Genomic DNA, 72,089 nt, shown 5'->3' on the forward strand with positions numbered 1-72,089 from the left:
ATTAATGCCTTAATGGCTAACAATATCATCTCATTCATTGGTCACATCAAAAGAATACTTGTCAATTGGACACCTATTCCCAGAAGACAATCATAGTACCAAGATGAACAAATATTTCATGGATGTCACCGGCTGACTGGCGGCCTGCCTGCTTTTCCCTGGATTCCTTATTCACCTAGGAAATATTTTTAAATGCATCAGCCACAGCTAAACAGACTCAAATTGTAACTACTCAAATGTGTCTAAGTACTGAATACGTTTAATGCTGCCACAGGTTTACAGCTAGGTACAGAGCATCCTTTGTTTGTAACTTGTCCCCTAAAACTAGAACTGTGAATATTTATTTTTATTTTTATTATAGAAGTAGAAAATAAATAAATACATCAAACTCTGGGGAAAACTAATAAATGTTTTTTTTTAATTATTATGGGGTATAAATACACCAATATGAACATGTCAGTGGCACACAGGATATATAATAAAGGAAACAGTAAACAGGAAAGGGAGTGGATATTAAAAACATAACCAAACCCATCAAAAATCCCCTGTGCTTACTGGCAATTAGTTGTTAAATTCTACTCTTCTTGAGCTCGTAAGCCAAAAATAACTCTCAGTATAGGAAAGTAAAGATTTTATTTTTACCCCTTATTTTCTGAAATTGCAAATTTCTTTTTCTGGGCCAGAAGTGCTACTAAGAATCATTGACTAAAAACATTGAAAGGAAGCCATCACAACTGCCCTATCCACTAAGCTGATATTCCCTCAGATCTCCAACTGGTCTTCATTGGTTTATTAGTTTTTAGGGCTGCCATAACAAAGTACCACAGACTGGGTAACTTATAAAAACAGAAATGTATTACCTCACAGTTCTGGAGACGACATTTCCTAAATCAAGCTGTTGGTAGGACTGTGATCCTTCTGAAACTGTAGGTAATTGATCCTCTCTTTTTTCTTATAGATACTAAGACTCTTGTCTTTGGAAACACAATCCCAATTTCTTCACAGGACTTTATCTCTGTACCTCTTCACATTATCTTCCCTCTAAGTGTGTCTGTGTTCAAATTTCCCCCCCCCCTTTTTTTTTATAAGGACACCAGACACACTGGATTAGAATCCACCCCAATGACTTAATTTTTACTTGATTACTTCTATCAAGACCCTATCTCTAAATAAGGTAACATTCTTAAGTATGGAGGGTTATGACTTCAATATATATTTTTTGGAGGTGGACATATAGTGCAAACAGGTTCCTTTCACTATTCTCCTAGAGCACAGTGTTTATGACTGCATGTTCTACTGCAACAGGGGTTTAAGCCATTCAGAGGGAAGTGGACTGATGCCCAATTCTTTTAGTCTGGACACTACATAGTTATCAGTACATCCAAGGATGGCACTGACTTACTTTTACCAGTTTATGTTCTTGAATGCCAGGGTTTTTGCAGAGACTGCTGTCAAGCCAGGACTCCCCCTACCAAAACAGATGATGTTGCTTTTTAAAAATCTAAATATTTGAGTTTACATTTTTCCTCGTGAAGTTGTATTTTATAATTTTTTCCTTACTTTTAGTCCATCACTTTAGCCCCTAAAGTTGTATGCAACTATTGTGCAGATAAGAGTATCTGCTTTTATCACCTAGTCAGAGGACCTTGAGAAATTTGTGAACTTTGAGCCCATCCTCTGACATCTAGTAACCACTCCAGCTTTGTGTTACCTGTAGATTAGATAAACTGGATTCTGTTTGCTCATTAAAATTATGGATATAAATATTTGCCAGCATAAGACCAAATTCAGAATCAACCAACATGTAAGGACACTTCCCCATAGACTGACATTATCCATTGATTAAAGCATTAGAAGAGTAATACACATTCCTTACTCTACTATCATGCATCCATTACACAGCATCTTTATAGCATCCACATGTTCCAGTCATGGTGCGAAGCTCCTTATTGTGAAGGAGCTTGATAAGTGTGAACAAACTAGACAAATGTAGTAAGACACAAGCAAGACAATAAATTTTAAGTAGTGAGATGGAAGTAAAGAGGAAAAAAAAAATTTGGTGAGGAAAAGATCAAGAGCCAGGACTACCATTTGCAACAACCTGGATGAACCTAGAGGACATTATGCTAAGTAAAATGAACCAGACAGAAAAATAAATACCACATAATTCATTTATATGTGGAATGTAAAGAAAACAACAAAAATCAATGAACAAAATACCCCAAAAACCCAGAAGAAAAAACTGATAGTTCCCAGAGAGAAGGAGCGTTGGCAGATTGGATGACAAAAGTGAAGGGATTAATAAATACAAATTGGTAGTCACAAAATAGTCATGAGGATGTACAGTACAGTATAGGGAATATAGTCAATAATATTGCAATAACTATTTAGGATGCCATGTGGCTATAGACTTATTGGTGGGATCACATAAGGTATGTAAATGTGTAACCACTATGCTATATACCTGAAACTAAGATAATATTGAATATCAAATGTAATTGAAAAATATTTTAAATCTACATTTTTTGCCTCATTATCTTCAGCAAATTATCATTTCTTCATTGCTTACCACCTCTGATGAATATGTTTATAAACTATCATGAAGTACCTCTCTTCTATCTTTGAGAGATTTATAGCTAACTTTATCCTTCATCAAACTCTTCTTCCTTCACTTCTTAAACCCTAAACTACCTTGGTTCTCTTCCCACTTTTGTGACCACATCTTCCATGTTTGCTTTATTGCTTGATCTCTCTCCTTAACATGGGCATTGCCTTGTTCCATTCCTAATTTTCTTCAAAGTGCATCATATTTTAAAATAAGAGATAGCAGGAAACCTAGAGGTCATCTTGTTCACTCTCCTTGTGAAGGGAAAATAACTTCCCCAGCTATCAAATGGAAAAATCTATTTCCTCTTTTGCATACTCTACTACATCATTATACTTATTATATTATAAAATACTAGAGGCCTAGTGCATGGATTCATGCATAGGTGGTGTCTGGTGTCCCTCAGCATGGCCTGTGCCCTCTCTCATCTGAGGGATGTAGCAGTGCGCAAAGCAGCAGGTGGCTGGGAAGGAGCCTGAGCCTGGGCTGGGCACTACACCACTCTCACTCATCCTGGCCCTGCTACACCTGCAGCCCTCCACTTGCCTCATGGTAGCCCTGCCACGGAGGTGGGAGAGGCTTGTGCTGCCACAGCTGTGCTTGCCAGGCTTGCCAGCCATAAGCCCAGCCTCTGGCACCCAACAGTCAGCTGAGCAGCGCACCTGCTGTGGGAATGCACTGACCACCAGGGGGCAGCTCCTGCATTGAGTGTCTGTCACCTGGTGTTCAGTGTTTGTCATAGCAACTGGTCAACCAGTCATTTGGTCACTTAGGCTTTTATATATGTAAATTATAAACTCTACTCTCCCTTCTTCAAATGGATGTTGACCATTTAGATGTTTCAAATCATATATATCTTTTTTAAAATATATTTTATTGCTTTTTACAGAGAGGAAGAGAGAGGGATAGAGAGTTAGAAACATCAATGAGAGAGAATCATCAATCAGCTGCCTCTTGCACACCCCCTACTAGGGATGTGCCCACAACCAAGGTACATGCCTTTGACCGGAATCAAACCCGGGACATTTCAGTCTGCAGGCTGACGCTCTATCCACTGAGCCAAACCGGTTTTGGCAAATCATATATATCTTTCTGGTGTTTATATCTAGCCTATGTTTTTCCAGACCTCCAGTCTCATATTTCTGTTCCATGGGAAGTTTTCATGTGTCACTTCTTAAGTCCCAAGTGTTTTAGTCTATTCTAGCTTCTATAACAAAATATCATAGCCAGGGTAGCTCATAAAAAACAAATGTATTCTCATATTCTGGAAGCTGGAAATAAAAGATAGTTGGGGTCTGGTGAAGGCGATGTTTCAGGTTCCAGACTGACAACTTTTCTGTGTTCTCACATGGTGGAAAGGGCAAAATGTCTCTCTGGGGTCTCTTTTATAAGTGCACTAATCGTGAGGCATCTGCCTTATGACCCAATCACCTATGAAAGTCTCCACCTCCTAATACCATCATTTTTCAGGTTAGAATTTCAACATAGAAATTTTGAGAAAAGCAAACATTCAGACTATAGCATCAAATTTAGTAGCTTTTTTTGAAGAGCCTATGTCTTTCTACAGAGAATTAACTATATCTGCCAATTTATTAGCAGACTTGAACTATTTTGAAATGTTTTATCTTCCTTATCTCCAATATGCAGCCATTATTATTCCTTTCCTTTATATTGATTGTTCTTAACCTAAATTCAGAGTCCATGAATATAGAAATGGAAATAATAAATATTTATTTCTACTAAGCTCTAACCAAAATTGAGCATTTTCTTTAATAATGAATGTGAATGTAGGCAACTTCCTTCTCTTCAATGTTTCCAAAATCCAGTTAGTAAACAAAAATCTGCCAATGTGCCGAAACCGGTTTGGCTCAGTGGTAGAGCGTCGGTCTGCGGACTGGGAGGTCCCAGGTTCGATTCCGGTCAGGAGCATGTACGTTGGTTGCGGACACATCCCCAGTAGGGGGTGTGCAGGAGGCAGCTGGTCGATGTTTCTCTCTCATCGACGTTTCTAGCTCTCTATCTCTCTCCCTTCCTCTCTGTGAAAAATCAATAAAATGTATTTTAAAAAAAAAATTGTCAATGTTTTCCTCAAGTTATTGGCAGAGGACAACATAGAGTCTTTCAGATATATTGACTAAAGGATTTAATGCACCTGAAATTTAAGAATATTATCTATTTTCTTTGATATAGTCTTAGGGAAGTATATGTCTGGTAGGAAGTTCTCCAGCCCCTGATAACACCAACAGTAATGACAACAAGAAAAAAAAATGATCAAACATTTGTATAACATTGTGCTAGACACTTTACTTATATTATCTTATTTAATCTTCATAACAGCCTGTGAAGTGCCAATATGATTCTCATTTCACAAGTACATCAACACAGATAAAAGCAGTACCTCATGTGAGCCATATGACTAAGTTGAACTTCTAACTGATTCTTGTGCCATTAACTATTTGTCTGCAAGTAACATTAAAATTTTTTTTTATTTTTATTGTTGTGAAATATGTATAGCATGAAATTTAAACTATTTTAGCCGAAACCGGATTGGCTCAATGGATAGAGCGTCAACCTGCGGACTGAAAGGTCCCAGGTTCGATTCCAGTCAAGGGCATGTACCTTGATTACAGGCACATCTCCAATAGGGGGTGTGCAGGAGGCAGCTGATCTATGTTTCTCTCTCATCAATGTTTCTAACTCTCTATTCCTCTCTCTTCCCTCTGTAAAAACTCAATAAAATATATTTTTTTAAAATTTAAACTATTGCCAAAACCGGTTTGGCTCAGTGGATAGAGCATCAGCCTGCAGACTGAAGGGTCCCCGGTTCGATTCCGGTCAAGGGCATGTACCGTGGTTGCTGGCACACCCCCAGTAGGGGGCGTGTAAGAGGCAGCTGATGGATGACTCTCTCATTGATGTTTCTAACTCTCTATCTCTCTCCTTTCCTCTCTGTAAAAAACAAATAAAATATATATTTGAAAAAAAAGAAAATAAATGGCAATATTAAAAAAAATTTAAACTATTTTAAGTGTACAGTTCTATAGCATTAAGTACATGCACATTGTTGTGTAACTATCATCACCACCCATCTTCAGAACCTTTTCAAATTCCCAGTTGAAATTCTATAAACCATTAAATACTAGCTTTCCATTCTCCTCTACTACCAGCTGCTGCCAATCACCATTCTACATTCAGTTTCTATGAATATGACACTAGGTACCTTACATATATATATATATATATATATATATATATATATATATATATATATATATATATATATATACCTACATTAAGTGGCCAGATTATTCTGATCTCTGAAAGCATAATAATCTAGCCACTCAGTGTACATTCTATATAATAAAAGGCTAATATGAAAATTGTCCCCTCAACCAGGAGTTTGACCAGCAGGCAGGCCATCCAACCGCCGATGCCCCCTCTCCCTGACCAGGCTGGTCAGACCCCATCCATACACAAATTCATGCTGCACCAGGCCTCCTCTGATTATATATATATATATATATATATATATATATATATTTACATTTTATTTAAAAGTTTTATGTATACACCCAACAAAATTTTAGTTCAAGAAACAGATAAGATTCAGCTTTGATATACCTAATTGTTAACTTGCAAATGAATGATGCATTTAAAACAACTTTTTAAAATATATTTTTTATTGATTCCAGAGAGAAAAGGAGAGGGATAAAGAGATAGAAACATCAATAATGAGAGAAAATCATTGATCAGCTGCTTCCTACACTCCCCATACTGGGGATTGAGCCTGCAACCTGGGCATGTGCCCTGACCAGGAATAGAACCATGACCTCCTGGTTCATAGGTCTACATTCAACCACTGAGCCACGCAGGCTGGGCTAAAATATTTTTTAATTAAAAAATAATAAAATAAAATATTTTAAAATTATTGTTTACATTCAACATTATTTTATATTAGAGGCCCGATGCACAAAGATGTGTGCAAAAATGAGCCTTCCTTACCTTGGCAGCTAGCACTGCCTTTAGTCCTGCAGAGCCACTTTTTCACTCCGGCCCAGAGCCACCTTTCTGCCTTCCCATGCTGCCCAGAGGCCCAGAGTGGCTGGGGAGGAGTAGAATGCTTGCATTGTCACCATGGCAAAGATGCAAGTATCCCGCCCCTCCCTCGGCCTCTTGACGCCTGCATATGAAAATTAACCCACCATCTTTGTTGGGTTAATTTACATACTCCTGCGTGGCTGGAGGGCGTCATGAAGGTACAGTCCATTTGGATCTTACTTTTTATTAGTGTAGATATTAGTTTCAGGTGTACAGCAGAGTCATAGATTTTACAAAGTGATCCCCATGATATTTCCAGTACCCAATAGGCACCATACACAGTTATTACAATAATATTGATTATATTTCTTATGCTGTACATTACATCCCCATAACTATTTTTGTAAGAACCAATCGGTAATTTTCAATCCTATCAGCTTCTCCTCCAATCCCCCAAAACCTCCTCCCCTCTGGCAACCATTAGTCTGTTCTCTGCATCTATGAGACTATTTTTATTTTGTTTGTTTATATAGTTTTCAGATTCCACATATAAGTGAAATTATATGGTATAATATTTGCCTTTCTCTGACTGACATATTTCACTTAGTATAATACCCTATAGTTCCATCTATGCTGTCCCAAATGGTAACATTTCATTCTTTTTATTTGCCAATACCATATTAAACTATTTTCCTTTCTACACTGCAAAATCCTGCTCCTGCATTTCTTTCAGCCAGTGTGTGCAAGCAGGCAGATTTAGATATTGGGGCCCAATAAGATTCAGCTTAATTTTAGTTCTGCTAAGAGAGAGAAGACTGGACATATTTTTAAAATCTGTTGGATGAACAACTTTTCAGTTATTTTAGATAATTTCCCAGTCCAGTTAATGTTGAAAAGTGCAAAACCTTCTAACATTTATTCTCTTTTTCCTCTAGTATTGTTTAATATGTGATTATATTCCCTTAGGAAATTAATATTGTCTTATATCCTATCACTGGAATTATGCAGAGAAGACATTTAACCAAATCTCAATTTTGTTGTCCATCATGTGAATTTTTTTTTTTTACTGATTATAAAACTGGACCATATTTTTAATTTGCTCTACTAAAAGACAAAGGTAACTAGACACAAGCAGTGTAGTTACTTACCTTTGTCTTTCGGGGGAAAAAAAATAAAGTAATGGGAAGGTTTCTTTCATAGGTTAATTAAGCCCCACTAAGCTATGCTCAAACCAGTTTCTGAAAGGTCATGTTTCCACTTAGGTTTCATTCATTCAGCTTAAAAATTAATAAAATCCTAATGAAAATACCAAACTTTAACATTCAAACGGTGTTTTTGGCTCAGGGGTTGGGCATTTCTATGTTTTTTACAATCACAGACTCCCAAAATGTTAGAACTGAATGAGATCTTATGGTTAATCTAGCTTAACATTTTTAATCATGTTTTGAAGATTGAGCTCTACAGGGAGCAAGAACAAGTTCTAGAGAAAAATCTATGTCTCCTAAGACCCTGTTATGTTAACTTGCTACCTTTATAGGTTTTGATTAGGAAGCTGACAATATATGTGTGTTTATGCATGCGTATCTGTTTTCTCATCATAATCCTATATAATAAAGAGGGAATATGCTAATTGACTGCAATGCCCTCAAAGATGGTGGCACCCTCAGCCACAAGTTGTTGGCACCCAGTCCCCTCAGCCCAACCAGGGCAGCAGGTGTGCAGCACGGTGGGGCCCACCCCCACAAATGTCTGGCCACTTCATATGCCTGCCTCCAGAGCCCATGAGTCCCTTCAGCTCCCCCAGCCACCCAGGGCCAGCCTGAGGCACAGGCAAGCCTCGTGTGCTGGCTGCCCAGCCACCTAGAGCCAGCCCAAGGGATGACCAAATGACTGAACAGCAGGCTGCATGGGTTGATCAGGCCTACATAGGGGTTAGTGAGGGACGACCAAATAACTGAACAGCAGGCTGCATGGGACAACTAGGCTGGAGGGGGAGAAGGGGCATGAGGGGTGATCAGACTGTTGGGGGGGCAGTTGGGGTGACCAGGCCAGCAGGCAGGGCAGTTGGGGGCAACCAGACTGGCAGGAGTGTTGGTTAGAGGCAACCAGGCTGGCAGAGGAAGGTAGTTGGGGGTGACCAGGCTGGCGGGGGGACAGTTAGGGTGACCAGGCCAGCAGGGGAGGGGGGCAGCAGTAAGGGGCAACCAGGCAGGCAGGCAGGCAGGTGAGCGATTAGGAGCCAGCAGTCCAGGATTGTGAGAGGGTGGAGGCTGGGCTGTGTGTGTATGAGGGGGGAGACCCCCTTCCTGCCCCTATGCACAAATTTCATGCACTAGGCCGCTAGTAATTTTATAGATTTCAAAGGCTTATAACTCTAGTGCCTAGGTCTGTTGGCTCAAAAATTGTATTAAATTCTGTACAAAATTCCTCATTCCCAGATGTGACATTTTTATCATTACATCACTATTTGGGTTAGGATATAAAATAAAGACTTAATCATCAGAACACCACAGGGTCCATTAGGGAAACATTGGATTGTGTGCATTGTTTCCTCTGGAAAGCAAGCAGAGAGCATGAAGTAGAGTTTAGGAAGATTCCTGCCCCAAATGGTTAAAATAAAAGGTTAAAACTAAAAGTGTATTTCAGCTATGAAAAGATTCACCTGGGTAAACTTTTCATAGCTAAAACACACTTTTAGTTTTAATCTACCTATAGATCTATCCATATAAATAGAGAGACTATGTACACCTTTTACCACCATTTCATTATTTTTTTGTAATTTTATTTTGTTCATTAGATTCAGAATATTTTCATATTGTTACTGATTGGGGTTACTGGCTAGGACCTCTGTTCTTCTCATAAGCTCAGAAAAGATTTTAAGATTAACAAAAATGAAAGTAAAGCAAAGTAGGATTTATTGAAAATACCCTCCAAGTGAGGAGCTGCCAGTTGAGAGAGACAATGGCCCTGAACTCTTGGGTTATATGATTTAAATGAGGGGTTTTTTTTGGATGGAAACTTTCATTTGCATTCAGGGATGATTGACAGAAAAGAGTTATACAACTTGATTTCTTCTGTGCATGCTCTTACCCATAATGCATACAGAAAAACCAACAGGGGGTCAAAACCACAAAGCAAATTTTATTATAGTTAGTCCAGGATACTAGTAAGGTCGCATTGAAGTCTTGTCCTTTTCTTCTGAGCTTATGCCAAGAGCCTGCTGGTTCCGGACCTGCCCGCTAGCAGTCTGCTGGTTGCTGGGCCACCCATGGAGAGATAGTTTGAAGACAGTGTTGGTCAGATCCCTGTTCAGGACCCCAGGGAAGGCCCCATGGTAGCTGCTCATATCTAACTTCCTACCTAAGCATATTGTATTCTTCTTTCTCTGCCTGGCTGATTTCACTTACCATCATAATCTCCAGGTCCATCCATGCTGTCACACAGGGTACAAGTTCCTTCTTTTTAATAGCCATGTGGTATTCCATTGTGTAAATGTACCACTGCTTTTTTATCCAGTAATCAATGATGGGCACTTGGGCTTTTTTCAGATTGTGGCTATTGTAAATAACGCTGCAATGAACTTAGGGATGCATATATTCTTTTGAATTAGTGTTTAGCATTTCCTTGGATATGTTCCCAAAAGTGAGACCCCTGGGTCAAAAGGCAGTTCCATTTTTTAATTTTTTGAGGAAACTCCATACTGTTTTCCATAGTGGCTGTAGCAGTCTGCATTCCCACCAGGATTGTAGTAAGGTTCCCTTTTCTCCAAATCTTGGCCAGGACTTGTTTGTTGATGTATTGATAGTTGCCATTCTGACCAGGGTGAGAAGATACCTCATTGTAGTTTTTATATGCGCCTCTAAGAAATGATCTTTCAAAAGAAATATACATAAACCTAAGGGGAAAAAATATGTATTATGGTCCTAGCCAGCTTTTTTAAAAAATTCATACATCAAGTAATTATTAATCTCAGTTGAAATATACAAAATTGAAACTGAATTCCACTTGGACTCTATAGAATTATAGCAGAATCAAACATGTGTTTCCTTAAAGCCAACACTCCCAGTTCTATTGCAATAAACCAAAAGGAAAAATAAGAAATAAAAACCTTTGTAGTTGAAAATAATTTTTCATGAATTCTGAGGAGAAGCAGAGTTTGCCCCCTCAAAATATGCTTTAGGGAATATTTGGTTATTTTAAGTTGGTCATTTTGGAGAAGGAATTCTCTCTGAATTCAACTTAGAATATTCACCTTAGCATATATGAACTAAGTGTATCAGGTAGGGAGGATCCAAACAATGTCTTGTTTGTTAAGTTCCTTTCCATTTCTGCTGACTCAACAAGAAATTGTTTACCACATATTTGCTCTTTCTCATCTCCCTGTGAATTGCCTACTTTATCTTTGAAGTTTCAGACCCCTGCTTCCCTCTCCTTAGTCCAATCTCATATTAATTTGATTGTTAGCAAGGTAGGAAAGAAAATTATTTTTATGCCCCTACAATTCTAAGTGAATTATGATTCCATCATAGCTATACACATGTGGACAAGAACTATGCTCTACTACAGAATTTATTTAGTAGAGAGGTTGATTCATGTCAATTGGTTGTCTGATGTGTTGTATAACCAACATTTAAGATATATAGAGATGAAATTTCAATATAGTTTGAGAATGAGGTTATAAACTGCATGATTGTGGTTTCCTACTACATCAAAGCAATCAACTCTAGTCAATGTCAATCCTGCCTTCATGATATATCTGCAATCTGTTCCCTATTTCTATTACTTGCACCAATACCATAGTTTAAAGCTCTCCTCACTTTCATTTGAAATTTTGCAGCAGTCCCGACCCTCTATCCACCAGCTTCCCCCATTCTAATTAGGCTGAACTCATCTACTAAGTTAAGTTTCTCAAAGCACAGATATAATCAAATCACCTTTGTACCCCAAAACCTTTACTAGCTCTCCACTGACTGCCACTTAAATCCAAGTGTCCATGATGGTGTCCAAGAATGTGCACAATCCAGCCCTAAGCTGGATTTGCACTCTTCTCTTCGTTCCTACAGTTCCCTTATTGCTACAGCAAAAACTTGTAATACATTCACACACCACACTGTTTATGCCTCTGTCTTTGCTCTTGTTCTTTTCACTTCAAATAAATGTTGATAATCTTTGGGATACATCCTCTCATCAGCATATGCAGTACAGTAGCAAACTATAAGTAGAAAATTAATTAGAAGAAATATATTAATATCACTATTTGCCCTTTCTCTATAATAGAAATGTTAACAAAAACAACCAAAATCACAATGGACAATGACAGATTCAAACACACACACACACACACACACACACACACACGTGCATGTGATTGGCGCCAGCAAGAGCTTTATATATATGTATATATATATATATATATATATATATATATATATATATATATCATGCATGTGTGAGTTAACATTTTTTTCATAATTTCTTTATTGATTAAGGTACCACATTATTTGTCCTTCCCCATTCCAATCCCCCCACTCATGCCCCACCCCCCTATGTCCTTGACCACTGGTTAGGCTCATATGTGTGCACATAAGTCCTTTGGTTGATCTCTCTCTTTTATCCCCACCCTCCCTTTGAGGTCTAATAGTCTGACCCATGGCTCCTTATCTCTGGGTCTGTTCTTGTTCATCCGTCTATGTTGTTCACCATTTTCCTTAGATGAGTGAGATCATGTCCTACTGGAAATATAAACATTTATTTTTAAATTGCCAGTGCACATCATATGTACTGGCCAGTTGGTCAGTAGGACAGCCAGATGAATGTATGGTCCCTCACTTAGCCTTTTATATAGATAGATTAGCTCCCTGGGACAGGGGACTGTGTAGTATTTACCTTTATACCTCTAATGTCTGCTATATCTTTGGTGCTCGTTAAATGTTAATTGAATGAATGAATGCAGATGCTTCCCACATGTATTTATGCAGTTTAGAATTCTCTGGGCACCAGTTACCTCTTTCCATATACCTGCAGGGCCATCTCCTGCCAGCACTACAATTTTAAAATAAACCATATTTATTTCCTATCCTCTTCTTTAACATCTACTAGTTCATTCTCTTATATTTCCCATCACTGTTAATGGCACCACCAAACTCTCAGTTCCCTAGGCTCAGCATAGTAAGTAGTGATGTACCTAGAAAAGCATTTTTTACATCTGTTTCATCTTTTTCATTTTCGTTGCTTCTGTCCTAATTCAGGCCCTTAGTATCTTTTATATGAACCATCACAATCGCTTCCTAACTGCTTCCACATCCATCATTTATTTCCAACTTTCAAATTCATTATTCATGCTTCTCCAGATTAATCTTCATAAAACAAAATCCTATTACATCATTTCCCTGCTTGGGGAAGAAACTTCAGTGAATCTTATCACCTAGGGAAACAAGAGCCATTTCCTTTGGCTTATATTTAAGTTTCTTCATTGTCTGATAATGACCCATCCTTTAGGCCTTCCTTATACTACCTCAATCCAAGTTCTATGTAATTCAGCTAACTAAAGCTGCCCAATAGTTTCCAAGTCTGCCTTGCATTTTTTCCCTTATAATCTTTTTCACATGCAGTTCTCTCTCTGCCAAATGCATTATTTGATCTCTACTTGTCCAAATCCTTTAAAGACTTGCAGAAATGCCACATATTCCACAGACTCTTCCTCGATCCTCATTGTTGGAAGCAAAATTTTTTCTCTGAACTGGTTAGTGTAGCTTTTTGCTATGTTTCCTATGACACTCATCATGTTCTAGCTTCTTTTCAGTAGCAAGTTGTCATCTTCCTCACTAGACTATAAGCACCCTGGAGGACAAATTCATGCCTGATTCACCTTTTTGTTTTATTTTATTTTACATAGCATTTAATTGAATATTGTTAATGATCAATAAATATTTGTTGAGAGGGTATATTTGGGTGTTTATCAAAATGCAAAGTCCTCCTGTGATATTAAGAAACAGCAGACAAAAGCAGAGGAGTCTTGCAATAAATGTTGATAATCTTTGGGATACATGCTCTTAGTATATGACAAAATAAATGCAGTAGAGTAGAAAATTATAGTCAATAATAAGCCTGAAAAAATGTGACTTTTTAAAAAATATTTTTATGATTTTTTTTAGAGAGAGAGGAAGAAGGAAGGAGAGAGAGAAGCCTCCTGTACACACCCTAACCAGGAACCGACAAGCATGTGCCCTGACCAGGAATGGAACTTGCAACTTTTTGCTTCATGGGGCAATGCCTAACCAACTGAGCCACACCAATCAGGGCAAAATCTGTGAACTTTTAAATGAAAATAATACCAGAATAGGCTTTAGATTTATCTGCATTAAGGTTTATCAAGCAAATAAGCCATTTATTTTTTTCTCTATATATATTTTATTGATTTTTTTATAGAGAGGCAGAGAGAGGGATAGAGAATTAGAAACATCAATGAGAGAGAATCATTGATCAGTTGCCTCTTACACACCCCCTACTGGGGATGTGCCCGCAACCAAGGTACATGCCCTGGACCGGAATCGAACCTTGGACCTTTCAGTCCACAGGCCGACGCTCTATCCACTGAGCCAAACCGGTTTTGGCAAATAAGCCATTTAAAATCAATGAGGCAAAGGGAAGTAGATTTTAGATGTTTATACTATGTGTAATTTCTTATTGTTTATGTTTACTAACGAATAGTAAAAATTGACACATAAAAGTGGCATGTGCATGTCTTTATAGAACATACTATGGAATGTAGTGTGTATCTTATACCTACATAGTCATCTTAATACTTATAAAATAAACCATTCTTTGCAAATATAACTCGTATCCCCTAAAATAGATTATCCAAAGCAATTACAATGTGCAATAATATGCCATTTGAGTGATTAATCATTACCTTAGAATCATTACCCCAAAGTATATGGATTATTCTGCAGTGAAACATTTGCAGTTGGTTTTCCCAACTGGATTAAAACAATTCAATATAAACTATTTTTGCACTATGCTTAAGCAAAGCTGGTTCCAGAGTTTATCAATAATTGTTAGTTGAGCAATGTATAATGAAGTGTCTTTTAGATAAGATCATAAATCTTGTATTCTCCCATTATGTCTTCTACACCTCTATTTCTATAATATGCTTTAGTCACATACCTAGTATAACCTATGATTCACTAGAAAATTGTTCTGATGATTTTTTTAATAGGGGCATTTGTAATTAGAGTCCTGCCAGTCTTCAGAGAAATGACATTTCATTCTAAACTATCAGCTATGTGGCAACTTGCATTGTTTAACATTGTGCCATGGTTTTGCTTGTGTTATATTGTAATACTTCTCTAGTATTTCTAGGATTGCATTAATAATGAATGTACTGCAACACTGTAAGGAAACATGAGGATTCATGTTGACATAAAAATGCTAACGTTTGTGAAAGGAGAATTGCTAGGAGTTTCTTATTTATTTCTTGATATTTGGAATTTTGAAAGGACTGTAGTTACATTTTATAACCTTAAAATGGCATGGCTAGTGAATTTTAGATTTCACAAGTATGTCTGTAGGAATCTTATAGGAAAACATAATGAAGGTTTCTTAACAGGACATATATCAACAGAGTGCCTTCTGGGAAATGTATTTTATTAATGATTTAATTTCTTATTTTTCCACAGGATTTGAGGTTCCAATTAAAACCTTGTTTGGGCCATTGCATTACTGCCTGCTAGTGCTTAATCTTCACCGAAAGCCCCATCACTTATTTTAAAACAAAAGCAGAACGAGGTAAGGGGAAAAGTAATGAAATGCAGCATAATACATATTTCAAACTAAGGGGAAGTAGCTTTTTAAAAACGATCTAAGATCAGTGACATTCAGAAATTATTTGCTGAACACTAAATGTGCTCAAGTGTGGCATCTCAATTCCAAGGACTCTATGTCTTCTATTATGAAATGAACTACACAGACTTATTTTTTCTCTTTGCCATTGCAATAGCCTAAGGTAATAATTATTAATGTCACTGATAGACCACAAATGGTAATGTGGAGTGCAAAATAAATCTATTGCTTTATCTCAGAGATTCTATGATGCTGTAGTGTTAAAATGATGAGTATAATTAACATTCTTAAATATTATTTTTTAAAATATGCACAGTTCTAGTGTTATTCTCATAATACATCATGCCCACATTTGCTTATATCATGGGGTCATACTTAACAGCTTTCTGCCCAATCCATCATGATGTTCTTTAATTCTCATGTTGCTAATCCATCGCTTTTGAAATACTTAGTCTGACAGTTCTTTGAAGTGTTATGTCGCACTGAGTAACATTGCATATATCAGAGGAATTACATAATTAAAAGTGTCCTTTAAAGATGCAATATCAGTTCCTAAATCCAAATCTAATAAAACTTGTAGATATGAAAATAAAGTTTAAATGTATACATGCTTTTTCCCTGTAGTCTCTAACAATGGGATGTTTTTAATTAAACACTTGAGTAAATAACTATTTGCCAAAAAAGACATATTGCCCCCAAGTGAACTGATAAGAAATGTTTATATTCCATAGCAAGTGGGGTTAACTGATTGAAGATGACAATTAACTTATTCACTAGAGGCCCGTTGCACAAAATTCATGCACAGGGGGGTCTTCCTCAGCCCAGCCTTCACCCTCTTCATTCTGGGACATGCCTCTCACAATCCAGGACTGCTGGATCCTATCTGCTTGCCTGCCTGCCTACCTGATTGCCTCTAATCGCTTCTGCCTGCCAGCCTGATCACTACCTACCCACTCCCCTGCCGGCCTGATTGATGCCTAACTGCTCCCCTGCCAGCCTGTTTGCCCATAACTACCCTCCCCTACAGGCCTGGTTCCCCCAACTGCACTCCTCTGCAGGCCTGGGTCCCTCACAACTGCCCTTCCCTGCAGGCCTGGTCACCCCCAACTTCTCTCCTCTGCTAGGTTGGTCACCCTTAACCACCCTCCCCTGCAGATTTGATCACCCCTAACTGCACTCCCTTGCAAGCCTGGTCCCTCCCAACTGCCCTTCCCTACTGGCCTGATCGCCCACAACTGCCCTCCCTTGCAGGCCTGGTCCCTCCCAACTGCCCTCCCCTGCTGGCCATCTTGTGGTGGTGGCCATCTTGTATCCACATGGGGACAGGATCTTTGACCACATGGGGGCAGCCAACTTGTGTGTTGGAGTGATGGTCAATCTGCATATTACTCTTTTATTAGATAGGATAGAGGCCTGGTGCACAGGTGGGGGCCAGCTGGTTTGCCCTGAAGGGTGTCTCGGGTCAGGGTGGGGGTTCCTTTGGGGTGTGTAGTGACCTGGGCGAGTGGCCTATGGTGCTTTTCAGGCTGGCCATGCGCTCTGGAAACCCAAGTGGAAGCCCTGGTATCTGAGATTTATTTATCTTCTACACTTGAAACTTTGTAGCCTGGAGTGGAACCAAGCCTTCTGCTTGCTCCATGGTGGCAGCCATTTATGTTGGGATTTGTGTATCTTCTATAATTAAAACTTTGTAGTTTAAGCAGAGGCCTGGCCCATCCATGGTGTGCAGAAAGCTTGGCTTCCTCCATCACCAGGGGCAACTCTTGCCTCCTGCTCTTTCCAGCTCCGTGGTTGCTGCCATTTGTTTTAATTTTTGTATCTTATATCATTGAAATTTTGTAGCCTTGAGTGGAGGCCTAGGCTGGCAAGGGCAGGTGGAAAGCTTGGCTTTCTCCGTCGCCAGGGAAACCTAAGCCTCCCTCCTGCTCTCCTTGGCCCCAGCCATCTTGATTGGATTTATTTGCATATTTGCTCCTGATTGGCCTGTGGGTGTGGTTTCTGGGCATGGTTTGTGGGTATAGTGGAATGATGTTTAATTTGCATATTAGATAGGATTGTGTATTGTCAAAGTATAAATAAGTGAAGTTTTCATTTTGGGTGCTGGGCACATGGTGCAATATACAGATCTTGTAATGTAGAAACCTACACCTGAAACCTATATGGTCATGTGGACCACTGTCACCTCAATAAATTTAATTAAAAAAAAAAAACACAAGTAAAGTCCAGCTGGTATGGCTCAGTGGTTGAGTGTCTACCTATGATCCAGGAGATCACAGTTCTATTCCCAGTGAGAGCACATGCCCGGGTTGTGGGCTCAATACCCAGTATAGGCCGTGTTGGAGGTAGTCAATCAATGATTCTCTCTCATCATTGATGTTTCTATCTCTCTCTCCCCCTCCTTTCCTCTCCGAAATCAATAAATACATATTTAAAAAAACAAAAAAACAAATAAAGCTATGTCTCTAGTGGATTGTACTTTTAAGTATCTCTATAAGCTTCATCATGCTTGAGAGGATTCAGGGATATATTCATCTCTGAATCTCAAACCTCCCTTTAAGACTTACCAATGTGCCTGTGTGACTGTCCTCCCTTTGGGATATAGTAAAAGACTACCCTAAGACTACCTGTGCATTAAATCACCATTTAAATTCAGTTTCTCCAAAATATATATTGATCACATTCCTTCCCAGGCAATCTCTCTAGGTTTATAAAAATGAATAAAACATAACCCCTGTCTTCTCTGATCATATAATGATTGAGAAATCCAAGTATATACATCATTTTAACACAATCTGTTGAGCATCTGAAAGAGATATGTATAGGATGATATAAGAACAATAAGAGGGAAATTCAACCAGCTTGGGGAGAAAGTTAAGCCAATGAAGAAATACTTGAAGAGATAATGCCTAAGCTATCAAAATATTAGTAGAAGACAGCCAGGCCAAAACAAAAACAAACAAACAAACAAACAAAAAAAAAGTGGAGCTGCATAGAGCAGCAGCGAGAGGGTATAAAGGCACAGATGAGATTACAATCAAAGCCACCTCATCTAGTGCACGATATGGCAGTGAACAAAGAATGCCTCTTAAAGAAAAGAGAAGCTTCCTGAATGAGATAAAGGTTAATGAAATTTTGGAAGCATAAGTATGAATGATCCAAATAAAGACTTGAGAAAGGATGTTTTCTAAATAGACAGAATTAACATTCAAAGATTGTGTTTATAAACTTGTTTGATGTCTATTTGCATAGCATCTGATCCCAATCTTTTGTTCCAGCATCCTTGTTATTTAAAAACTACAACAGAATCAAACTGAAACAAAATGATGTGAATTTCATACTGGGGGGAGTGGGGGGGGGGGCAATCAGTACTACCTTGCATAACAGATGGATGATGGCCTTTGTTCATTTGGCAAAATAACTTTAAGGATATTTTCATTCTTAAAAATTTTGATTTGATATAAATTTCCTAGTTAGTGAATATTAGACCTTTACTGCCAGGTTTTTGGACATTAGATAGCCACATATGACATGAGACACCTCAATGCTTCCAAAGTCATTCTATTTACTGCTAATGAATGGAAACCTTTAGATTTATAATGTGGTCCATAAATCAAAGCAACATTTTATACACATTTATGTGATCCATAGTTGTGCAAACAGAAATTAATTAAACAGAACTATTCCCATCTTGGGGAAAATATGAATTTGTTTTGCTATTTAAATTACAAAGATTTTTTAAATAATTTGTTATGTTTGGAGGTGCTAGTAAGCAATTTCTAAAATGAAGAGGATATGATTTTAAAAATGGAGGTTTACAATATATACCTACAAATTAAATTGTTCTGCAAAATACCCAGTGAGCAGGTGGTCATATTTCAAAAATCACAGATTACTGGGTTTGCTTTACATAATTTTAACATTAAAAGAATCCTCAGTGTTCCTATATTATGGTATGAATTTCTATAAACTATTATGAGAAACTTTTCTATTTATTTCTTTTATCCTATGTAAAATTATTTTTTAAAAAATATCATAGTAGTTGGTCCGAAGGTTGTGGGTTATTGTTAAGCTGATTAACATTAAAAAAATCATAGTAATAAATAATCAAAGCTCACAAGGTTAGATTAAATTCTCTAGTGGGGAGAATTTGACAACTCACTTTTCTTCTTCTGAAGAAAGAAATGCAAAGGAAATCAGATAATATCAGGAATCTTTTATCAAAACCTACTTAGTTACTAAATAGAGTTTAATAAAGTATACTAGTATTGTCTCTACTAATGCTGTTCCACTATGAGAACTAGTATATAAATGACCAATTTCTAGGTACTCTACTGTTTACTTTTTGACCTGATTATTTTATGCCCATAATGCCCACAAAATTGATAGGTAGACTACACAATTAAGAAAGGTCTTCATTAAATGTGTGGTAGAATACCCTACTGAAACGACCTACTCATTCATTCTCCTTACTCATAATTGGTCTGTTCAGATTTTTTATTTCTTTATGATTCAGTCTTGGTAGGTTGTTTCTAGGAATGTATCCATTTATTCCAGGTTATGCAAATGTATAATTATATTAGTTTCTTTATGATCCTTGATATATCTGTGTTATCAGTTATTATCAATGACTCTTTTCATTTCTGATTTATTTGAGTCTCCTCTTTTTCTTAGACTAGCAAAAGGTTTGCCAGTTTTCTTTTACCTTTAAAAAAAGGCTCTTAATTTTCTTGATATTTTCTATTGTCATTTTAGCATCTATTTCATTTATTTCCACTCTGACCTTTGTTATTTCATTCTCTCTGCTCACTTTGGGATTAGTTTGCTCTTCCTTTTCTATTTCCTTGAGGTTTAAAGATAGATTGCTTATTTGAAATTTATTTTCTTAATGTAGACATTTATCCTCTAAGAAATACTTCTGCTACATCCCATAATTTTTGGTACATATTCCCATTTTAATTTGTCTCAATATATATATTTTTTTCACTTCTTCTTTGACCCATTGGTTGTTCAAGAGCATGTTGTTTGATCTTGACATGCTTATGTATTTTCAATCTATGTTATTGATAGATTTCACAATGTATATTTATATCAAATGATCATTTTGTACACTCTATATTATAATTTTATTTGGCAATTATGCCCCAATAAAACTGGAAAAAATGAATCTCACCTCCATTAATACCTCTTTACTCAATCATTCTTATTAATTAAAGATTTACTAAGTTCAGTATGTTTTAAAGTTCAGAAGTCAGTCATCAATTTAAAAAGTCTATTGATAGCTAATATTCTGTTTATCATTTATAATAATTTTACTTTCTTCTGTATCATTTTATAATATCCTTCTAAGTTACTGTATCATAAATTTTTAAATGTGTATATGGAACTTTTTTATTTTGACCAAAAAAAAGATGTGTTATGTAGATTGTAAACATCTTCACAGCCACTGGTTTCCTTAAAAGCATTGTATGTGTGAATGTGTGTGTGTGTATGTGTCTATATGTGTCTGTGTCCATGTTTATGTGTCAATGTGTGTTTCTGCAAGCTTGCTAGAAGGAGAGAGAGAGAGGAAGGGAAGCCGAGAGAACATGAGGAAGAAGTGGTAGAAGATGAGGAAGAGAAGGAGAGAGAGAAAGAGAGATAATACACACTCTAACTTTTACTAAGGAGAGAATTCAAGTGAGGTAGTGAAGTGTGTATTAACTCTTCATTCTAAGCCTAACCACTAAGGTATAAATTAATGAGATTTTGTTAAATTTTAATTTTAGGTTAGGCTTAAAAAAAAGTTTCTATAGTTATTTTTCTTTCATGCCCACTAAAGAATAAATATATTGACCTATTAAAAGTGTAGTTTATTTGGAGCATAAATGAATTCTCTATAGATAGAACAATTTTTGGCAAATAGCCTTTATTATATCTTGATATAATTCAAATAAAATGTGATTATTTGGAAATTCAAGTCTGGTTGTTGTTTTTTTTAAGTTTTGACATTTGATTCAATTTCAAAATATTTCTGTTGGCTCTTGTTATTATTATTATTATTATTACTGTTTCTGACTTGGCAAACAATTATTTGATAGGTCCTAATCAAAGGAAAAACACCATTAACTTCCTTTTATTGGAAAACTAAAAGTTATATCTGCATTCAAATTGTGTTATTGGATCATTCTCTTATTTTCTTTTTTTTACTATTACTTGTAAGTCATTTAGATTTATAGCAAAAAAAAGATTGTATGCTTGTGATTTACATGTTTATTTCCACTAAAGCTTTATCAGTAAGATGGAAACACAATTTAAAAAAATCCTTGTCCCTGGATTTCTTCTCCCTCACTAAATATAGCCATCTTTGATAGACCCTCCCTTTCTCCAGTTGATGGACAGATGTAAACCCCACCTGTGGCCAGACATTCCTGAGCTCTGAACCACCAATCAGCACCTGCCAAATACCCTAAGCCCCGGATTCCTAAGTCCCTAGGTCCCTAATCAATCAACTTGTGCTGAGTGCCCTAAGCCCCGCCCCCTATCCTTAAAGGTGCTTGTACACCCAGAGCTAGCTCTCTTCCGCCCCTCTCCGTGGAAGCAGCAGGCAGGGGTACCCTTCACTCCAATAAAGCCTGTGTGTGTCCTGCCAACCCGATCTTCAGTCTACCTTCTTTATTTAATCTATCAATCTTTTAGTAATATTTTTTTATTTTGGATGTATATCATCAAGAAGGTGATTTGTGAAAGGTAATTTGTGAAAGGTAATTTGTCAGGTTTTGTGATTTCTTAGACCAATTTGATTTCCACTAGAGTTTTTCTCCTTGATTTTCTGGCTTTAAGATTTATTTTTGAATTCCTTTTATATATACAAATGATGTGCTTGACAGATATGTTGCAAGGATTATTATACATGCAGTAGAATGTTTTAAAAAATTACTCACTTTGCTTATGAGCCAGTTTATTGTCCCTTGTACAAAGTAACAAGCCATTTTGTCATGGATGAAAGATCTTGATTTGAGTGTTTACAGTGTACAATTCCTTCAAGGCTGAAAGCTTTTAGTGATTTTAATCTTTCTATCACCCATACAAATCCCATACAACATAAAGAGTCTGATTACAATAGAGATTTATTTTTCAACTATTAGTTGCAATAGTTTCTTGATTAAGTGTCTATATTACCAACATTGCACCATCCTTTCACTCCCCCACCCCACCATCCATTACCCAGCTGCCATCAGAAAAATGATTACTTGATATATGCATAGTCCATGAACACAGACAATAGTATGGTAAAGACCTGGAGTGGGGTGGGAACCGAATGGAGGGGGCAACGGAGAAAAATGGGGGACATCTGTAATACAACAAAGATAAATAAAAAAGAAAAGAAAAATTATTACTTGGCAATAAAACACCATTTCAGATCTTCATATGGACTGGGGCTCTCAGCTTATTTTAAATTATGTCTTTAATTTTTAACATATCACTCAAGTTTAAAGACATTATATATAACAATTATTAATGTCAATTGTAAATGTAAATGGTTATACATTTGTATAAATATCTCAGAGTGAATTTTATTGGTTCATTCTTAGGATGTTTTATCATGAATGAATAAGCCAAATCTTACAATACAAAAACAACTCCCTGGGAGTGAGCTACTTATATTGACATTTTGGAACTACTACAGTTCCATTTAGTAAAATGTTAACATAGTAGCTTCACAGCAGGGGAAAATCTGACTCAATGTCTTTCATAGTCAATGAAACAGATTGGATAATCAAAAATCCTTATTGAAAATAGGAAACACCCTGATACATTGGCAATTTCAGTTTTCTTCTTAATTCAGTATCTCACTGTGGTATCACTCATGCAATTCTCATATTAACCAGACTTAACTGGAGTTGTTCTTTTGTTATTGTTGCTAATCTTCAGCCAAGGACATTTTTCCATTGATTTTTAGAGAGAGTGGAAGGCAAGGGGAGAGACAGAGAGAGAAATATTGATGTAAGACACATTCATTGGTAGCCTCCCGCACTCACCTCGACCAGGGCCAGAGATCAAACCTGCAACCGAAGTACATGCCCTTGACCAGAATTGAATCTGGGACACTTCAGTCTGAAGGCTGAGGCTCTAACCACTGAGAGTTGTTCTTGATCTCATTTTGAGAACTTGGAAATGAAAAATAATTATTTTTTCAAGGTCACATATCATATTTGTGTAAGAGAGTGAAATAAAAATTTATCATTGTAGATTATGTGTGATGTGCATTTTAAACAATTTCTGTCATTATTCTCAGCTAATTATCTTCACCACTAAATAATCACTTCTGACAAGTCACTGAACTTAACCACCAAGTCAAATCTAACACAGTGAAAGCAGTAATAATAAATACTTGGTATTTTGCAAAGTATTTCCATACCAATTATTTCATTTGTTTCTCAGAGTAACCTCAGTAGCAGGTAAGTGTTTTTAACTTTCTTTTAGATGTGTACAATTGTGGGAGCCCCTTCCACGTCCCACGTGGTCCAGGGTTCGAGTTATGGAGAAGGCTGCATGCAAAATGAATAGACTAGAAAAGAATTAATTTGAGAAAAATGGGGGGCCAGGCAAAAGTCCACCTCTCGGGGGAGGGCTACCACTGCTGTGGCCTTGCTATCCCTTTTATTGAGGCTATGGAAAACAACCATATCCTTTAGGCAGGAAATTCCAGTAATAGACAATCAGCAAGAATTTACATATGATTAACAGGTGGAGGTTGCTTTAACTACCAATGTCTCAACTAAACAATGAGTGATTAGCTCCAACCATTCAGAGCAATTAAAGGTTGACTAGCCTTCCGGATTCCCTTTTCACATTTCTCTATTAGTGACAATGTTCTCCTTCCTAAGCCATGTAAACAATCAAGAAAATAATTATTTTCATGATGGTGGAAATCCTTTCTCAATGTATACAAACATATATCAAATCATTACATTATACACTTTAAATGAATTACAATTTTACTTGTCAATTATACCTCAGTAAAGCTGGAAAAAGTTACTTTGATATTATATGCTTTCATATCTAGGCACCATTTATATATTTCACAAATAAATGTTTTTGTTAAATATGTAGCTGATTCTAAATGGGATTTTTCAGATACTTCATAGTTCAAGGTCAGAAGTGTATCACAGAGCTCAAGGTTTATAGGGAGGGTCTTGATGATAAGCTTGTGATGTATTCTTACATTTGTTCTATATTTTAGAATAAATGTGGAATATACCTTTATTGAGGGTTTGTGTCAAATGCTCTGCTGGGTTCTGAGCATAGAGTAATGTTTAAATCATGGCTTCTTCTCTTAAAAAAACTAATAGGAAACTTACTCATTTATGTATTAATGAAGCTTCTATTAGAAAGATGGGCACAACGAAAAAGAGGTATCTGTATATCTATCTACTGCAACAGTTCAATCATTCATAAAATAGAAGGGACTTACGTTTTGGAAGTCTCTAACCATTCTAATTTTTCATTTTTAAAGTTCCATGTCAACTTAAAAATATCTGTTATAGTAAACTCACTTTTCAAATGTTCTCGAATAACATTATTTTCTCTCCATGTTGCATAATGAATGCATATTGAGAGTCACCATCTGTCCCAGTTTTACTTAGTGACATAGTATTGTCAAGGTTATTAATTACAAGGTCAGAAGACTTTGTGGATAGCCGAACTTCAATGTGACATTTTGAACCAATGTACACATTGCAGGAAATATAATTGAGTCTTACAATAATATATGTACTAGTATGTGGCCCTTTTAACTTGCCCTGATAATCTCTAGTTCTCTTGCAAAGCAAACAAAATACTCTGTGATATTGCCTACCTTCATTTCCTGAGTTCTGTAAATCAATCAGTCCATTGCTCAGACTATGAAATTAATTCATAATAATAAAAGCACCAGGCTGAAAAGCACCAATAAATGTCTCCTGTATCCCTCTTTCTGTAGAAAATTTGAAACGTAGATCTTTGCTTTGTTAGCAAAGATTGTGAAATCAGATAATTCTTATCTTTATATGCTTCCAGTGATAATATTTTTATTAGTATGAGAATTTGAAGACACAGTAAGTAAACCTTATGAAGTTCTTTTTTTTACTACTGCTGGTGTCAATGTGTCAACAAAGTTGGAGTGTCTCATTCCTCCTAATCCTCAAATGCGTATAATGTGACACATTTTATTTACACTTTAAAATGCATATTTAATTCTTTTCTTCTGTGAACATCAATATTTTTCTGCTCAGTGGATGAATATTGAGCAGGGCAACTTGCCAGCTCTCCACTGGAGAACTGGGATCTGGCATCCCCTCCACTTTCAAAATAAGCTCAAGCAAGGCTCCTTGTTCACATAGGGCTCACATGAAAAAGCAAACTCAAAATATCTTCAAACAAGACCAGACACCCTGCTTTATGTACCTAAAGAAGGTCAGCAGACTTTCTCATGCCAAGGAAAGCATATGATTTAAATTTCAGAACATGAGTTCATCTAAAATTTGCTAAAATGTTTTTATTTGACTGGAAAGTTAAGGAAGAAAGAAGAGTTGTTGCTGTTTGCATCTGTTAACCGAAGACATTCAGTGACATTCCTCTAACAACTACAAATTGTTGCATTCTCCATGGTCTGCAATGTAATTTTTAAGAAGTTATTAGGCTTTCCAAATAACATTTTGTACTTTTGTGATAAAATAGCTTCCCTACAAACCAAATAAAAAATATTTGAAACTCCATGGTAAACAGCAGTAGGTGAGGGGAAAAAAAGCACAACTTTATGCAAATATACAAGAACAGCAGGTTTAAGCTCTTAATTTTATTACTATAAATTTATTTTGATTTGTCTCTAGAACTCAGCAGGAACTGAAGAAGGAGATTGCATGCAATAGAACAAAAATAGCTCATTTAAAAGTGCATAAGTTTCTGTAGATGTAAATTAAGCTCTCTTTAGTTTCAAAGTTTAGAGACTTTTATAGTAAATCATTAGCTCTCTCTCTTGTCACCAATGATAGGTTTCCATGTATTACCTTGTTTTTATTCTTTCTACTCTTTGACATGCCAATTTGTACAAAGAGAAGAGAGGCTGTTCCAAAACTTTAAAACTTGAAAGTTCGTGTCTAATTCCCTCCATGTGAACCAGGATTCTTATACACACAGTCCAAAAAGGTGGCAGCATGTTCCAGTTTTGTGGTGAAGCATGGGGCTTGGTTGGAAAGTCTGTAAGGATGAATCTCTGAAAGGTTGGAGGCCTCTAGGGGGACCTTGCCAAAGGCAGCAGACCCTACCTTGATTTTTCCAAACAAGTCTGAGCCCCCAGGTGTTTTACTGGAAATTTTATGTGTAGTTTTTTGTTTTGTTTTATTTTGTTTTTGTTTTGTGTGTGTGTGTGTGTGTGTGTGTGTGTGTGTGTGTGTGTGTGTGTTTGGGGGAGAGGTAGACATCCTTGCTTAAAGGATACTGCAGATGCATGTGTTTTCTCAGGGATACTTACCCTGCTGATCATATCTAATAGTTAATTTTATTTTATTTTATTTTATTTTATTTTTAAATCAATCTTTATTGTTCATATTATTACAAAGGTTCCTCATTTCTTCCCCCCTCCACCAGGTTCCCACCCCACCCTCCGCCCCCTCCCCATCCCGCATTGTCCTCATCCATAGGTGCACAGTCTATGTTCAGTCTCTTCCTCCCTCCCTTTCCCCAATAGTAAATCCCTTTTCAGATAGTAAATCAGTTACTTAGCATTTTCTCATATCAATAATACCTCCACATGCCCAATGATACACTTCACACAAAAGACATTTCCAAATAGGTCAACCAGCCTCATCCAGGCCCCACCCAAGGCACTCACAGATCAACACCCCAGCGCTATACTAACTCAACACATCCAGATCTAAGCCTTCATCACTTGATTCAGCAGAACCTCAAGTTCCCCCAAAAGTTTCCAGCCATGTCTGAGAGGCAGCCGTGGGGCAAGGGCAGGCGAGGAGCGAGCTGTTCCGGGCCTGGCTGCTCCGGGTCTGGTGCGGCCAGGCCCGGAGCAGCGGCTGCCAGGCTGGGAGTGGCCAGGCCCGGAGCAGCCAGGTCAGGTGCAGCCAGGCCGGGAGCAGCAACAGCCAAGTCCAGAGCAACTAGGTCGGGAGTGGCAGTGACCAGACCCGGAACAGCTGGCTGTGGAACGAACCAGAGTAATAGTTAATTTTAGTTCAATCTTTTGTTACAATAAAAGCCTGAGGAGGCAAGAGAATGGGGCTGTCTGATTCTTTAACCAGGCAGTCCCTTGTCCCTCTCTTTCACAGAAACATGTCAGAGTAAACATTTATCATTGGTTCAGGGTCTGCTGGTCAGCTGCAGCACAGTTGTTGTTTTTAACTTATAATTTTCTTTGTTATTTTAAAATAAAATTATATATATTTAAGGTAAAAAAATGATTGTTAGATATACACATACATAACGAAATGATTATTACTATATTCAGTGAAGCATTATTCCCAATAGCCAAGATATGAAAACAACATAAGTGTCCATCAATGGATGAATGGATAAAGAAATTGTGATTTTATATATATATATAATGGAATATTTTTCAGCCTTAAAAAAGATGATCTTGTCATTTTTGACAACATGGATGAACTTAGAGGACACACTACACTAATTGAAATAAGTCAGACAGAAATAAAAATAGCAGATTACCTCACTCATATGTGGAATCTAAAAGAGTCAAATGCAAAGCAGCAAAGAGTAGAACAGTAGTAACCAAATACAGGGAGGTAGGGGAAATGAGATGTTTGTCAAATTGTACCAAATTGGGTCTTCAAAGCAACTAATATAATTAGAGTTGTCAGACAAATTGGCTAGTATTTCAAATTTTTATTACTTATTTGCCATGAAATCCTATATAATAAAAGCATAATATGCAAATCAACCGAACAGCAGAATGACTAGTCAGCAGGGAGTGGGGCTGGTGAGCAGGTGGCACCAGGCCAGGCACATGCCAGCAGGCAGAGGGAGGGGTGGCAATGGGGGAGGAGGCAGCAGTGACCTGAGGCAATGGAAGGGTGATAGGGGGGTGGGGCTTCACTGGCCAGGGCCATCCCCTTATTGGCCACCCAGTCCCCTCCCGCAGAGGGAGGCTGGCATCAGCAGCAGTGGTGGTGTGATGGAGGCAGTGCTATTCCCTGTTAGCCTGCCTGATCACCTCCCATGGAGGGGAGTGGGCCTAAGCCATCAGTAGGACATCCCCTGAGGGCTCCCGGACTGTGAGAGGGTGCAGATGGAGCTGAGGGAGCCCCCCCTGAGTGCACAAATTTTCATGCACTGTGCTTTTAGTTAGTTAATAAAACCCATACAGATTTCAAGTGCACAACTCAATCTGCACACTACATCATACACTCACCACCCAGTCAAGGCCCTTTCCACTAACATTTATTCCCCCCTTTCCCCTCCTCATCCTCCCCACCTCCCTTTCCTCTGGCAATCACCATACTGTCATTATAGCTTTTGTTTTTTGCTTAATCCCTTCTATTTTCTACCCAGCCCTCAACCCCCCTCACCTCTGACAGCTGTCAACGTTTTATGTATCTAAGTCTGTTTCTATTTTGTATGTCAGTTTATTTTGTTCATTAGATCCCACATATAAATGAGATCATATGGCATTTGTCTTTCTCTGACTGGCTTATGTTGTTTAGCATAATAATCTCCAGGTCTATCAATGCTGTCACAAAAGGTAAAATTTCTTTTTTGAGGGTAGAGTAGTATTCCTCTATGTAAATGTACCACAGTTATTTTATCCACTCATCTATTTATGGGCACTTGAGGGATTTCCAGGTCTTGACTATCATAAATAATGTTTCAATGAACATAGAAGTACATATATTCTTTTGAATTAGTATTTCAGGTTTCCTTGGATATATTCCTAGAAGTGAGATCACTGGATCAAAAGTCAGTTCCATTTTTAGTTTTTTGAGGAAACTCCATGCTGTTTTCCACAGTGGCTGCACCAATCTGCATTCCCACCAGCAGTTCAGGAGAGTTTCTTTTTTCTCCATATCCTGGCCAACACTTGTTGATTTATTGATGACAGCCATTCTGAAAGGAGTAAGGTGACATATCCTTGTGATTTTAATTTTTTAAAATTTATATCTCTCTGATGCTTAGTGACTTTGAGCATTTTTCATATGTCTATTGGCCATCTGTATGTCCTCCTTGGATAAGTGTATATTCTGGTCCTTTGCCCATTTTTTAATTGATTTTTTTTATCTTCCTAGGGTTGAATTATGTAAGTTCTTTATATATGTATTTTGGAAATTAAAAATTTATCAGATGGCAAATATGTTCTCCTATTCAGTGGGTTTCATTTTCATTTTGTTCATGGTTTCCTTTACTATACAGAAAATTTTTAGTTTGATGTAGTACATTTGTGTATTTTGCCTTTGTTTCCCATACCCTAGGATATATATATATCTGAAATTTTACTGGCTACATTTTCTTCTAGGATATTTATGATTTCAAGACTTACATTTAAGTTTCGGGTCAATTTTGAGATTATTCTTGTGTACTGTGTAAGTTAATGGTCTAGTTTCATTTTTTTTTGCACGTATCTGTACAACTTCCTCAACATCATTGATTAAAGACACTGCTGTATGTTCTTGCCTTCTTTTTTCAAATATTAATTTTCTTTTTTATGCTCTGCTTGGGTGCTTACTGTTATATTGTCCTCTAAATCACTGATTCAGTCCTCTGCTTCACCTAACCTGCTGTCGGTTCCTTCTACTGTATTCTTCATTTCATATATTGTATTGTTCATATCTGACTGGTTCTATTTTATGGTTTCTTTGTCTTTTTAAAATTATTTTTATTTCAGAGAGGAAGGGAGAGAGAGAGAGACAGAAACATCAATGATGAGAGAAGAAAACATTGATTGGCTGTCTACTGAATTACCCCTAGTGGGGATTGAGCCCACAACTCAGGCATGTGTCCTTGACAAGAATTGAATCCAGGAACCTTCAGTCCCACAGGCCAACACTCTATCCTTTGCGCCAAACCAGCTAGGGCTCTTTGTGTTTTTTTTTAATTATTATTATTTCTTTATTGATTAAGGTGTTACATATGTGTCCTTATTCCCCAATTACCCCCCACTTTCTACCCCTAACTCATGCCCTCACCCCCCTGTTGTCTGTATCTATTGGTTAGGCTTATATGCATGCATAGAAGTCCTTTGGTTGATCTCTCTCCCTTACCTTCACCCTGCCTTACCTTCCCTCTGAGGTTTGATGGTCTGATCAATGTTTCTGTGTTTTTGTTTTTTTTTAATGCTTACTATCTTTGTTGAAGTTCTCACTGAGATAATCCATTCTTCCTTAAGGTACTTGAGCATCTTTATTACCATTGTTTGAAACTCTGCCTCTGGTATTTTGGTTGCTTCCATTTCAGCCATTTAATTTAATTCATTTTCTGGGACTTTCTCCCTCTTTTTTTGTTTTGTTTTGTTTTGTTTTGTTTAGAGCACTTTATTTTGTCTCCCCATTTTGTCTCTGCATTAGGGAGATCTGTTATGATTCCAGAACTTGTTATAATGGCTTTATGATGTAGGTGTCTTATTGGGTTTAGTGGCACAATCTTCCAGATCACCTGAGCTCTGTGCTCCCCTTGTTGCAGTTGAGACTTTTGTAGGTGGAGTTAACACTTCAGCCTTCATGACCATAAGGTAAACCTCCATTAATGTGTCTGAGTCACTGTGCAGGGGCTTCCCCCCTAAGGCAGAGTTGTTTCCAGCAGGGCTGGTGCCTGCCAAAATATCCCTTTGGGTGTACAGCTTGTGTGGCTAGTTGGGTAGAGTTCTGGTGTGATCTGAAGCCCACCACTGATAGTGTTGGTTCTGGGTTCAGTTGGGTGGGGTTCAGGTACAGGTTGATGTCAGACATTGCATATAACCAAATTTAGGCTACCTGTCTGGAGCTACCATTCTATTCACTATTTGTGAGTGTGTCTAATGGGCCTGGCTATGCATGGGAGGGGCAGTCTGTGTACAAGGGTAAGATTCTTCCAACTTGGAGTTCTGTACTTATAAAAGGTCCAAGGCTCTCTGAGGTCTATCTCAACCTGTAAGCTACTCTGCCTCCCCCTAAAGTTGCCTGTTTTTCCTCCAAAGCCTTCTGAGGAAAGTTTGTAGTGTGGGCCCAGGCTAGCCATAATCCACAAACCCTTCCACAGGTCTCAAGCTTGGTAGGGTGGGTTGACCAGGGTTGGGTTGGAAGGACAGGGTTTGTGGGTCCCCACCTTGGGGACTGTGTGGTCAGGTACTCAATAAGGTGAAAGTGGCTGCTACTCCAGAACCATACCACTCAGTGTCTGCCAGGGTCTCCAACTCTTACTTCCCCAGGAGTGTGTTACATGTCCAGGTTAGGTGCATCCAGCCATTTCCTCTGCAGGAGCAAGGTCAGGAGGGCGGAGCCACTGGAGCTCTGGAGAGATCAAAAGAGTGTCCAGCTGGCTCAAAGGAAGGGCCCAAGTACTTCATCCCAGTCTCAGACAATAGCCTCCAAGGGAGACACACACAAATGTCCCAGCACTGAACAGCCCTACCTTTCCCATGCAGAACTAAAGACCCACTGATTTTCACCACCAGATGCTATGCATGCTCTGCTTCTCATCTCTGTTGCTCTGAGTTGGAAATCCCTGCAAGGTGCTGAGAGCCTGATCTCCTTCAGGGAGGGAATTTTGCAGTTAAGGTATTCCTCCAAATTCTCAGCTGCCACACATGGTTGCAGGAGCCAGCTTTTTGTGCAGCTGTACCCTTCTTACCAGTCTGTGTGTGGCTTCTTCTGGAAATCCTTGGCTATAATAATTCAGTTCATCTAGCCTTCAGTTGGTTATTCAGATCAATTGACCTATAATTTAGCTGTAAATCAGGTTTGGCGCCAGGAGCAGTGAGTGCAGCTCCCACTTACTCTGCACCCATTTTTGAATCTCTTACCTGGTGTGTGTGTTTTTTGTTATTATTGCCATTGTTATTGTTTTACAACAGAATGATTTTAGCTATTCCAAGCAAACAGATTCAAAAGTTTAAAATCTTATTAAAACATTATTATCATTATTCACATTTATTGAATGCCTACTGTGTGTAGTGCACTAGAATCCACTCTAGTCAAATATATCAAAAATCTGAATGCAATTTGCTTGGCATTTTAACCAGTTGTTTTGATATAATATGAATATGACCCAAGTTCTAGAAGTTCCAACCTCCTGAGTCTTTTCTTATTTATTTTCATGATTTTTTTGCCCCATTAGTAATTTTCCTAGAACATTTGGATATGAAAAAAAATAGGATCTTTACCTTCAAATTCCCACACACATTGAAAATGCTTTTCCAATTATCACTTGGGCATGCTAAGGGTATCTGCCTTAAGCAATGATCTTGAAGATAGTTATTTTTCTAAGCTGAACATAGTTTTCTTTGCCAAGATAAATAAATGGTTAATGAGAACATCTGGGTGAAATGAATTACAACCAGCACTTAATTCTGTACCTTTCTCAATGCTCTGCTTCCATCTCTCTATATCTTTTATAGTAGCTTCCAGCCTTCCATACTTTGCTTAGGAAATCTTAACATGATTTTTAGCATTATTAAATAACAAATTCTAAAGCCTACTTTATCTGTTATATCTTCCAATATAAGAAATCAAAGAATACTAAGGCTTTGTACTTGTGGTGTTATTATGAGGAAATCAAAAGATAGATTTGTCTCAAAAATGTTTGCAGGTCATAAAAATGTGCTTTTTTAAATTTTTTTTAAAGACATCTTAAATTCATTTGTTCACTATTTAATCAATTTAGAAATCATCCTCCCTACTTTTTTTTTTTCCTTTTCCTTTTGACTTTCTTATCTCTGTCAATTCTTTTTTAAAAATATATATTTTATTGATTATTTACAGAGAGGAAGGGAGAGAGATAGAGAGCTAGAAATGTCGATGAGAGAGAAACATCGACCAGCTGCCTCCTGCACACCCGCTACTGGGATGTGCCTGCAACCAACATGCCCTTGACCGGAATTGAACCCGGGACCTTTCAGTCCGCAGAACAACGCTCTACTGCTGAGCCAAACCGGTTTCGGCATCTCTGTCAATTCTTAAACTCCAAATTTTGTAGTCACTTGACTAATTCTTCTTCTGTATCTCTTACACTCAGGCAATACACAAGTTTTATTAGTATTATTTATACATGTTTCTACCTTAAATTTCATTCCCAAAGAAAATTCATCATTCTAAAACACTATTTCCCTGTGACTGTATTATTATACCTACTTATCTCACAATCTGCTTTCTCCCTGATTAAGCCAACCTATAAACCATGGTTAATTTAATTTCCTTCAAATGATATACCTATCATATCATTCATCTTCTCAAAAATTTGTGATATTTTAATATTTACTGGTACTACTCTGCATGCATTCTAAGGTCCACTATAATTGGAAGATTCTTAGTGTAGTTGTCCAAGTCAATTTCCCACTTTTTTATTACACAATTACCCTGCTTTCATCAGTTTTTTTCTATACTGTGCTGTTCATAACCTTCAAAATTCAAGAAAGTCACATCTCCTCCATCAATGTTCTCCACCCCAGAGTCTGTAGTGAGTAATTTTCTTCTAGAATTTCCTATAACACATTTTATGACTCCTTTATGACTCCTTATACTAGCACTTAATTTTATAGTCATGAATTTTAAAAATTATTTTAAATATTAAATTATTTTCATCTTATCTTCTTAACCAAAGTAGAAATTCTTTGAAAGCATGGGCCCTTGTAATTTCTTGCAGATGCTCTATTGAACCTAGCATATTATTACACATTAGATAGATTCTCAATGAGTATTGATAAAGAGTCTATCAATATTTCCTGATAAGGAGAGTTACAGTTAAATCTCATTTCTGAATTTTCAATTTACTGCCACCAGACAATTTACCCAGTAAATAAGAGCACTTGTCCATATACCTTCTTCTATCATTTAATTGGACAAGATGACAGGTTATTCCTTTGTTTTATGTACCGTGTCCATTTATAAACTTTACCAAAATATAGTCAATAATCTATGCTTTATTAAAACAGATTTTGGACATTTTGTGATTCTTTATACTGTGCAGATTGACAATCATCTATGGTAGTTGACATTGCTATAGCACATACATCAGATATGCCTTTTTTTCAGTATCACATGTGAGGCCTCCACATTCTTAAATACATGATTTAGTATGATATATAATGTACTCATATTTTTCAGTTACAGTCATTTTAAAAAATATATTTTATTGATTTTATAGAGGAAGGGAGAGAGAAATAAAAACATCAACAATGAGAGAAAATCATTGATAAGCTGCCTCCTCACACCTACCACTGGGAACTGAGCCTGCAACCTGAGCATATGCCCTGACCAGGAATTAACCTTGACATCCTGGTTCATAGGTCAACACTCAACCACTGAGTAATGGAGGCTGGAGTCAGTTACATTCTTAATTATAGACTTTCAGAGTGTGAAATAATATTGATGATAAAAAGTCAATAATAGTTTAATGTATAGGGGTGGGCAAAAGTCAGTTTACAATTATTCATATGAGAAAAAATATAATAGATACAATAATAAATAATAATGCAAGAATAAACTCCATTTCTTCTTAAACTGTAAACCTACTTTGCCTCACCCGGTATATTCATCTATTTATATTTCAAAGATCCTATATGAAGAGATATCCCCGAAAGGATCTTTAATGGTGGTATTTTTAAAAAAATATATCTTATTGATTTTTTACAGAGATGAAGGGAGAGAGATAGAGAGCTAGAAACGTCGATGAGAGAGAAACATCGACCAGCTGCCTCCTGCACACCTCCTACTGGGGATGTGCCCTCAACCAATGTACATGCCCTTGACCGGAATCGAACCTGGGACTTTTCAGTCCGCAGACCGACGCTCTACCATTGAGCCAAACCGGCTTCAGCTAATTGTGGTATTTTTGATATTATGGCAACTAAAGGGTGAAAATTATAGAAATACTAGAATTTTCTTATTTGTTCCTTAAATCTCAACATTTCCTATTCTATATCAGTCTATGATAATTTTAACTTTAATGTTTATAATTAATGGTAATTTTTTGTTGTGAAATCACAGGTAATAATGTATTTATATATTTTATATGCCTTATTTCCATAATTGAAGTAGATTTTAAGAATAAAATTTAAAGCCAAAATCAGTTTGGCTCAGTGGATAGAGCGTCAGCCTGTGGACTGAAAGGTCCCGGGTTTGATTCTAGTCAAGGGCATGTACCTTGGTTGCGGGCACATCCCCAGTAGGGGGTGTGCAAGAGGCAGCTGATCGATGATTCTCTCTCAGCGATGTTTCTAACTATCTATCCCCCTCTCTTCCTCTCTGTAACAAAAACCAATAAAATATATTTAAAAAAGAATAAAATTCAAGAAAGTCTAAATCATGACTAAGAAAGAGAAAAAGTAAAATAGTTGATCTTGCTGCTATGATTAAGTAACATATTTATCTTTGTGCTTCCTAGCAGCCAAGGAAAAAAAGTAATTTTTTTTTTACCATGTACTTAACATATATTATGTGTTAGGTGCTTTGACATTACATCTATCTTCACAACAATCATGCTGAATTGGTGTAGGAATCCTCATTTTACAGATGGTTACTGAGGTTGGAAAAGCTATCTTGCCCGGTGTCACAAAACTATACTCCTAATGGAGCCAAGATTCAAGTCAAGGACTCTCTGACTTTACAGCCTGTACTCTTCAATAGTTCTCATGGTCAGAAAGGATAAAATGTAATAATTACACAGAAATAAGGCTTTTGTGGCATTAGATTATAAAATTAATTTTATGTGTGACATTGTATAAAGGGGACATTGAGCAATATGCTGAATAGTGCCTTTCATAACAGATTTACAATAAATGCGAAGGGATATCCATATAGCTGTTTGGCTATTTTTAATGACCTTTGATAAGTGCCTAAAGCATAGTATTACAGTGTAAGTAAGTGAAACTGATTCAGCAAATATTAAGCTAATTTGATCCTAAGATATAGTCTTCTGGTGGCATAAGGTGACTCAAGAATAAAACTGGGAGTATGTGAACCAGCCATCAGAAGGCTAACTATTACATTGTATTAGCAAGTTTGGATAGAAGCTGAATTCATTTGTTCATGTCTTAAGCAAATGTGCATGAGCCTTCCATATGCTAGGCACTGTGTTAGATTCTCGGTATCCAAATATATTTTTAAAATGTTTCTACCTCAAAGGGGCTTGAAATTATTTTAGAATTAGACAAGCCAATGAAGAGAGTGAAGTAAGTTAATTACAATAAACTATGTTTATATTGTACAAAAGAAGATGCCCTTAAACCTATCTGGCAGAGTAAAAGAGGATATCAAAGTGGAGGTAAAATTTGAAATGAGACTTGAGGGATGAATACGACTTTCCCAGGCAAACAAGGGAATGGTTGGGCAATTTTAAGAGATAAGATGAACTGAGGTTATATTCTCTGATAATGTCTGAAAGGGCAGTAGTATGTATTGCTCATCATAGGCAGGGTCATAGAATGCAAAAATCCAGACACTAATAATTGCTATCATTTACTAAGCATTTGTTTATACACAATTATAGAGATTAAAATATAAATTTTTCAGTGGGTAAAGTAAGTCCATGAGAGGTCAAGTAAGTTTCCTGAGTCATATAGTTTTTTAAAAGGGCCATGTTACCAACTACTATGCTAATTTTATGTATGTGATAAGGTTGCCATCTTATGAAGGTTGAGAAGCTTTACCAAAATTCTCATCCAGATGACAGAGCATCCTACTTTCTCACAGAGGTAATATGTGGGGATATCGTCAGGCAAAATCAGACTTTGAATGTAATGGATCTTACATTCAGATCAATTCTAATGTACCTGGACATGTGCTCATCTAACAAAGCATGACATAAATGGAGTTGACCTAGAAAAATGATGAAAACAATAGTCAATAGGCACTTTTTATGAAGCAAGAAAATGTGGCAGTTGATACAGAACAAGTTTCCCACTGTTTTACTATTATACATTAGTTGCAAAATGTTTCCCAACCTGAATATGAAAGTACAAAAATGAGTTCTATGCTGCTATAAGCAATTTTTAACTAAATTGCTAAGTTTTGAAAGATAAGTGCCAAAAGAATGGTTTAGGATTCTACCTAAATGTTGAGACATTCTTAGTAGTAATTTGTTAATAAGACAATTCTAGTTCTTGACAGTAAAACCATGCCATCAATATATACATAGACACTAAACTTTTTGTACACAGCATCTGAACCAGGAGATTCGGTCATTAAAATATTAAATTATGTATTAAAGACAATGGTAGCTAACATATGGAACTCTTTGATCTTACTTGAAATAATGATCTTTCAAAGGACTATGACAGTCTCCTCTGATTATTCATGGTATTAAAATGCCCATTTAAGGTAAGTATTAAATGCTGAGGTTCTGCTTGAAACTTCTTTAGTCCCATCAATAATAATCCTTGGAGTTAAGGTGGAAACAATATTATGTTATTTCTGGCAGTTTTCTCTACAGTTGAAAGACAACACAGTAAGTTTTTTTCTCCTTTATCATTTATTGATTAAGGTATTTCATATGTGTCCTTATCCCCCCATTGCCCATCACCCCCCACTCATGCTCTCACCGCCCAACACAGTAATCTTTGACAGCAAAGTATTCTACTTCTAATCTAACTGTTCAATGTTTTCTAGGGTTGTCTATTACATCAATTGATCGAGAGTTTTGTAAGAATAGAGGATTATCTTTTGGGAAAAATTGAGTGCATTATACTTTGAATAGATCCAGTGAAAATCATAACTAAATCAGCTGAAGAGTAAATAATTTTAAAGACTCCAAAATGTCAGGTAGTGAAGGGTTTTTCCTCCAAATTATATTAAATTAGAGGTGGCTGATCAAAAAGTGTGAAGGATTGGGTTCTGATGTAACAGTTAAACAGAGATCCACCAGGGTCTCTTAAATTTCAGTCAACATTATTCAACAACTATTGAGAATTTCTATGACATGCTAAACACTGGAGATACAGTAGAGAGCACAGTGGATATTATCTCTGCCTTCATGGATTTTTTTTTGTTCAATCCTTGGGTAGATAGATTCAGACATGAAGCAGTCACAGAAATAACAATGCAATTTCACCTGTGGCAAATGCCATGAAGTACAATTAAGAGGATCTCTATGTATAATAGATCTGACCAAGTCTGGGGGACCAAGGAAGGATTCCCCTAAAAAAGTGACACATTACCTAAAACCTGAACAATAGGGAGTTAACAAGGTAAAATATCTGTAGTACATGAGATCATGTACTTGTCTTTCTCTGACTGGATTATTTAGTTTAGCATAATACTCTCCAGGTGCCTCTGCTGTCTCAAAGGATAAGAGATCTTTTTTTTCTTAAATGCTGCATATTATTCTATGGTATAAATGTCCTCTTTGATATGCAAAATGACAAGTAGGAAGTTGGACCTGTTGGTTTAGGATGGAGTTTTTTTTTTTTTTTTTTTTTTAAATCAGGAAGCATTAGCATATATGGTGTAGTTGAAGCTAATTATAAATCAATATCTAAATTAGGGAAAAAATAACTGGGTATCTACATCCAATTAATACGTTACAGAGCCTGGGCTAGAATAAAGATAATGCAAGGGCTCTACATACAAATGTAAACAAGATGTCAAAATATTTTTAAGGACAGCCTTGTTTTACATCTAAATACAATATATCAGAAATGATTTTGTAATCTCATTTCTGAAGACACATGCCTTTATACCTGAAAATCTGTTCCAATCTATAAAATCTGTACTTGTTAGATCAATGAACAATGTAGGCATAATCTCATTCATGTCTTCTTTTATGTGCTTGCCTCATATTAGTACAAGATCAAGTCCCTCCCCCCCCCAATTCTGTCCAATTTAACTTTTATGAACAGTTGGTCAATGCCCAAGACCAGAGGGGCTGCAGCACAGACCTAAAGAGAAGGGTCTTCCTGCCTCTGCCAAACACCCTCATTGCCCACCAAGTTCACTCTCTAATTGCAGCCACCGGTGTCCCAGGAATGCATCAAGTGCATATTTGTTTCTTCCACAGAAGTTGTCCTGGCTTCTTCTAGCCTCATACTTGACCACATTTTAGCTTTTGCATTGTATTTAAGTAGGCTAGTTGGATATTGTCCCGGGGGTAGTGAACCCCCAGGCCACCAACCCCCAGTAGGCTTTGATGGTGGATGTGTTTGCCTGGAGAAATCTGGGGATCCTGGAACGCTGGCCAGAGTTGAGTCTTCCAGATCAGGCTCCATCCCCCACCTCCCGCCCCCCTCCAACCCCTCCCACCCAGGCTTAAGCTACCAGGCACCCCACCCCCGCTCCCCGCCGGCTCCTCCCGCTGCCTCCGCCCCCTCTTTAACAGCCCGCACCGTCCTCGTCTCACACCCACTGGGCTCCAGCCTCGCCGCCAGCCACACTTCCAGCCCTCGCCTGGATCCTTGCCACCTTCTCTGCCCGAGATCGGTTCCTGAGCCCCATTCCTCCCCGATCCCGCCACCCTCGCCTACTTCGCTGCTTCCGCGCCTGGGACGCCGTAGGCTCTGCTCCCCGCGGACTCCCAGGACTCCTGGTCCTTGAGAGCCCGCGCGCCCTGCTGACCTAGGTGCTTCAGTCGCCTCCGCCACGGCCAACACGGGTGACCCACACCGACCCCGACCCCGACCCCGACGTCGGCACCGCTATCGCCTTCGCCACAGCCGCCACACCACGATCTCTGTCACCTCCACCACCCGGCGGCCGCCCCCCAGGGCCATGGAGCAAACAGGTAGCAGGAAGCGGAAAGCGCCCGCCATCGAGGGGGCGGCTGAGGGCGCATCGTCGCGGGGCTCGGCGGCGGCGGCCGGGGAGGGCCCCTCGTTGCTGCCCAAGAAGCAGAGGCTGCTGGCGGCGCGGCGCTCGCTGGTGCCCTGCCTGCTGGGCCGCGCGGTGGGCGCGCGGGGCCGCGTGGGGTCCCCGGGCTTCGAGGGCCGGATGCGCGGCTACGCGGTGCAGAAGCTGCCCGAGCTGCTGCGGGAGCGCCCGCTGGCCCTGGGCACCCTCAACAAGGTGTTCGCGTCGCAGTGGCTGAGCGCCAGGCAGGTGGTGTGCGGCACCAAGTGCAACACGCTCTTCGTGGTGGACGTGCAGTCCGGCCACATCACGCGCATCCCGCTCCTGCAGGACGGGCGTCCTGAGCCGGCGCAGGCCCAGCCCGGCTGCGGCATCCACGCCATCGAGCTGAACCCCTCCAAGACGCTGCTGGCCACCGGGGGCGAGAACCCCAACAGCCTGGCCGTCTACCAGCTGCCCACCCTGGACCCCATGTGCCTGGGCGACCGCCAAGGCCACAAGGACTGGATCTTCGCCATCGCCTGGCTGAGTGACAACGTGGCCGTGAGCGGGTCCCGCGATGGCACCGTGGCTTTGTGGAGGCTGGATCCACGAATGGTCTATGGCCGCACCACGTGGCACAGTGACACGGGGCTCCCCGTGTACAGCCGCATCCACCCGAGGGTCGTGGACACCATCCCCAGGTCCAGCACTAACCCTGGCAACCGGAAGGTGCGGGCCCTGGCGTACAATAGCAAGAACCAGGAGCTGGGCGCAGTGTCCCTGGACGGCTACTTCCACCTGTGGAAAGCCCGCAGCACTCTGTCCAGGCTGCTGTCCATCAAGCTGCCCTACTGCAGAGAGAACGTGTGCCTGACCTACTGCGACGACCTGTCCCTGTATGCCGTGGGCTCCCAGGCCCATGTCTCCTTTCTGGATCCACGCCAGCGCCAGCAGAACATCCGGCCCATGAGCTCCCGGGAAGGGGGCACTGGTGTGCGCTCACTGAGCTTCTACCAGCACATCATCACCGTGGGCACAGGCCATGGCTCCCTGCTCTTCTACGATGTGCGTGCCCAGAAGTTCCTGCAGGAGAAGGCCTCTGTCATCTTGGATTCCTCCCAGGAGCCTACAGGGAGGAAGCTCAGGCTCATCTGTGGCAGAGGCTGGCTCAACCACGATAACCAGTGGGTGAACTACTTCGGTGGCATGAATGAGTTCCCCATTGCTCTCTACACCCACTGCTACAACTGGCCAGAGATGAAGCTCTTTGTGGCCGGGGGGCCTCTCCCTGCAGGCCTCCACGGGAGCTATGCAGGCCTCTGGAGCTAAGGATGGCCACTGTGATCTCCAAGGGCCCAGACTTTCCCTTTAGGCCCCTCTCCTTTTCCTTCACACCACCCATCTTTTTTTGCAAAGAATTTTAGTTAACCATTAATTGTGTTCTCTCTTTGAGTGATTCACATATGCTATTTCTCTGGGCTGTACAATCATGGTTCCCGTTACAATTCAGTGCTTTAGTTTTTACCAGTATTTCAATAGTATGTTCAGGACACATTTCTGATGTATGTTATTTCAGGAAACTGTGCTACAAAGTGTCTTTTGGGCTGGTCTGAGAAACAACCCATAATATAACAGGGCAGGTTTATAACCCTGCTCCAATCAGAAAATGCTTTTCAAGTTGTAGATTGCCACCATTTGGAGGGTGTTTCTTTTAGATGTTGGAAACTCAGTGTTTGCTCTTTGCGTATTGTTGGTGCATAAAATACCTTAAAAAATATGTTCTCTTAGTTAAGAAGTCTCACGATGGTGTGCATCCTATTAATTGCAGTTTTGATTATTCAGTGTAAATTTAGCACCGCTACCCCTAGGGTATCATTCTTCTTGTTTAAAGCTGCTATATTATGGCCTGCTTTCTTGGGCAGCATTTATGATGAAGATTTTCAGAACTAATCAAAACTGAGCTACATGTGGCAGGACAATCAGGGAGGTTCTTTTTGGGGTTAACATTTCTTTAAAATTCAGGTAGCCATTTATAGAGAAAGGCTGACTGTTGTACTCAATGTAGTTTCTGACAGTTTTTTTTTATTGTATACATGAATAATGCTTTTATCTCAGACGAATTTGTGATGGATTGCAGAAAAAAAATAAACATTAGCATCTTAGCAATTAAGTGCTTCCCTAAAGTTTTTGAATGGTTAAATATACATTTTATTATATCTTAATTGTCCTTCTAGGAATACATTAAAGACAAAATCTTCCAGGAGAGAAACAAGCTGCAACATCAGCTATGCATACATTACTTTGTACACTTGTTTTTGAAAAGCAAACTTATGCTATTAACATGGGTTATAAGATTAACATCTTGAATACATAACATCTAAATGTACTTGCTATAAGTTAGGACAGTTAAGTGTCATCTTGTGTTTTTAAGATGATTTAAAAAACATTTTTATTTACACAAATGTGCATGTCGTGCTTATAACTACCTATTCACATATACTGTATATTTGACTTCCCATGTAAGGAAAGGCATAAATATATTCCACTTTTATGCAGATATTTCTAATATTTTAAACTACAACCATCAAAACTTCGCACTTGCTCTTTATCTTGTTTTGTTATTGTATTTTAATTTAAATTAGGTAATACATGCACATGACCAAGACAATCATACTTTATAAAAGCTGTGCAGTGAAAAGTAAGTCTGAAACCCTGGGATTTCTTATCTTCTGCCCGTACATCACAAGCAGTACATTAGTGTGTTTGTCTATTTAGAGACAGCACATGCTGCACATATCTGTGCCTTTTTATCATAAAATTTTAGAGATTGTTTCTTATAAAAATTTATTTAATTCATATTAATTGTAGAGTAGTCCCCTGTGTTGTTGAAACATACTTTATTTATACATTACACATTTGATAAGCATTTATATTGGTTATTATTTTGTTACTATAAACTATTCCTCAGTGATTACTTAGGTGCATACATCTTTGTGCACATGTGTAAGTATATCTGTAGGATAAATTCCTAGAAATGGATTTCCTGGGTCAGTTTTATATTTAATATCCATTGCCAAACTACCCTCCAAGAGGTCCTATTAACTTAACCTCCCATAAATATGTATGCATGCATGCTTCACCACACCCTTGCCACCAGTGTGTCATCAAATTCTGTGTTCTTTGCCAATGAGATATCCACCTGATTTTGATCCTTTCTTTCTAAGCCATGGTGACTGAGTCAATTAATTTGTGGTCAGAGTACCAAGAAGAATTTGAAACAAAGATCAAGAATGTGAGGAAATAAGGGTAAGCAAAAAAAATATTGTCAAACCACAGTTCAGGCTCACATATCTGGAGATATTGTAGATTACAAAGGGCTGCATTCCTTAGATACTTAGCTATACCTAATAGGCTTTCCTGCTTTATTGCACCCCAGATTCACTTATATTCAATGCATCAAATGTCAGTGAAGAAAATCCAAGAAGATGATGATGAGAGTCAGCTCGGTAGAATATCTGAGGTAAGTGGGGAGAAAGATGAAATCTTAAAAATGAGGAAAAGTAAAATGTGCAAACAGTAATTTGTATTTCTTGTGAAGGGTGAAGAAAGCCAAAGAGTCTAAGGTAGATTTCAAGGCTCTGGCTTGAATCTTAATAGTGGCAGCAAATGAATATAGGGAACATAGGCATAGAAGACACATGCAGAAGGTGATCAACTGGACTACGGACATGTTGAATGTGAGGTACCTATGTGATATCAGGAGAACATGCCCAGTGAAGACTTGGCTGTATATCCCAGAAGGCTGGGTAAGTGAGGGATATGAAACGCTAGGAAATTCTCTTTTTATCATGCACAATAGAAAAGCCTATTAAGGATCCAAAAAAAGCAATGAGAAAAAAAAGGGGGGGGGGTGGATACAAAATAGAAAAGCCTTATTTCACCCAAATTCTGTGACCTCATCAGCCTAAGGCAAAATTTTAATACTAAAATTATGATGTATTTTGAGTCTCCTCCTCAGTTCCAAAGACAGTTTTTCTCCCAAATATACCCATCCCCCTAAAATATTTACCTAGGAACTTGCATCAATCATCTAATTAAGCTTTTTCATTGGCCAAATGCTGGTACCTTGGAGAACTAAAAGTTGGACCTTAGCCACAAAGCAGGACTTCACAGTGATTGCTGGACCACTTAGCCTGATGGTCTGAGATGTTTACAGCATTCTCAACAGTCAGCTGGCATGGGTACTCCCAGCAGCTGCACAGAGGTGAAGGATCACCTCACCACCAGCAGCTGTTCCTGGCCCATGTTTGAGTTTCCGCCTCAATGCCACAGGTGCTGATCTCTGCCAATTTTCCCAGGCTACCAAAGCACAAAGGAAATACCCAGTGGAGAATATTCCTTTCTTCAGCACCACAATCACAAAAGCACAAATACAAAGAATTAGAAAAGAGATAGAGGAAATCATCACAGGCATAGATTTACTAGGCAGGCAACTGTAAAATCTGATTGAACAAATTATTAAATTATTTTCTGGAATTATACAAAAAAAAAAAAAAAAAGCCAACTGCAAAGATACAACTAACTAAATTTTTTTCCTGGAAGAAATAAGAAATCAGAATAGATCATTAACCCTAGAAAATTGTGAGTGTTTTAAAATCTGCCCTTTCCTCCAAGAAAATCACAAATGTATAATAGGCATGTTATGCCTGGTGGTCTCTCACGTTATTTCACATTGTCAAGAAATCTTTAATTTTGAACTACTTCAGAGCAAAAAAGAGAAAAGTTCACTCTTTAATGAGGCCAGCATAATTTTCATGACAAAAGTTGCAGAAAATGAAGAGATCAATTTGACATATATAGAAAATGTAGCTTATACTGTTAAAACACTGTAATCCATCAGTGTTATAAAAGGAGTTGAGAAGTCTATTAATTGAGTTGAGAGGTCAAATAATAAGATACATGTTCATGTTAATAAATTCCAGCCCTGGCCAATGTGGCTCAGTTGTTTGGGTGTCATGCTGTGCATGAAAAAGTTGCCAGTTCAATTCCTGATCAGGGCACATGCCCAGGAGATAGCTGACTGATGTTTCTCTCTGACATCAATGTTTCTCTCTCTCTCTCAAAATATTTTAAAAATAAATAAATAAATAAATTTCAATAAATAATTTAGTAAAACCCTACAGTTTTGATAAAAACCTTAGTAAGTAAGAAGAAATATATTATTCATGTGGTGAATATGATGTGTGTGTGTGTGTGTGTGTGTGGGGGGTGTGTGTCTGTGTTGTGTTGTGTTTCACACCTGAACCAGAATCTCCTTTAATTGTACAACATTAGAGGAATTCCTATGAAAGTAAGGAACAAAACGATTCTACAAACCAACACCAATATTTAATATGAAAATTCTGGATATAGCGAGTAAAAACAGTAGTAAAATAAAAGGTATAAATATTAGAAATGAGAAAGCAGTTGTAAAAAAAAGCCAGCTGAAAAGTATGTTAGGAAACAATGAAATAATTTAGTAAAATATCCAGTTTTGAAATTAATACATAAAGAATCAATATGTTCCTATTTTCTTTTATTTACTTATTCAGCAATGCTTGCCCCATGCCTGGCATTGTTATGTACATATATAAGAGCTGGAGATACTATGATAACAAAACAGGCAAGCCATGCCCTAATAAGGCTTGTGGTCCCTTGAGAAGGAAAGAGATAATAAACATATAAACTAGTAAAGGTATTTGGTATGTCAGATGATTGCCAATGCTAAAAGAGAATAGGGGATAAGAATTCCAGGGGAGATAAATTTTTACTTTATTATTTTTTCTGAGATATAATTGACATACAAATATTAGTTTCAGGTGTACAGCATAATGATGTGATATGTGTATATTTTGTGAAATGATCAACACAGTTAGTTTAGTTAACATCCATCACCATACAGAGTTACAGGTTCTTTTCTTGTGATGTGAATTTTAAAGTTTACTCTCTCAGCAACTTTCAAATATGCAATTATTATGTAACCATGCTGGAAGTTTGTACCTTCTGACCCACATCACCCATTTCACAACATCCCACCCCAATCTTTTCTCTGTATCTATGAGGGATGTCTTCTTTAGATTCCACATATAAGTGAAGTCTTATGGTAATCTTTCTCTTTTTGACTTATTTCACTCAGCATAATGCCCTCAAGGTCCATTCATATTGCAAATGACAGAATTTCCTTCTTTTTTTTTATGGCTAAATATTTCATTTGTATATATAGACCACAGTTTTGTTTTGGTTTTGACAGGCAATTGCATATTTTATTGTCATAGTATGTTTATTTATCTACTCACCCACTAGACAGTACATTTACTGACTAATTAAACAAATACTATATAACAGCACTTTGCTCAGCATTGCGGTTCAATGGTGGACAAAAATACAAACGCAACCCCAAGACAGTTTATATTTTTAAATTTCATTTTCTACAACAGAAATCTTCATTTTAAAAAAACCTGTAGAATACTAGATTTACATATTAAATCAAAGCAGTCCTTTTCAACACAGTTTCTAAATTCAAATAATTAATAAAATAATTTGACCTTTGGGGCTAGACTTTTCTTTCAAAGTCACTGTTGTTTCATGGAATTTCCTCCTTTATTATTTTTTTCCAATTACAGTTTACATTCAATATTATTCTTTTTTTCCCTTCACTTCCACTTTATTTTTAAAAATTTTAAATTTATTTTTATTGTTTAAAGTATTACAAATAGTAGTACATATGTCTCCTTTTTTTCAATTGACCTTTTCATCGCCTCCCCTTCCCCTCTCCCTTGCACATGCCCTCTGCCACTTTATTTTATTTTCTTAAATTTTATTTTATTTTTTAAAGTACTACACATAGTAGTACATATACTCCTTCCCCCCCCCCATTGACATTCCCCTGGGCTCCCCTACCCCTGTCACATGCCCACATACCCCCACAGTGTCTTGTGTCCATTGGAGTGCTTATATGCATGCATACAAGTCCTTTGGTTAATCTCTTTCCCCTCCTCCCAACACTTCCCATCCTTCCTGCTGTAATTTGACAGTCTGTTCGATGCTTTACTGCCTCTGTATCTATCTTTTTGTTTATCAGGTTAGAATGTTCTTTACATTCAATATTATTCTGTGTTAGTTTCTTATGTACAGTAAAGTGGTTAAAAAATCATGTATTGAACAGACTGCCCACCCTCCCCCCCTGCTTTAAGTACCCTCCTGGCTCCATACATATTTACCTTAATCTAGAAGCCTTGTGCATGAAATTCATGCATGGGGCAGGGGGTCCCTCAGCCCAGCCTGCACCCTCTCCAACCTGGGACATCGCTCTCACAATCTAGGACTGCTGGCTCCCAACCACTTGATTGCCTGATCGCTCTTAACTGCTTCTGCCTGCCAGCCTGATCACCCCCTAACCACTCCCCTGCCAGCCTGACTGATGCCTAACTGCTCCCCTGCCAGCCAGTTTACATCATGATTGGTGATATTGAGCACATTTTCACGTGCCAGTTGGCCATCTATGTCTTTGGAAAAATATCTGTTCAGATCCTCTGTGTATTTTTTTTTTTTTGGATGGCATAAACAATAGACATTTATTTCTCAAATTTCTATAGGTTAGAAGTCTAAGATTGATGTGTCAACAGGTTTTGTTTCTCTTGAGGGTTTTTTTTTTTTTCCCTTGGTCTGCAGATGACCATCTTCTCTCTGTGTCCTCAGCCTTTTCTTTGTATGTGTGTACACCTGGATTTTCTTCATCTTATAAGGACACCATTCCTATTGGATTGCAGCCCCATCCTTATGACCTTATTTAACCTTATGTACTGCTTTAAATAACCTATCTCCAAAAATAGACAAACTGGGAGGTATGGCTTCAATATATGAACTTCTAGAGGATGCAATTTCATCCATAATATAATTTAACAACCATCATAATTTAAAGAAAAGTTCTCTCAACCTTATGTTTCCTAGTCAGATTTTTACTTATTTGCACCAAGCCACACACCCAACCCTGGCCCCAGAAGATCACTGCTATTTCTAATATTTTGAAAGAATCAGAGTGTATATTGTTTTTGTTTATTAATATATATGTATAAATATTTTTGAAAGTATAGTTTTTAATATATATTTTAGAGTAAGTAAATATTTTATTTTATTTTATTTTATTTTATTTTATTTTATTTTATTTTTTATTTATTTATTTATTTTTAAATCAATCTTTATTGTTCATATTATTACAAAGGTTCCTCATTTCTTCCCCCCTCCACCAGGTTCCCACCCCACCCTTCGCCCCCTCCCCATCCCCCATTGTCCTCATCCATAGGTGCACAGTTTATGTTCAGTCTCTTCCTCCCTCCCTTTCCCCGATAGTAAATCCCTTTTCAGATAGTAAATCTGTTACTTAGCATTATCTCATATCAATAATACCTCCACATGCCCAATGATACACTTCACACAAAAGACATTTCCAAATAGGTCAACCAGCCTCATCCAGGCCCCACCCAAGGCACTTACAGATCAACACCCCAGCGCTACACTAACTCAACACATCCAGATCTAAGCCTTCATCACTTGATTCAGCAGACCCTCAAGTTCCCGCAAAAGTTTCCAGCCATGTCTGAGAGGCAGCCGTGGGCAGGTACAGGCGAGGAGCGAGCTGTTTCGGGCCTGGCTGCTCCGGGCCTGGCCTCTGTTGCTCTGGTTCGTTCCACAACCAGCTGCTCCGGGTCTGGTCACTGCCGCTCCCGACCTAGTTGCTCTGGACTTGGCTGTTGCTGCTACAAGCCTGGCTGCACCCGACCCGGCTGCTCTGGGACCGGTTGCTCCGGTCCCGGCCGCTCCGGGCCTGGCCGCTCCCAGCCTGACAGCCGCTGCTCCGGGCCTGGCTGCTCCCAGCCTGGCAGCCATTGCTCCTGGCCTGGCCGCACCAGACCCGGCTGCTCCGGGCCTGGCCGCTCCCAGCCTGGCAGCCGCTTCTCCAGGCCTGGCCACTCCCAGCCTGGCAGCCGCTGCTCCTGGCCTGGCCGCACCAGACCCGGCTGCTCCGGGCCTGGCCGCTCCCAGCCTGGCAGCTGCTGCTCCGGGCCTGGCCGCTCCCAGCCTGGCAGCCGCTGCTCCGGGCCTGGCCGCACCAGACCCGGATGCTCCAGGCCTGGCCACTCCCAGCCTGGCAGCCGCTGCTCCAGGCCTGGCCGCACCAGACCCGGCTGCTCCGGGCCTGGCCGCTCCCAGCCTGGCCGCCGCTGCTCCGGGCCTGGCCGCACCAGACCCGGCTGCTCCGGGCCTGGCCGCTCCCAGCCTGGCAGCCGCTTCCCCAGGCCTGGCCACTCCCAGCCTGGCAGCTGCTGCTCCTGGCCTGGCCGCACCAGACCCGGCTGCTCCGGGCCTGGCCGCTCCCAGCCTGGCAGCTGCTGCTCTGGGCCTGGCCGCTCCCAGCCTGGCAGCCGCTGCTCCGGGCCTGGCCGCACCAGACCCGGCTGCTCCGGGCCTGGCCACTCCCAGCCTGGCAGCCGCTGCTCCAGGCCTGGCCACACCAGACCCGGCTGCTCCAGGCCTGGCCGCTCCCAGCCTGGCCGCCGCTGCTCCGGGCCTGGCCGCACCAGACCCGGCTGCTCCGGGCCTGGCCGCTCCCAGCCTGGCAGCCGCTTCCCCAGGCCTGGCCACTCCCAGCCTGGCAGCTGCTGCTCCTGGCCTGGCCGCACCAGACCCGGCTGCTCCGGGCCTGGCCGCTCCCAGCCTGGCAGCTGCTGCTCCGGGCCTGGCCGCTCCCAGCCTGGCAGCCGCTGCTCCGGGCCTGGCCGCACCAGACCCGGCTGCTCCGGGCCTGGCCGCTCCCAGCCTGGCAGCCGCTGCTCCGGGCCTGGCCGTACCAGACCCGGCTGCTCCGGGCCTGGCCGCTCCCAGCCTGGCAGCTGCTGCTCCGGGCCTGGCCGCTCCCAGCCTGGCAGCCGCTGCTCCTGGCCTGGCCACACCAGACCCGGCTGCTCCGGACCTGGCTGCTCCCAGCCTGGCAGCTGCTGCTTCGGGCCTGGCCGCTCCTAGCCTGGCAGCCGCTGCTCCAGGCCTGGCCACACCAGACCCAGCTGCTCCGGGCCTGGCCGCTCCCAGCCTGGCCGCCGCTGCTCCGGGCCTGGCCGCACCTGACCCAGCTGCTCCGAGCCTGGCCGCTCCCAGCCTGGATTCTTCGTGGTTGTCTACTGCTGTTCTGGGCCTGGCTGCTCCCAACCCGGCTGCTCTGGGCCGGGCTTCTCCGGGCCCAGCCACTCCGTGTCTGGGTGTTCCTGGACTGGCCACCCTGGGCTTGGCCGCCTCTGCCTCAGGCCTGGCTGCCACTGCCCCAGGTCTGGCTGCTCCAGTGCTGGCCGTTGATGCTCTTGTTCTGGCTGCTGCTGTTCTGGGGCCTGGCCACTGCTGCTCCGGGCCCAGCTGCCACTGCCTTGTGCCTGGCCACTCTAGGCCTGGTCGCCGCTGATCCAACATTCTGTCCCTTTTTTCTCTTCTTTTTCTTTTCTTTTTTTTTAAAAAACAAAACAAAACGCATTTATGTTGCAATGTTGACTGGTGCGTTGAGTTCTGACTTAGTCTTTGATTTTTCAAGATCTTCTTTGTATTCTTTCTTAAGTAATTTTACTATCATTTGCTCTCACTTGATTTCTTCACATTGAGAACTTCTTTGGTTTCTTCCTCCTTGTCCTGGGAGCTCAGCAGGTTGGCCTGTGGCACCCCTTTGTTCTCCGCGGGCTCCCGCGCTGCTCCAGCCTGTTGCCGGGGTCGGCGCCGCCCAGGAAGCAGCCCCCGTCCTTGGCTCCGTTGCCAGCGCTCAGCAGTCGAAGGCTCAGGGGCACCCCCCCCACTGGGGGCCCCGTCGCCCGGCTCCTTGCTGGCGCCCAGCTGGCCGGTGTCCGGCAGGGGCTCCTGCTCCTCGTGGCGTTCCTCCAGTCTGGAGCTTTCTTTCTCCCTCCCACTAGGGGAGTCCAGGATCAGAGTCAACAGACTGTCCTCTGCGCACAGTGTGCGCAACTCCGGGGGCTCGGCCTTTCGCCGCGCTCCCAGGACTCCACCTCACAGCCCCGTCTCCCCCTGCCCGAGCCTGGGTCCCCAGGGACTGGCCCAAACCTGGAGTTCGGGGAGGTCTGGACTGAGGCTCAGAGCTGCCGCCGGAGGCTTTGTTTCTTCCGGCTAGGGTAATCCAGCATCAGAGTCAACATTCAGTCCTCTGCGCGCCATGTGCGCGCGACTCCGGGGGCCCCGCATTTTGCCGTCCCCCGGGATTGTCTCCCCCTGCCGGAGCCTGGGTCCCCAGGGTCTGGCACATAACTTGGGGCTCAGCGCTGCCGGTTCGGGGGTTCAGCCCAGGCTGGGGGTTCTATTTCCTTCCTGCTAGGGAACGCCAGGCAGCACCCAGCCCTCTCCTCCTCTCCGGCTGCGACCTCTCCGCGCGCGCGTGCGTGCGAGCGCGCAGCATGTCTCCGTACCTTAGGCTTTTTTTCAGCTCCTCTGATTTTCCTTCTGGTTTTCTCCCTCCTTCCTATTGTAGAGTTTTCAGTCAGTCGACTACCTGTAGCTCTGGGCAATGTCCACTCTACATTTTAGTTGTATTCCTTTGAAATTGTTGTGAGCTGCTGCGGCTAGGTGTATACCCGAGCAGCCATCTTGGATCCTCTCTAGAGTAAGTAAATATTTTTATTTAAGTATAGTGTGTGTGCAATATCAGTTTCATGTGTACAATGTAGTGATTTGACATTTATACATCTTATGATGTGATCACCATACTAAGTCTAGAAATCATTGTCACTATGCAAACTTATCTCAATATTATTGACTACTATAGGCCTAGTGCATGATATTTGTGCATGGGTGGGGTCCCTAGGCCTGGCCAGAGATCAGGGCTGGTCAGGTTCCCTGCCTCTCCAACTCCTCCTTCCCTCACAGGCTGTGCACCACGGAGTGGTTCTCTGCCTCCCCACTTCTCCCCTCCCAACCTCTCCCCCTCCTCCTTCCCTTTCCGCCTGCATCTGTCACCACCCACACCTGGTTCCCTATCCCAGCCATGATTGGGCAATTGGGGCTTGCGGGCTAGAGGTAGCTCCTGTGTTGAGCGTTTGCCTCTTGGTGATCAGTGCACATCACTGTGATTAGTTATTCTGGTCATTCCATCATAAAGTTCACTTAGGCTTCTATTACATAGATTTTACCATTCACATTTTTTTGCTCTGTGTATTTTTAATAGGATTTTTTTTTTTTGCTATTGAGTTGTATGAATTCTCTGTGTATTTTGAATATTAAACCTTTATCAGATATATGACTTGCAAATATTTTGTCCCATTCTATAGGCTAGCATTTATTTTTTGAGGATGGTTTGCTGTGCAGAAGCCTTTTAGTTTGATGTAGTCTCTTTAATCCTTTTTAAACTTCTTTTTGTGTATGGTATAAGATAATCGTCCAGTTTCATTATTTTTTTCATGTAGCTCTCCAGTTTTCCCAAAGCCATTGATTGAAGAGACTATCCTTTTCATTTATTTATTTATTTATTTATTTATTTATTTATTATTTTTTTTATTTATTTTTAAATCAATCTTTATTGTTCATAATATTACAAAAGTTCCTCATTTCTTCCCCCCTCCACCAGATTTCCACCCCACCCTCTGCCCCCTCCCCACCCCCCATTGTCCTCATCCATAGCTGCACAGTTTATGTTCAGTCTCTTCTCACATCCACCACTCCCCCTTTCCCCAAGAACTGTCAGTCCACTCCCCTCCCATATCTCTGACTCTACTACAATCAACAGTTAATATTGTTCATCAGGTTTTTCAGTCTCCTTTTGTTGTTGTTGTTTTTTTTTAAATTAATAAACTTTTACACTTCTAAGGATAAATTTTAAAATCTAATAATTTTAAACCTTGTTTTTTCTGCCCCGGGAACTGAGAAGCAAACTTGTTTACATGTAAACTTGCCCTTAGGCTATCAAAAGGCGTAGCCATTCAAATGTAAATGAACACATTGTTTAAAGATAGCTGCTGGCTAGAATTGGATTACCTGTTCTGGGTGGGAAGGGCTTGTCCTCCCCTTTCTCCATTAAAATTAAGGTGTTAGCTTTAAAACCTCTTTTTGGCAAGAGACCTTAAACTTTCAGAACTTTAAATTTTTCAGGTAGCAAATCAGTTACTTAGCATTTTCTCAAATCAATAATACCTCCACGTGCCCAAGGATACACTTCACACAAAAGATACTTCCAAATAGATCAACCAACCTCATCCAGACCCCACACAAGGCACTCACAGATCAACACCCCAGCACTATAATAGCTCAGCAGATCCAGATCTAAGCCTTCATCACTTGATTAAGCAGACCCTCAAGTTCCCCCAAAAGTTTCCAGCCATGTCTGAGAGGCAGCCCTGGGGCATGGGCAGGTGAGGAGCGAGCTGTTTCCGGTCTGGCTGCTCCGGGCCTGGCCTTTGTTGCTCTGGTCCACTCCACAACCAGCAGCTACGGGCCTGGCCGCTTCCGGCCTGGCTGCTGCTGCTCCAGGCCTGGCCGCTCCCAACCTGGCTGCTCCGGGCTTGGTTGCTGCTGCTCTGGACCTGGATGCTCCAGGCCTGGCTGCTCCGGGCCTGGCTGCTGATGCTCTGGGCCTGGCTGCTCCCGACCCGGCTGCTCTGGGCTCGGCAGCTCTGGGCCCGGCTGCTTGAAGAGACTATTCATTCCCCATTGTATATTTTTGGCTCCTTTATCATAAATTATTGACTATATATATATATATATAATATGTGGGTTTATTTCTTGCATATTCTATTCCAAAAAGACGATAGGAGATAGGCATTCTAAGGAGCTGAGTATGTAAAGGAAGAAGTGGAGTCAGAGGTAATGGGTGACAACAGTATGCTGAGGTATGCAAGCAATGACAAGAATCTGGGACTTTACTCTGAATGAGTTAAAAAAACAACAACAGTGGAGAGTTCTGAACAGGGAATTTATGCTTTCAAAGGAAATCTGGATGCTGTGTTGATAATATACTTTATAATTCAGTGGGGAACAAACAGAGAAGGATGCAATCAGTAGGTTACTGCAATAACCAAGATGAAAGGCGATCTGCAAACTCATCTTTTTATGGATATGTGCTATATGACCATGCTATATATGCAAAACTAATCAATTTTAAAAACCAGTAGAGTTCCTGGTTCAAAATGATAGAAACCTCCTTCTAAGGAACTTATAGAAGTGACAGTAAAGAATATTTATATTATGTAGTGTCTAATATGTTTATAAACTAAAGCATACTATAACTTCTTTTTGGAAATTCATGATAAACATTAAAATCCTCCTTAACCTTGAAAAAAAAGAATATTTATATTGAATAACTCCATGTTATAAATAAGAAAGAGTCCATTTCAGATCAGATACTTTGACAATGTTCTCAAAAACAGAAAATCATATTTATATGTCATTCAAAGAGAGCTTGCGGAACTAAAACCAGAAGCTCTTAATGCTATGACCGAACACTGAAGTTCTCAATAGGATGTATGTAATAGGCAATTAATTTTGCTGTGTTTTCCTAAGGAGACATAAGAAGAAAAAGAAAGAAAGAAAGAAAATAGATAGGATAACTTTAATAAATAAAGTTGATCAGAGTCACCACAAGCCTAAGATACAACTACAAGAATGCTGCCATTTTTATGGGAACCAGTTTTCATAGAAAATCTCCCCCAAAGTTCCAAAACTTTACTTTGATGTACATCAAAAGCAGGAATTGATTTCTAAAGTGGCAAGCATAGTCAGAGGACTGTCCATAGAGGTGTATGGCCTTTCTCCAAATAATGGAATAATAATTTTAAAATTTTGGAGCTGGTTCTTCATGTACCAATATGGATCAACATTTTACTTTGATCATGTTAAATGAAATAAGCAAATTGAAAACTAGAGACATATTGTAATTGTAGTTTTTGTTTAAGATGGAGAAAGATGAGAGGAAGAAGCATATTGCATATATAAAAATATATACAAAAAGTTTAACTGTGTGTCTTTAAGAGATAGTACAATAGAGGACTCTCTTCATATTTTAAATTTTTATGTAATGTTTGAACAGTCTATATTAACATACAATTCTTTAACAAACAGAAGGGGGGGAAAAAACAATGAAGATATATTTTTATAGTCCTTGTTGGAATGGTGAGGAGAAAAAGAAAATGATTGATAGTGCTCCATGCAGCAAGAAGCTAAAATAAGCTAAAGATGAAAGAAATTAATTTCTATGTAATATGGAAGTCTATGAAGGCCTTTTGCCAGGACAATTGTAATAGTGACCAACTTCATTATCTTCAAGAAGGGATAAAAAATTCAGTGTGTCTCAAAACTGAGCATGGAACCCTTTGTCTCACTAACACATGAAAGGATTGTGGTTTTCTATTTCTTTTTCTCATCTACAACAACTTAATGTTGGACAAATAGTGTGAGAATTACATAAGCACTACCTCATGGTGTCTATAGAATCATGACCTAAATGTTACTCACTCATATGCAGAACAAAGAGATATGATCCAGAACCTTACCAATTTCAAGAATTCATGTTGTTCTTTAACCTGTGTGTGTGTGTGTGTAATGATATAGTAATATTCTATGTAATAAAAGCCTAGGTAGCATCATGCCCTCACAGGGCACCCTCATGCAACATTGTCACTAGATGGTCACCGCAAGATGGCTACACAAGATAGCCACCAGCACAACAGAGGCAGGGTCCAGTGGTGAGGCCTAAGATTCTCAATATCTCCACCGCTTCACATGGAAGAGGCAGGTGCAGGTGGAGGAGATGGGTCACAGGAGGGGAGGGCAGTTGGGGTCGATCAGGCCAGCAGGGGAGGGCATTTGTGGGTAATCAGGCCAACAGGGGAGGGCAGTCAGACATCACCTGAGGGGTCCCAGATTGGAGAGGGTGCAGACCAGGTTGAGGGACACGCCCCTGCCATGCATAAATTTTGTGCACCAGGCCTCTAGTATACTAATAATTATAATATATAAAATCCATAGCCAGAAGCTGATTTGAAGAACTGGAGACTCCCAATTATTTGCATATTCATTTTTTTTCTCAAAACATTTTGGCTGATTATACAAACATAGTTTTAGTTTTTTTGGACACCTAACTGTCCATTAATCTTCTCTAGTTTCACATGCACAACTACAAGTATAGGGGGAGGTGAATTTCAGCTTTGTTATAGACCAAGGTGTATTCTGAATCATTGCTATAACACAAACTCATTCCCATCTCTTATAACGCCAGATCTACATTATATTAATCTAACATCTGATAAAAATGAGGCCTTACTGTATTATTTATAGGGAGAAAGGAAAAAATAATAATCACTCAGAACTTTAAAAAGGAATATTGAGTCTATAGCCACTGAGAAGGAAGAAACAATTCATGAAGTCTCTTATTCTCAATAGTATGACTTGAGCACTATTAATACATAGAAACATAATGCACATATCCTCCCTGTTGTTATAAAGTACACTTCTGAAATCTAGACACTCTTACTTACAAAGGGTGATAATCAATGCATGAGTATTCAATTAAATATCATAAATATTTAGCATTGGGAATATAAAGCAAAACAATGTGATAACTAAATTTGCTCATTTATCTTGTTTTTCACTAGGTTTTATTCAATACTCAGTCATAATATTGACATATATCATAATAGCTAGTTGATGTAGCTGTAAATAGATGAGTTAATTCATTGAGAAAGAATCATTCAAATCAGTGATTTAGGCTAATGTGGACAAAATCACCAATAGAATAATAGTAATAATCCCCCCTCACTCAACCCATCTAGCTGCTTTGAATTTGATAACCTTGGAATATAATAATATTGCTCTGGAAAACCAAACACACATTCTCTATAGAATAATATAAAGGACTGAGATCACGAATTAAATTAATCTATTTGTAAAAGGCAACTTCCATAAGCAAGAGAGCAGAGGCACTGTAACAGGATCAGAACCTTCTGCTGAGAAGGCACATCAGATGGAGACATATATTTGATCTTCAAGATCTCAGTAGATTAAAGATCCTTGTGTCACAGCTATATAAGTAGTAGCCAGTATTTCATCTTCATCTGAAAAAGGATTTTATTACTATACCTGTTTATTGGGGTTTCTATCTTTGTGTGAGTGTTCCCATATATAAACACCTGCATCCAGACAGAGATAAACTATCTTCAATGTAAGGAGTTCAAGGTAACATCTTATTAAAATCTTGAATCTTCCTTGTTTTACTTTATAACTCTCAGTGGGTGACTCACCCAGTCTCAAAATGAAAAACACAAGTCAAACTAATGGCAGAGCACTGCAGTTACCCACAGCATCTGTTATTGTTGTTATATTTTTTCCAATTTGCTGGGCTGAGTATTGAGTAATGGCACTATCTTTCTTTAAGAATAAACATTTTAAAAATCTCAAAACTTCAAAAAAATCTTTAAACTTTGAAGCTATGTAATAATCAAGCCTTCATTTTACCTCAGTATTTGGAGTGCTGTTCAGATAACAGCAATTAGTTCTGACTTTGTAAATGTCAAAGATCAAGATACAAAGTGTATACTCTGCATTAAGCAGTGCTTATGGAAAATCAGGTGGGGAAAGTACTTGCTTTTGGAATCTATACTATCCATTAAGCTTCTCCTAAGGTCATTTCATATAGAGAAAAATAAATTGGTAAATGCATATGATAATTTGCTCACCTGCTATTATTAAAATGCACCTACATAATATATGGCCTAGACTGGGATTAATAAATGAAAAACTGTGTAGGTCTATATAAAGAATATTAAAGCTCATATAGTATAATCTCATTTTTCATCAAGTTTTTTATAGTGGTAATTTAAATGTGGATCTTGACTTTCAATTTTAAAATAGCAATGCAGATATAATGTAAAAAAGAAACCTCATGCCTCTACCATCTAGAATGAACTGAAATAAATTAATGGATGAAGCAGAAGTTATACATTCCTTCTCAGAACAAACTTATGGTTGCCAGAGGGTTGGGTGGGGGCGGGTTGGGTGAAAAAGGTTAAGGGATTAAGAAGTACAGATTGGCCAAAACCGGTTTGGCTCAGTGGTAGAGCATCAGTCTGTGGACTGAAAGGTCCCAGGTACGATTCCGGTCAAGGGCATGTACATCGGTTGCGGGCGCATCCCCAGTAGGGGGTGTGCAAGAGGCAGCTGGTCAATGTTTCTCTTTCATTGACGTTTCTAGCTCTCTATCTCTCTCCCTTCCTCTCTGTAAGAAATCAATAAAATATATTTAAAAAAAAAAAGAAGTACAGATTGATAGTTACAAAATAGTCATGAGGATGTAAAGAACTGCATAGGGGATATAGTCAATAATATTTTAATAAGTACATATGATATGGTGCCAGGTGGGTGCTAGAAATATCAGGGGGGACACCTTGTAACATATGTGATTATATAACCACTATACTGTATGCATGAAACTATAACAAAATAATATTGAAAGCAAACTGTAACAGAAAAACAAAGTTAAAAAATCCCTTCTTGACTACCCCGAGGTAAAGACTCACTATAACATTTCAGGAAGTGTATGTCCAGTTCAAGTTTTATACTGTTATGTATTTATTTTTACTTAACAAATACATAAGTACTTAGTATGTGCCAAAGATTTGCTCATTACACCCTTATAGCAATCTACATTATACAGGTGACCATTCTACAGAGGAGTAAATATTTTGCCCAAGGTCATAAGAGGTAATAAGATGCAGAGTTATATCTAGAGTCAGTCAGTATATATGCATGTTTTCATGTATAATATAAAGAATGACTTTTTAGTAATTTTGTGTGCCTTACATAATTTATATAAATTATATACTGAATTTATTCAGCAGTTTCCTCTTTTTTCACCCAACATTATGTGCTTGAGACCTTCTAATATGTGTGTATATATCTGTTTAGTTTATTTTAACCACTATGTATCATCTGTTATAGTAATATGCCACAATATGTGTATTATATCAATGGATAATTGGGTTCTTACCAAATTATTTTGTATTTCAAGCTAAGTTGCAATACACTTCATTTAAAAATGTTTTGTGATGTACACATGTGATAACTGTTTTGGATTTTTTTTAAATGTAGAAGTGGACTTGCTGTTTCATAGAGTGTGTACATTTTAAAAATATATATATTTTATTGATTTTACATAGAGAGGAATTGAGAGGGCCAGAGAGTTAGAAACGTCGATGAGAGAGAAACATCGACCAACTGCCTCTTGCACACCCCCTACTGGGGATGTGCCCTTGACCGGAATCGAACCCGGGACCTTTCATTCCGCAGGCCGACGCTCTATCCACTGAGCCAAACCGGTTTCGGCAAGTGTGTACATTTAAAAAAAAAATAATAATTATATATATATATATATATATATATATATATATATATATATATATATATATATATATATATATATATATATTTGTTGATTTCAGAGAGGAAAGGATGAGAGATTGAAACATCAATTATGAGCGAGAATCATTGATCAGCTGCCTCCTGCACATCCCACACTGGTGATTGAGACCTGGGCATGTGCCCTGACCTGGAATCTAACTGTGACCTCCTGGTTCATAGGTCAATGCTCAACCACTGAGCCATTCAGGTTGGGTGAATGTGTGCATTTTTAATTCGGTTTATGCTGCCAAAACAGAACTCTAAGCATTCTGTGATGAGGAATTATGACCTTGAAGATCCTAGCTCCAGATATAAATTCACATTCTCCCAGCAATACAAGCAATAATCTGGATGCTGCTATTAAGGGATTTTGCAGATATAATTAAAATACCAAAGCAGCTGATTTTAAAATAGGGAGATTATCTGGGGTTGGCCTGACTTAATCAGGTGAATTCCTAGAGGAAACTGGGCTCTTACTGAAGAGAAAAAATTGAAGCAATAGAGGTTTTTGACACAAGATTATTTGTGGCTGACTTCAGAGATGGAGAGGATAGTGACTCCCAGCCAAAAACCAGCAAGAAAATGGAAACCTCACCCAGCCAGTGTGCTCATTGGTTGAGTGTCAACCCACGAACCAGAAAGTAACAATTTGATTCTCAGTCAGGACACAAGCCTGGGTTGCAGGCTTGAACCCCAGTAAGGGGCCTGCAGGTGGCAGCCAATTGATGAATCTCTCACACCATTGATGTTTCAATCCCTCTCTCTCCCTTCCTCTCTCTGAAATCAATTAAAAAATATGTTTTAAATGGAAACCTCAGTTGTACAACCACAAGGACCTGAATATTGCCAATGACATGAACAAGCTTGGAAATAGTTTCTTCTTAGAATTTACGAATGAGAACAGAGAACGCCAAGATCTTGTTCATTCTTGTAAGATTCTAAGCAAGTAACCTAGTTACAATGTTCCTGGACTGCAAACCTACTCCTGTGTGAGGTAATAAGTTTTAATTATTTTAAGCAGCTTGGTTTTTGCTTATTTGTTAGGCAGCAATAGAAAACAAATACTGGTTGTATCCATTTTTCCTCTCACAGGAAATATATGAAATTTGCTTTTGCCTCACATGCTCACCAACACTTGATGTTTTTTTCTTATTTTAATTTTTTGCCAACCTGTTTGATAAAATATGATGTTATTTTTAAAATTTGAATATTATTGCTTACTAACACCCAGATGGTTTTATAGATGATAAAATTTAAATCAGAGTGAATGTGTTTATTCATGTCTTATAGCTAATTAAGAAGCAAAACAAGGATTAAATCTTTGAATTAATGAAATGACATATGTCACTCTCTGAAAACTCAAAGAACTTTTATGTCATAGTCATTAAACAAATATAAAGGGAATACATGCTTTACATCTATATCAGTTTTTCTCTCTATACTATAAATATATTTCACAGTTGAAGAAGAATCTGAGGAAAACGTGGTTGAGATGAGAGAAGAGATAATTGTGTATTTTATTGCTTTTTCCTAAAATGTGTCTTGTTGACTTTTACTCATCATCAGAGCTGCTACTATCAAAACAAATATTCACTGTTTTCTAATTCTCTTCTCATTAACAATTAAATAACAGAATGGTGGAACCAAAAAAAGTATGTATTATGAATTAAATACTATATTTACAGTATTTGCTATGTAATTGCTACCCAAGTTTCTGCTATGGTTTACAAATATATAACAGAAGAATGTCCATCTTAGGACATTAGTGATAGAAAGACTTTTATAGATTACAAATTCACCTGCTAAAGTTAAAGTTACAGGTTTATCCTTGGTTACTCATTCAATATACCAATAATACAAGCACTATATGGTAAGTGTATTTTTTGTGTAAAAATAAATATTTAAAATTCTAATTAAATAAAAAATAAGAATGGCAGTCATTAAAATTGTAATGCTAACTGTTAATGTGTTCAAATCTGTAGTGAGTACAGTTTCTGTCAATGAGTTTCAGGTTTTAATTAATTGAATATTGGCAGAATTTAGAAGGAACACCTATATGTTGCTAAAAGTTAATAAACAAGCATAAATGTATGTACACAAGTCAAGGCGAGGGACACACATACAACAGGGTTTAATTCCCCCTCTTGCTTAATTAACCCTAAAACATCAGCCTATTTATGTCTAGTCTAAGATATCTCTGGGAGCTCTTTCCTTAGGTTATCACCACTATTACCAGCCTAATTCTAACCCTCCACTTCTCAAAGTGAACATTTTAAATAATTTCCTACCTTGTCTTATAGTCTACAGCCTCATTCTTTACCAATCTATATTGCAGGTGGTCTTAATCCAGCATCAAGAAGGGGTTTCAGGAATCTGAAGAAGGGGCTGTGTGTAAATGACTAAGGAGTCCAGATACGAAACATAATTTTGGAAGGCATTTTGGGGGGCTAAAACTTAGCTAAAGGAACCAAGTTCTCCTGAATCTGTGGACCCCTTGCTCTTTATGAACACAAATAGTCCTAAGGCAAGGTAGCTATACACATCAAAGGCAAGGTTTAGTATACAGAATCTATTGTCAGATTGGGAGAAACTGCCTATAGCTGTTTGGCCAGTAGGAGGCAATAACATGGAAATTGAAATGCCTTCAGCTCTCTGGCAGCAAGCTATCATTTATGCATCCTTTTCAGGTTTGGGGAAATGCCCTCAGCCACTCCAGATGATTCAGCCCTGCTGATATGCTGGAATTAGCTTCCGACACATATTTTACTGTCAGTATGTATCTTTCTAAATCCAGATCCTCTTCTGTGCTGCCCAGTATGGTAGCGTCTAACATGTGGCTAATAAAATAAAAATCAATGTAAATGAAATAAAATTAAAACATCACAGTTTCTCAGTCACACTACCCATATTTCAAGTGCTTACTAGTCACATCACTAGTAATGTGAGCAGCTACCACTATGGACATGACAGATACACACTATTTCCATCATTGCAGATTGCAGAAAATCACATAAGACAGTGTTGCTCTTATTGGTTCACAGAATGAAAATATAATCAAACTTTGGATCCACACAATATTTATGCAAGAATGTTTATAGCAACAATATTCATAATAGCCATAAGGTAAAAACAACCCAAATGTCCATCAACTGAAAAATGGATAAATTCATTATGTTATAGCCACACAATAGCATAGTATTCAACAATAAATAAGAACAAAGTATAAAGTATGCTACAATATATTTGAATCTTGAAAGAAGACAGCCACAACATTCTGCCTTGCACAATCATATAAAGGATACAAATAAATTAAATGCCTGAAACCACAGAGCAAGGGGCATCAAACACTGTTTAGGGCAGGGATATTAAGAAAGCTGACTCACTTATCACATCCACTCCCTTGCCTGTGGCAGAACTCCTTTGCTAATGTGCCAGGCACTTTCTCGCTGAACTGAAATATGGTTTAACAATTCATTTGTAATAAGACAAGTTGAAACTGCCATTTCATTCTTGGCCCAGGGTAATTAGGTAAGTCATCCCAGAGGACCTGATATTTGTACCACTATATGATCCTATTAACCAATATCATCCCAATAAATTTAATTTTAACAAAAAGAGAGAAAAAAGAATGAGTAGTAATCATTATCTGAAGAAAAATAGAGGAACTACAATTCAGGTAGGAAGAACTATTTGGGTTTTCAGGGTAGAGTAAATAATTTTGTGTGTATGGAGAGAAGGTACAAATAGAAGAGACAGAATAAAAACTACAGCCTGGAGCCAAACTGTAAAGAAATTCATGAATTGTGTTAGTATAGGCTGACTGTATAATATATCATCTAAACTAGACCACTTTTGAGAGTGAATGGTTGAACTACTAATGATAATGCCAGGCTACAGGTATAAACTGAATTGCCCTAAGAAAATCTTCCTTTAGGCAATGACAAACTGAAGAAGGATTTTAATCTGCAGAGTAACCTTGAACAAGGGCATAGAAAAGAAGGTCGGTGGAAAATCAAAGGCCTCTTTTATTAAAATGTAGTTTTCCCCTTGGCTGGTCATGCTGATAATTGTACCAGTTTGTTAGATGGCCCCTGCTTTTGTTACAGGTTTTCTCTAAATTTTTTTGTAATCACAGTGAGAGTTGCACTAGCTATTTTAGATTATTGCTGAATTACTTCTGGATGAAGTGTAAAGGTATGCCTGCCCTTCTACAATACTTAAGGCATCATGAGGTTGTATTCAGTGGAAAATTCAAGGACAGGATGGCCAGAAACATAACACATATACATTTAAAAATCTAAAGAAGGAATCCAGGCTGTACTTTTTCTGATTGGTATAATAAATACAGATTAAAAACCATCCTCAATTCTGTTATATTATTATTTTTTGTGGAAACATATCTCAAGTTATATGAAAATACAGAATGAAGAATGTTGTTCCTCTGAATAAATACCCAGTTGTGGTGATATAATTTTAAATTCAACGATGTAAAATAGACACATGATTCCAAAGTACTTTAAGGTTTTTGTTCTGGAGGACAAATAGAAGTTTGCCTTTCCCATTTTTCATCATCTCGGATGACATTATATAGTTAATGACTTTCTATAAATGTGAATTAAATTCACCATGTAAATTTGGTAGAGATCATTTTATTATGTAAACCAATAGCAATGAAATAAATGCAAGATTATTTTCCCTAGGATATGGTATTTTAGTTTATGAATGAATTTGTATTTTATAAATTATTCTCAAGAGCAAAGAGAAAAAATGGAAACCCATTTTCTTTTCACCCCATGGATCTTCATTTAATTTTTAATGAAATAGGAAAGATACTTTATCAATGGCAACAATAAAATAGTTTCAAAATTCAGCTTTGCAGAAAGACTTATTGAGAATGTCAAAGACCTTCCAAACATAATGAATTTGTAAAGAAGATGGGGTTGAGAGAAAAGAGAGAAGGCATAGTAATATTATTTAATTCTGAAAAGTAGAGAATGACACAGTATGTAACAATGTGTGATAACATCATGGAATGGTCCCATTTCAGCATGGAATTGATGAAAATGTATGGAGCTTTTTAAAGACCAATTAGAAGATAGTGACCAGTAGGAAGGTAAGGAGAGAGAGTGTGCGTGAGAGAATGAGGGAGCGATAGAGGAGTGTGTGGATGTGTGTGGTGTGTGTGTGTGTGTATGAGCTAGGAACAGTTATATTCTGCAGGTCTTCCAAGGGGCTGCCAAACCAGGCAGTCTTAGATGGCGGATCCCCGCTCCCACTGTGGACACTCCAGGGTGGCCAGTGTGGGCACAGAGACCACGCCATCTTGAGAAACAGAGCTGCTTGAGTCTATGATCCTGGCCTCAGCACCACCCAGTCTTGTCTCAGACACAAACCAAGACCCTGCAGCCAATGGAGACAGAGACCTGCGACCACAGCTGCAGACCCACAGACACCAAGAATCCAGACATCCCAGCTGCAGATTTTTTTTTATGTGAATATGAGGCCACACTGAGCTCTGGTAATGCTGACCCTGGGAAAACCTGGTTCCCACCAACCCACAGCAGCTGCATGTCTTGATATCAGAGCTCATCAGTGACACTCGGGTGGTGCAAAGCTCCCACTGCACACAGCCCAGGCCCACACAACTCGATGTTTGAACCTTCTGGTGATAGTCAGAATGGGAAGACGACACATCCCCAGAATGAAAACGAGGAGTCAAAAAGAAAGGAAATTAGTGAAATTGAAGCATGCAACATGACAGACAAAGAATTCAGAGTAATGGTCATACAATTCATACACTGGATAGATGAGAAAATCAACAAACTATGCAAGAATTAGGAAGAAATTAAAAGTGATATAGCTACAATAAAAAACAACATGGAAGGTTTCAAAAGTAGACTGGAAGAAGCAGAGGACTGAATTAGGGAGTTAAAAGATAAGGTAGAGAAACAAGCTCAATCTGAACAGCAACTGGCGAAAAAAAAATTAAAAAGCAGGAGGAAAGCCTAAGGGAGCTTTGGGACAATATGAAATGAAGGGCTGCCAAAAGGACAAGAAGAGCAGCAAGGATTAGAAAATCTATTTGAAGAAATTATGACAGAATACTTTCCGGATATAAGGAAGAAAAAAGTTACACAAATACAGAGAGTCCCAAGCAAGATGAATCCCAAAAGACTCACATCAAGACACATCATAATTACAATGGAAAATGTTAATGACAAAGAGAGAATCTTAAAGGCTGCAAGAGTGAGACAAAGAATTATCTACAAATGATTCCCCCATCATTACCAAATGATTTCTCAACAAAAACATATCAAGTTAGAAAGGAATGGGAGGAGGTATACAAAGTGTTGCAAAGCAAAGGATTAAATCCAAGAATACTCTGTCCAGCAAGACTATTAATCAAAATTGAAGGGGAAATCAGGAGCTTTGCAGACAAAAAACAGGCTAAGGGGATTTATAACTAACAAGCCAGCAATGTAAGAAATGCTAAAGTGAATGCTATAAAAAGAAGAAATAAAAAAGAAGGAACACAGACACAAAAATAGAAATGACTAAAACAAGTAACTTTCAATAATAACTTTAAACGTAAATGAACTAAATGCTCCAATTAAAAGACAACGAGTGGCTGAATGGATAAAAAACAAAAACATGACCCATATATATGCTTTCTACAAGAGACCCACCTCAGAACAAGGGACTAACATAGACTGAAAGTGAAGGGATGAAAAAATATCTTTCAGGCAAATTGAAATGAAAAAAACAAAACAAAACAAAACAAAAAAATTGGGGTAGCAATACATATATCTGACAAAACAGACTTCAAAGTGAAGGCCATAACAAGAGTTAAGGAAGGCCACTTCACAATACTAAAGGGATCAATACAACAAGAGAATATAACCTTGATAAATACTTATGCACACAATGCAAGAGCACCCAAATACATTAAAAAAACAAAACAACAACAAAAATTACTCCTGGAAGATACCAAGGGAGAGATAAAAAACAATGCAATCATAGTAGGGAACTTTAATACACAACTGACATCACTAGATAAATCCTCTAGACAAAAAAATCAGCAAAGAAATAGCAATCCTAAATGACTCACTAGATCAGATGGACTTCATTGACATCTTCAGAACATTTCACCCCAAAGCTATGGAATATACATTCTTCTCAAGTGCACAGGGGACATTTTCAAAAATAGACCACATATTGGGTAATAACAAAAATATCCCCAAATTCAAGAAGATTGAAATCAAACAAAGCACCTTCTCAGAATAGTGACATAATATTAGAAATAAACTACAATAAAAAAAACCCCAACAAACTCAACCACTTGGAAGCTGAACAGCATGCTATTAAATAATGATTGGATTACCAATAAGATCAAAGAAGAAATTAAAAACATCCTGGAAACTAATGACAATAAAAACACAACAATCTAAACCTATGGGACACAATGAAAGCAGTTCTGAGAGGGAAGTTTATAGCTCTACAGGCCAACCTAAAAAAACAACAAATGAACAAACAAGAAAAAAAATGATAGTAAATCATCTAACTCTATAACTCAAATAATTAGAAAAAGAGCAGCAAGAAAAGCTCAGAGTGAGCAGAAGGAATGAGATAATAAAGATCAGAGCAGAAATAAATGACACAGAAACAAAAAAAATTGCAAAAGATCAATGAAACCAAGAGCTGGTTCTTTGAAAGGATAAATGAGATTGATGAACCTCTTGGCAAGGCTAACCAAGAAGCAAAAAAAGAAAACCCAATTAAACAAAATCAGAAATGAAAGAGGTGAAATAACAACAGACCCCATAGAAATACAAAGGATTGTTTTTTAAAAAAATACTATGAACAACTCTATTCCAACAAACTGTACAACCTGGAGGAAATGGACATATTCCTAGAAAATATAACCTTCCAAAACTCAACCAGGAAGAATCTAAATATCTCAATAGGCCAATAACTATGGAAGAAATTGAAGCAGGCATCAAAAAGCTTCCAGCAAACAAAAGCCCAGGGTCAGAGGGCTTCACAGGGGAGTTTTACCAAACATTCAAGAAAGAACTAAAATTTATCCTCCTCAGACTATTAAAAAAATCCAAGAGGAAGGAACTCTTCCAAGTTCATTCTATGAAGCCAGCATCACCCAAATACCAAAATCAGATAAAGACAACACAATGAAAGAGAATTACAGGCCAATATCCCTCATGAGCATAGATGCTAAAATCCTCCACAAAATTGTAGCAAATAGGATCCATCAGTACATCAGAAAGATCATACATCATGACCAAGTAGGATTTATCACAGGGATGCAATGATGGTACAATATATGCAAATCAATAAGTGTGATACATCACATAAATTGAGAAATAAAAACCACATAGTCATATCAATTGATGCAGAAAAAGCATTTGACAAATCCAACACCCTTTCTTGATAAAAACTCTCAGCATGGTGGGAAGAGAAGAATCATACCTCAACATAATAAAAGCCATATATGATAAACCCACAGCCAATATCATACTTAATGGACAAAAACTAAAACCATTTCCCTTAAGAACATTCCTTTCATTTCCCTTAAGAACTGCTTTAATTCCCTTAATACAACTTAACAAAAGGAAAAAGACAGGGATACCTACTCTCACTACTCCTGTTCCACATATTATTGGAAGTACTAGCCATTACGATCAGACAAGAAAAAGAAATAAAAGGCATACAAATTGGAAAAGAAGAAGTAAAACTGTCCCTATTCGCAGATGACATTATATTGTACATAGAAAACACTAAAGACTTCATAAAAAATTATTAGACTTAATAAATGAATTCAGCAATGTAGCAGGATACAAAATTAATGCCAAGAAGTCTATGACATATCTTTACACCAATAGTGAACTTACAGAAACTAAAAAGGCAATGACATTTACCATCACAGCAAAATAAATAAATAAATAATAAATAATAGATAAATAAATAAATAAATAAAAATAAATAAAATTAAATAAAATTAAATTAAAATACCTAGGAATGAACTTAACTAAACAGGTAAAAGACCTATAAACATAAAACTATAGGAGACTGAAAAAAGAAATAGTGGGAGACATAAACAGATGGAAGAACATACCGTGTTCATGGATTGGTACAATCAACATCATCAAAATGAACATACTACCCAAAGCAATATATAGATTCAATGTAATCCCCATTAAAACGCCAATGGCATATTTCACAGACCTAGAATGAATTTTCCAAAAATTCATATGGAATAAAAAAAGACCCTGAATAGCTGCGGCAAACCTAAGAAAGAAGAACAAAGTAGGTGGGGTCTCAATATCAGATATCAAGCTGTATTACAAAGCCATTGTTCTCAAAACAGCCTGGTACTGGTACAAGAACAAACATATAGATCAATGGAATAGAATAGAGAACCCAGAAATCAACCCAAACCACTATGATCAATTAATATTCAACCAAGGAGGCATGAACATACAATGGAGTCAAGAGAGTCTCTTCAATAAATGGTGCTTGGAAAATTGTACAGATGTATGCAAAAAAATGAAATTAGATCACCAACTTAGACCATACACAAAAATTAACTCAAAATGGAGAAAGGACTTAAACATGAGATGGGAAGCCATAAAAATACTAGAGGAATCCACGGGCAGAAAAATCTGACATATGCCAAGAACTTCTTTACTGATACTGCTCCTAGGGCAATGGAAGCTAAAGAGAAAATAAACAAATGGGACTATATCAAAATAAAAAGCTTTTGCACAGCAAAGGAAACCATAAACAAAACAACAAGAAAGCCCACTGTATGGCAGAATCTATTTGCCAACGTTATCACAGATAAGGCTTTAATCTCCAACATTTACAGGGAACTCATACAACTTAACAAAAGGAAGATAAACAATCCAATTAAAAAAAAGGGGGGCAATGGGCGTAAATAGATACTTTTTGAAAGAAGACAGAAGGAAGGTCAAGAGACATATGAAAACATACTCAAAGTCACTAATTATCCAAGAGATGCAAATCAAAAAGACAATGCAATATCATCTCCCACCTTTCAGAATGGCTATCATCAACAAATCAACAAAGGACAAGTGTTGGCGAGGTTGCGGAGAAAAAGGAACCCTCATGCACTGCTGGTGGGAATGCAGACTGGTGCAGCCACTGTGGAGAACAGTATGGAGTTTCCTCAAAAAACTAAAAATGAACCCCCCATTTGATACTGAGATCCCACTTCTAGGAATATATCCCAAGAAGCTAGAAACAGCAATCAGAAAGGATATATGCACCCCTATGTTCATAGCAGCACAATTCACCATAGCTAAGACTAGGGAAACAGCCTAAGTGCCCATCAGCAGATGAGTGGATTAAAAACCTGTGGTACATCTACACAATGGAATACTATGCTGTGGTTATAAAAGAAGGAATTTGTAACAGCATGGATGGAACTGGAGAAGATTATGCTAAGTGAAATAAGCCAATCATAGAAAGATAAATATCACATGATCTCACTCTGTTATGGAATGTAATGAACAACATAAACTGATGAACAAAAACAGATCCAGAGGGAGAAGGTAGGGGAGGATAGGGGTAAGGGGGAGATCAACCAAAGGACTTGTATGCATGCATATAAGCCTAACTAATGGACACAGACAACAGAGGAGTGAGGACATGAGTGGGGAGGGTTGGGGAGTAATTGGGAGATGAGGACACATATGTAATACCTTAATCAATAAAGAAATTTTAATTAATTTTCCAAGGCTGAAAGTTGTCAGTATAACACAGTATTACCTAGAGGATTTGCTCATTATTTGCAAGGTGTTCTTTTGGGTTTTGGAAATTGTTTGCACTTGAATTTCATGGATGCATGACTGAATTTTTTTAGCTATATCTTGCAAATTTTAACAATAGGAGAAAATTTCTATTTAACTACAAATTCTCATTGACCCAATAAATAGTTTTGTCCCTATTTTTTTGCCCCTTACACTTTTATATCCATATTTATTCATTCATTAATTTCTAATGCATTCATTCTTTATATAGGGATATGCAATAAAACTGACAAAGTACTGTGATAGATAGCAAATATATATATCCTTGATGTAATGAGATTTATATAATCAAATAACTCAAAATGAAAAGTTTGGGGCAGATCAAGAGAAGTCCATATAAAAGAGGAGCATTCAGGAAAAAGTGTCATAAAATTGACATTGAAGTGCATTGTGCAACTTGTGGAAGTACAAATGGAGTTAAGAGAAAGGATATCAAATGCCAAGAAAAATAAGAGTGAAAAATAGAAAAGATGATAGAAAATATCAGGATTACAAATAATTATTTTTTCCTGAAAGCTTTGAAGTCACTTTTGGTACAGTGGTGCCTCGCATAAAGAACGCCTCGCACAGAGAACGCTGCACACAACGAACTTCATTTCATGATTCATACAACGAACTTCGTTTCACACAACGAAGTCGCCCGAGCTTCCACGACCGCTTTGCCTGAGCTTCCACGACTGCTTCGCCCGAGCTTCCACGATCGCTGCCGATGTATTGCATCCTTCCGCGCAGGCACTGCAGGCAGTCGTTAGTCACTGCGCTTAACTTAAGCACGTATCGCGGCAATGGCTCTTCATTACGAATTAAATCACGCACGTATCACGGCAGTCGTCCTTTTAAGTTAAACTCAATACACTGTATCTGGATTCAGCTGAAGCAAACAGGATCAACGATCTTTACTCCGATACTCTTGTTTGTTATTTCCAGCAGATGTTGGAGAAAAGAGAAAAACAAATGACTTTGGACAGGTTTTTCATGAAACCATCGGCCAAAAAGCAGAAAATGGATGAAGATGTGCAAGATTCGGTAGACTCTACTTAGTCTGTCTTAAAATTAAAAAAATGTGTGTTTTTTTTAAAAAAAAAATTATGTTTTTAGATGTATCTAAATAAAAATAATAACAAAAAATTTATCTTTTTTTATGTCATCTTAGCATATTTTATGCTACAGAACGAATTATTTTTTTTAACATGTATTGTTATGGGAAAACGCGTTTCACATAACGAACTTTTCGCATAACAAACTTGCTCCTGGAACGAATTAAGTTCGTTGTGTGAGGCACCACTGTATATGCAAGTCAGTGGCAAGACAGAAGTGTGGAAATGTGGGTTTGTGGCAAATTGGAGTGGAAAGAAAACCAAAATG

General features: G+C 38.7%; 1 protein-coding gene across 1 annotated transcript; it reads left to right on the top strand.

Moving 5' to 3' along the window:
• Window positions 1–40,353: 40,353 nt before the first annotated feature.
• LOC311615415 (DDB1- and CUL4-associated factor 12-like protein 2) lies at window positions 40,354–41,742 on the top strand (the record flags this gene model as incomplete). Its single annotated transcript, XM_084870835.1, has 1 exon — window positions 40,354–41,742. The coding sequence occupies one exon, from the start codon at window positions 40,354–40,356 to the stop codon at window positions 41,740–41,742; it is 1,389 nt and encodes a 462-aa protein (XP_084726961.1).
• Between the last annotated feature and the right edge of the window lie 30,347 nt (window positions 41,743–72,089).

The sequence above is a fragment of the Pipistrellus hanaki genome (assembly GCF_964339955.1).
Source record: "Pipistrellus hanaki genome assembly, chromosome: X".
NCBI classification, from domain to species: Eukaryota; Metazoa; Chordata; class Mammalia; order Chiroptera; family Vespertilionidae; genus Pipistrellus; species Pipistrellus hanaki.